Below are 71,896 nucleotides of genomic sequence, written 5' to 3'. Positions count from 1 at the left end.
GACATCTTCCACTAGAGCAGGTTGCTTCAAGCCCTGTCCAACCTGGCCTTGAACACTGCCAGGGATGGAGCATCTTAGTCTTGTTGTACATCTGTGTTTCCTTCACTGGCCTGGTCAGAGAACATGATGACTGAGCAGACAGGAGATGTGGAAAGAGAAGGAGCTTGGCTCTTTCCATGAAGTCTAAACCTGTCTTGGTGGTTTTGGCAGAAAAGCTCCTGTTCAGACATAGGGGGTTCATTTCATAGGATGTTTATGGCTTAATTTGGTCTTCTCTCACAAATACACTTGCCTTTATTGTCTTTACTTGGCCTGTGGGTAACAGGTCTCTTGGAAGACCTCATGTTTCGATTTTGTGTGTTGTTGGGTTTAGTTCTTCTTTTGAAGCACTTTTTTGCAGAGTAGGATTGACTTAGTATTGACTTAAGTTTAGTTACCGTAATGGCTGATTATGATAACTAATGGTTCTTGATTAGACCTGGCTTTCTGCTCTCCAGTATCCTTATGTAGTTGTGTGACCAAAAAACGTGAGCAAAAAGCTATGAAATGAAATAGGTGCAGAGTCAGTTGGAGCCTGGAAATGAGTTACAATCCTATTATTTGTCTCATTTATCTTTCAGAAGGATGACTGTAGCTTTCTGGTGGCCTTTCAGCAAAGGTATGCGGTACATTGAGTGTGAAGGGAGAAAAATTGAGGATGTGATTTCTTTCAGCATTCCACTGGTGCTACTTCTGATAAGGCTGAGATAAGTTTTATGCGGCACTCTGACTTGCACTAAATTGTACATTAATGGCTTCAGCTGAAAGAGCAGGTCTTAATAAGCACATGGATGCCACAGGGCTGGCTTTTGTAGCTAATGCTGTGATGGGAACGGAAGGAATATGTTCCCAGACAGACAGCAGAGCTGCTTGTAAATGCAGATTGGTTCCATTGCTCTCCATCATTGCAGCATGCTCTATCTGGAATATGTATGTGTGTGCGTGTATAATATATACGTGTGTATATATATCCCTTTCAACCACAGGATTGAGCAGTTCTGCCAGGTGTACTATGCTTGAAGCTATAGGAGAAAATTATCTTCATGTTCTTCTGTCAGTGAAAAGAGGTTGCCTTGAATCTAGCAAAATCAGAGCTACCCATTGTTGGTTTTGCAGCTGCCAGAAAGATATCTTGACAGAAGATCAGGTCTTCCATCTAATGATCTTCACCATCCATCTTCATCTCCATCAAGTTCTTCATGGGTCTTCCTGAGACTTCATTAACTCAAGTTTATCTGCTGCCTTTCTGATTGTTCCACAATTAAATTAGCAGTTGCTAATCATAGAATCCCAGCCTGGTTTGTGTTGGAAGGGACCTTAAAGCTCATCCAGCTCCAACCCCTGCCACAGGCAGGGACCTCTTCCACTGGAGCAGGTTGCTAAGGAAAAGACCTTGTTATGTGAAACAGTCCCACAAAGTACATGGGTAAACTCTTTCTTTTCCTCTTCCCATCACCCTGCTCAGAATGAATGTGAGTTATACCATTAGTTAGTGTGGCTTCCCAGGAAGCTATTTCTCTGCTTTTGTGTATCTTACAGGCTTCAAAAGACTTTTGCTTCCTCAGAGGGTGCCTCTTGCTTCTTTCAAATGCCTGTGAAAAACGCAGCCTTCCAGAGCCTGCTGAGCTCTCGATACAGAATATGGTTAAAATTGCCCTGACTGGGAGATAAAAACCTGGTTACTTTTTCCACAGGTTCCCTCTATCTCATGTTAACTTGTCTTTTTCAACAACATTTCTGCTCTTTCTTTCCTTCTTGTGGGATGTTTCCCTGTGTGTATGAAAAGACAAAGCAGTCGGAGATGGGATTTTGAATTCAAGCTCATACAAAGAGGTTGCAGGAACTCACTTCACAAGCTGGGCTGTCCCATGGCCGGGGGAAGCAGCTGGTGTGGGAATATGGTGATGATGCGCTTGTAAGGAAAAGGGAAAATTACATTAAAACCCAATTCCTGTAACTTCCACTTCCTTATTCCCCCAATGTGATGAGACTGAGGACTCTGTACGGAATATCTTGTTCACCTATAGCACAAGTAGATTTTCCCCTTTACTTCCTGGGATAGAAATACATGGCCACGTTCTCAGTAGCTGCTCTGTTAAGAGGGGAAAAAAAGAGGTGACTTCACTTTGTTGCAGTTTATCCAGTCATGGATCAGCCTGAACGTTTACTTTTCCAGTCACAGGAGGAAAATGTTGATGTTATAACGTGGCCAGGGCCCCTGAGGTTATTCCATTGAATCCCTGGGATGAGCACGTATCACATGCTAAAGCCGCCAGCTAAATGTTTAGTGATCAGGGTTTCCATCACCAGGATAGGACTATACAAACACACTGAATTTAGCCTATAAAATAGCTCAGCCTTTGTTTTGGCTGGTATATCCTGAAAGACGAGTTTGAAGGCAGCAGCATTCAACTGATCTGAGAAAATGGATTCCATGGGGCAGCAGCGTTTGTTCTTGGGCATCTCTGCATCAGCTGGAAAGCAGGTAAATGCAAGGGAAAGACAAAACATCACTTTGCATAATGCAATTTAAAGAAGAGTGCCTGTATTTCTAGATGTGTTGTTGTCTTTGGGACCACAGAAGGGGAATACAGGAAATGTGTGTCTCCTATTTTACCATGCAGGGGTATATGTGTCCAAATGGTGCTGGAAGAGGAGAGCATAGCTGGGGGTGTAGGGTGGTAGGAGGGACCAGCCAAGACAGGAGATGGGGATGGAGACAGTGGAAACACCTCTGATACTCAGGTCTTGCTGGGTATTAGAAATACCCAGTGTATTCTAATAATAATAATAGAAATATAACCAGTGTATTTAGATAGAGGGACTGAAAATGAACCCAAATTGGTAGGCTGACCATTTACTGACCTGAAATAATCTCTTCAGGAATATTAAGTAAAAAATAAGGAAATTAGTGGAAATTAGGGGCAGGAGTGTAGAACAGGAGAATATGAATTACTTGGGTGAATAGAGTTGGAAATATAATTTGAAGGATCTCCTTCCTTAGATTCTTGGACCTGTATGTTTTTTCCCCCTTATGCGTGTGACTCATCTCTGGAGCTGATTCTATGGCTTGAGCTTAAAAGTATGGGTGTATATTTGTGCTTCGAGTGGTTGAATATACAGGGGAGCAGGAAACAAGATGATGTTCCCAGGCCCAGGAAACACAGAGAACTAAGCAGGTGTTTTAAATATTTACTGCTTTTGAAAGAGTTGTTGTAGAGAAATTCATTTGTTACAATGGAATAACCCATTTCTCAAAATATAGGATGAAAATGCCAAAGAACAAAGGAAATAAAGGTATTGGTACCTATATGTTTGTAAATTATACTGCTTCTGCACTGTGGATTTTGGTCATGCTGTTTTAATCCTGTATCATCATAAAGGGTTATTGAAAGGATGTAAGGTTGGCTGGTTTTGTGTCGTATCTTTTGAGGCTGAATGTGTCATTTAAGTAATTTTAGGGTCTTTCTGTGTCTGGCAAGCTAAAATGTGGTTATGTTTCTGTAGCCTGAGGCGGTCTGAGCTCAACTGGAAGTTTTATAGTTGTCTTATTAAGAAGTTGCTGTTAAATTAGTTATACCGATAGTGTAGTTTTATTGCATCAGAAGTAGTAATGGGAACATCCTATGGCGTATAAAAATCTGGTGTGATACTTGTAAAATAGCAATTCTGGTGAAAACTTCACATTCTTTTCCATACGGAAAGAAAATTCATGGAATCATGGAACAGTTTGTGTTGGAAAGGACCTTAAAGCTCATCCAGTCCCAACCCCCTGCCATGGGCAGGGACACCTTCCACTAGAGCAGGTTGCTAAGAAAAAGACCTTGTTTGGACCTCAGAACCCCTCTGTGTGCCTGTAAAATCCCTTGGCAGGAGACAGAGCTCATAGAATCCTAGAAGGGTTTGTGTTGGAAAGGACCTTGAAGCTCATCCAGTCCAACCCAAAGTTCCTGGGAACCTTACGGTGCCTTGGCTCATGCTTCTCCTGGGGTGTGAAATGTGCTTTTCACCCGCCCTTGCCTTCAGTCCCCAAACACCCCCTGCTTATTTGATCCTCCGTGTGTGATGTGAAATGAATGGCCTACACATCACGTCATCCTGTCTGAAGCACTGAGGAGTGCGTGTTTGTGCATCCTCCACGTGAGTCTGGGCTACCAGCAGGTTTCCAGTAAGCAGAAACAGATGGCTCAGGCAGATGCAGAGCTCTTGCCAGCTTCCCTTTTTTCGGAGGAAGCCATAAGAAACACTGGGGAAGGAAAAAAAAAGTCATCTTTTACTAAAAAATAAAGAAAAACAAGTCTGCACTTCCAGAAAACAACTGGTTTTACAACGGGAGGAACTTTCCTGCCCCGTTATTCTGATGGATGCTGGTGCTTTGTGCCGAAGGGGAGCAAGGGCTGGATATGTGCCTGCCAGACAGCACCAGGTTGTAGGCTCTGCCCTGTTGTGTGTGAAAATAAAGCTTGCAGATTTGGAGCTGTGCTGTACAAATGCTGGTTGGTATTTCTTTTAACACTTCTTTTCTTCCAAAATAGAAATGTAATTCTCTTTGGTCTTAGATCCAGGATACAGTCCCAGGGCAGAAAGTTATTCCCATGGTCAGAAGCCACATTTGATCAAAGGGTATTTTCTACCACAAAATACTTTTGGATGATCTTAAGGTCCTTTCCAACCCTAACCAGTCTATGGAATAGGCCAGCATCTCTAAACGTGATGGTCAAATCTACAACTTTAAGTGTTTCACTCCAAAGATGTTCCGAACGGGACCGTCCTCTGTATTTTCTACACATGATGTCTTAGAGACAGCTGTCAAGGGCTGGTGGGAAAACTCTGCCTTTTTTTATCCCTGTCCTCAAAGAAAAACATTCCTTTATGCAAAAATACGACTGACAGGGTGAGGAAGAGAAGGAAACGTTCTTAGAAATCCTTGCAAAGTTATGTTTCACTGAGCTATAACAAAATCGGCTGTAAATGCCCCGAGCAGCACTCAAAACTCGTTTGTGCTAAATATTTCCCAAGAGGATGCTGCTGTATCATTGCTATTATTATTGTACTATTAATCATATCCAGTTTTTCTTCTGTTCCTTAGTAAACGTGCTCAACAGTAGCAATTCTCTTTAATACCATGCCTTGAAAAGAATTGATAAGGATTTGAATGCTGGCTGGCTATGGATGTTCAGTGCTTTGCTTGGGATTTAAGATGTGTGTATGTTTTATCAGCACTAATGCCATCAGGAATTCTGGTGATGATTTTAAAGCACATTAAATAGTAAAGTATCAGTTTATTCTGTGGAAAGGCTATCAGTAAATGTGCACTGTTGTTGACAGCAGCCGTCGTTGCAAAACAAATATTCTTTAGGTTGTTTATTTGTAGGCAGCAGAAGTGATGACAGCAGCCTATAGGAAAATCAATAGCTGGATTTTCCATCAGTCGCTGCCTCCTGCCAAACTGCTGCTCCTGAATGAGATTGCTTCAAATTAGACGTGTTTGAACACTTCTGTGTTAATTCATGTTGGTGATGGCTGAGCAAAAGGAAGAGGGGATTGTGTTTTAGTAGTGAATGGGACAAACGGCAAATGGAGGTGTGAGGTCTGGTGGCTGGGTTTGGGAGTGTCGTGGTTTAAGCCCAGCTGGCAACCCAGAACCACGCAGCCGCTCGCTCCCTCCCACCTCCTTCTTCCCCCTGCTCCCGGAGGGATGGGGAGGAGAATGGAAAGAATGTTAGCTCCCATGGGCTGAGATAAGAGCAGTCCAGTAACTAAGGTATAACACAAACCACTGCTGCTACCACCAACAATAATAATGAGAAGGGAAATAACAAGGGAAGAGAACACAACCACTCACCACCCGATACCCAGCCTGACCCAAACAGTGATGTAGCCCTTCCTGGTAACTGCCCCCAGTTTCTATAGTGGGCATAACATGCTGTGGTATGGAATACCTCTTTGGTTAGTTTGGGTCAGGTGTCCTGTCCCTGCTTCCTCCCGGCTTCCCCTCCTCCCTGGCAGAGCATGAGACTCACAAAGTCCTTGGTCAGACCAAACATTCTGACCAGCAACTGAAAACATCGGTGTTATCAGCGCTGTTCCCAGGCTGAAAGTCAAAACCACAGCGCTGCACCAGCTACTAAGGAGGAGAAAAAATGACTGCTACTGCTGAACCCAGGACAGGGAGCATCACTGTTTCCTACCAGTGTGCTCCAGCCATCATATCCAGGGGATTTCACCTTCCTCAGTGTCGTCTCTGCTTGTGCTTTGGGGAAGAAGCGTCACCAACTCTTGATTTATTTCTCATCGTATTTTCCCTGTTACCGTCCATCTGCCAGTTCCTCTTCCTTCCCTCTGAGTGATGCTTTCAACCTTCCTTTATTGCTTGGAATTTACTGCTGGAAATTATCTGCTGATTACACACTGGGGTTTTGATTGAAGTCCAGCCCCTGCCAACCTCTTGAGAAGGACTTAGAAGGACTTTATTCATGAATAAGCAAAGGCAAACTGTAGCCTTTTGGCCACATCTGCTAATGATGCCATAGGGAGTTCTTATACATTTCTCTTCCAACTTTGAAACCTGACTTTAAACCTCTGGTGCTACGTGATGTTCATTCCTGGGGAGGTCCCAGAGGAGCTACCAGCCTTCCTGCTGGTACCACAGTTGCCCTGGTTTTTATCCTGGACTTTCTTCAGTGGGTCTTCCTGGTTTTCCTTAAATACACACAGTTACAGCTGTATCTCAGAAACTGGCTGGTATCCATCCGCTCTTATCCACTGTAGGTTTTTCCTTCTCTTAGTCTTGCTTCCATGTGTTGGAAGTGCATTTTTCTCTTCTCTTTCACCCACTCACTCAAACCATGTTTGAAACAAGTGAGGCAGTGGTTTACTGCACTGAGGGTCAGGCAGAAAGAGGGACTATAGCACAAGGAAGGAAGAAGTGACATTAATTGTGGAAAACAAGCACTTGAAGTTAATTGAGGTGTAAATGAATGTATGTTGTACACATTAGCACTGGTGAAACTGAATGGGCTGTTTGGTAATTGCAGTGAGGGCAAGCAACTCTAAATCCAGGCTACTTCAGATATTTTTAGTTATTCCTTCAGTCATCAGCTTCCACTTTTGTCTGTTTCAGGCACCGGTGGGAAAATACAGCAGCTCCTTCTCCAGAAGGGCCACGCTGTTCTGAGGAGATGTGATTTCTTTCGCTTCTTTTTTTGCATGAAGGGAAAATGCAGGGGGTTGAGTTCTTAGAATTATGCTGGTGAATACTTATTCCCATATAGATGAGCTCTTAGGCAGAAGCTCTTCCCTGTGAGGGTGCTGAGGCGCTGGCACAGGGTGCCCAGAGAAGCTGTGGCTGCCCCATCCCTGGCAGTGTTCAAGGCCAGGTTGGACACAGGGGCTTGGAGCAAGCTGCTCCAGTGGAAGGTGTCCCTGCCCGTGGCAGGGGTTGGGGCTGGAGGAGCTTTAAGGTTCCTTCCAACCCAAACCATCCTATGATTCTATGATAAACACATGGATATTTCCTCTGACGAATTATCTTCTATGTGAACTGTAACACTGGGCAAAACATGAACTAGCAGCACACCTGGAGATGTGCTTTCATCTTCTGGCAGGGTTTGTATTGAATTGGACAGCTACCAACAGTCCGAGCAAACTAAACCATTCTTGGCAATCTTCAGTGAATTGCTTTAAAATAACTTAAAAGCTTGGCTGTGTGAGGCCAAGTCTTATATCCAAGAACTGCCTGGTTTATGGGTCTCTCTGTGTGGTTCCATCTTCTTGTGTGTCTCTTAAATGCACTAAATGAAGGATTATGAGGGAAAAGAATATAGTGAAATTGTATATAAAGGTTTTAAAACTCTTCCTTAGCTCCTTTCTTTCTGGAAAGACATTCTGCTAATTCTCCAGGAGTCATAGAATCATAGAATAGTTAGGGTTGGAAAGCACCTTAAGATCATCCAGTTCCAACCCCCCTGCCATGGGCAGGGACACCCCACACTAAACCATGGCACCCAAGGCTCTGTCCAACCTGGCCTTGAACACCGCCAAGGATGGAGCATTCACAACCTCCCTGGGCAACCCATTCCAGTGCCTCACCACCCTCACACTAAAGAATTTCTTCCTTAGATCCAATCTAAACTTCCCCTGTTTCAGTTTGAACCCGTTACCCCTTGTCCTGAGTCAATATAACTGAAGGCAGGAATATGGTGCATTCCTGGAAATGGTGATGTTGATGTGAGCGTAGAGGGGAGTATCCAGAGGAGCGATGCAGAGAGCATCTGTGGACATAAGAGAAGGGTGGGTTGACCTTCTTCCTTTTCTATTTGTTGTTGACCCAGACTGTATTCCTTTGTATCATGTTAGCAGCAGTAAAACGTGGTGGTCCGAGTGAACTTCTACGGTGAACTGTGCTCATCAGAAGAGATTGATTCAAACACCATTTGCGTGCCACAGCTTTTTGTAGCTCCTTCAGTCTACAGGTCAATATTAAGTTGGTGAAGAAGAAATTCAGTATCATAGCAGAAAGGCGTAAGAGCTTGGACTCTGATGGAGTCAGGGTACCAGGGCTGAAGCTCTCCCTAGCTGAAGACCTATATTGTACTGTGGCTCATCCGCAGTACAGTAATCTTTTCCATTTTGCTGTTTTACTCTACATAAAACTTTAGAAGTAGTTTGAGGCTGTTATACTGGTTAATAAACCCACACTGACTATAACAGAAATGAGTGGGAGCAAACATCAGTCACAGCTGAAACCGCACTGGGATGGAGCGAAATACAGCAACATCAACTCACTGTTTCCCATGTCAGGCTGCAGCAATAATTTAATATAGTCAACTGCATCCAAGATCTAAAGCAAGATTTACAGCTGACAGGCAAAGCTGGGGTGAAAAGGGGAATGTCATGCACAGAGGATAATGTACCAGGCGTGTTGAATGGTATATAGATTGTCTTGAGGACGTAGAATCTTTCCTTTTCATTTGCTCTTAGTCTATGGGGTCAGAAAAGCCCTTGATATTGTAAATTCAGGCATAGACCTTTCAGATGGTTATTGACAATGATAATCTCTTACAGTGCTTGCTACCTGCAGAAAAGCGGCTCTAAATCCACATGGTGTTCAGTGATGTGGACACTTACTATAACTCGGTCTGTGCACAACTGAAATACAAGATAAAATATATTCTTCCAAAATAACTGGGCTTCACTGTCTGCACTGGCAGTATTTGAACATATGTTTGCTGTCAGCTCGGCTTGCAGATGAAAACCTTAATGTTTCATTAAGGGGAGGTGTAGCAGCCCCAAGAGCCTCGTCTCCTGACTCAGCAGTGGTGTTCTTTGAGAGCTGGTGATTCATTTGCCTTTGGCTTCTTTCGTATATTCACAACAACATTTGTTATACCCCAAGATTATCAGTATAGACTTATATAATAACTCCATATATTGTTATTTAATTGCTCTTGATGCTGTTGTGGTACCTGATTTGCTATGCAGGGTCTTCAGTCATCGTGCTGGGGTGCGTAAGTCCCTTTGCTCAGGGAGACAAGGGGGGGTTTATGTCAAAGCCCAGCCGGGTGTCTGCTCATCATGCTGACAGTGCTGGATGTGCAGGATAACCTAAATACAGTTGTAGCCGGCTCCAACTGAATTGATTTGACCTCCTTTTGTAAAACACAAGCAGCAAAAGGAGAGGAGGCAGCTTTTCTTGATCATTTTTACTTTCGGTCTGACTGTTGAGCACCCTCACCTTTGTATTCAAAGGACATTGCCTTAAACAGTCCACTTTGGTGTTAGGTACCAGGCTGGTACAAGTGGCACGTTGCTGCAGGGAACTGCACGTGCAGACCAGCTCATTAAGAATGTATAATCAGGTTTAAACCCATTAGATATTCTTCCAGTGCCTCCGCTGGTGTCATATGATTACTCATGATTATGAAAGGAAGAGAACAAAATAAAACCCACAGCTTGTTGGGGGCTTTTTGGTTTGTGGGTTTGTTTTTTGCCTTGTAAATTTGTGAGTATGTCTTGGCACACAGTCATTTTCAGTTTGGCATCAGGAGCTCCGGGAGAAGTTAGTGCTTTCCCTGAATTCCCTTATTGTAAAGACAGATTTCCATGGAAAAGGTATGTCTCTAGGAGGTAAACTCATTGTATTTTCATTTTGGACTTTATAGTCTGAACTAATCTGTAAATAGTGGGTGGAAATGTTTGTGTTCATATACACAGGCTACGGATCTCAACACAGAGGAGGATGAGATAAAGCCATTGCAGCCTCATTATCTATTATCTCCAGAGACCCACCTTATCCCCACCTTCTCCTTCCTTGAGGAAACAACCAGGCTTGTGTCTGGGGACTTGGGAGTGTTGCAGAGGGATGCAACCCTCTCCTCTGCAGGAGCAAACTGCTGTCGGGATGCTGCTGCAGAGGTTTAGCTCAGCTGTGATTTGTAACCTGCAGTTTGCTGCTCTTGCCAGATATTCCCATTAAGAGTGGCTAAGTCTGTCAGTAAATCAGACCGATCTGCTCATTCCTCTCCTATGTTTCGAGAGTACCAACCCCTGTTTTACTGCTCCAAAACAAATACAAATGTAGCAGCCAGCTTACACAGCAGTTGAATTAGATGATCATTGTAGGTCCCTTCCGATATTGTTCAGCCTGGGGAAGAGAAGGCTCCTCAAGGGGACACCTTAGAGCAGCTCCAGTGCCTAAAGAGGTTACAAGAAACCTGGAGAGGGGCTTTGGACGAGGGCCTGTAGGGACAGGCCAAGGGGAATGGCTTTAACCTGCCAGAGGGGAGACTGAGATGAGCTCTTAGGCAGAAGCTCTTCCCTGTGAGGGTGCTGAGGCGCTGGCCCAGGGTGCCCAGAGAAGCTGTGGCTGCCCCATCCCTGGCAGTGCTCAAGGCCAGGTTGGACACAGGGGCTTGGAGCAAGCTGCTCCAGTGGAAGGGGTCCCTGCCCGTGGCAGGGGTTGGAGCTGGGTGAGCTTTAAGGTCCCTTCCAACACAAACCAGGCTGGGATTCTCTGATGCTGTTGTTCTGTTCTGTTTCTTCAGGGTAAAGCACTGTGTGATAGGGCTTTGTACGTTTGTGTGCCTGAATTTAGGAGTTGAATCCTGCTGTCCTATATGAGATCTCTTAGTAATGGTGCAGTCCGAAGTCTTGCGTTTTCTGAAAGGGGAAAGCATGCTGCTGAGGCTGCGTGGAGCACAGGCCTGACTGGCAGTTAATGTACTGTGAATGATGTGAATAAACGCATCCCTTGTTCCGATTCAGCAGAAACTTTGCTGGAATGAATGGAGAATGGTCTCAAGTAAATATTTTAGTATCTCCAAGGAGTGATGCAGACCTTGTCTTGTCAGTGGGGAACTGAAGGGTAACAAGTGAACTGGGGTTAGTTTTATTTCTTTAGAGGGCCATTTTCCTAAACCTACTTGGAGCCTGCGTGAAGCCATTGGAGACATTCCTCCAGTCAACCTGTGCTTCATGGGCAGAGGTTTTGGCTTGGTGGCATTCCCCCTGGCATTCTGTGGATGGCAGCATGTTTAACACCAGTGGTCCTGCCTGGAACACTCCAGTAGAAGACTGATTGACTTTTATATAGGGTAGGAGTTAGCGAGGGAGCTGTGCACTGCCAACCAAAGGGCTCCTCTCCCCACTCTGTACCATGACCCAAGGGGATGCTACAGAAACCTATAGCAGATATATATATATATATATATTGCACCATCACCATGGCAACCAGCAAATTAAGGGCCCCATGTGGGGAAAGGAGAGATTTCAAGTTTTATTGCAGCCAAGAATTATTATTAGTGCTGATGGCAGCACATCCTTCTCTCAAAGTTTCTCATCTACAAAACAAATGGCAGTGGATATTTCTGTAGTGCTCAGGTGAAGGTGCTTGCAAGCCTCTACTCCTGGTCTCCTTTGCCAGTCCTAAGGGTGTCCGTGGTCTGTAGTTCTTCATCCACGAATCTCTGAAACTGGTGGGGTTTGGGTTTTGTTTCTATCATGTTGTTTAAACTTACTTAACAAAGCTCAGAGCCATGCCAATTAAAATGGAGAACTTGATAATTAACACAAACAGTGTGCTGTTGAGTCAGAGCTTATTTTGCATAGAATTATCATTTCGCATCCTCTTTAGCTAAGAAACTGAACTATGTAAGAAAATACCATATGATATTACATATGGCATTTTAATAACGCCTATTTTACATAGCTTCTGCTCAGCCTAACCCATAAATGTGAAATGAAAAATTTCAAAGGCATCTTTTACCCTTTCTAATGGAAAGTCAAGTTTGCTTGGCAAGTTAGACCGTGCTGGGCTGACCTCCTTTCTTCTGTTCCTTCTTTAATCACAGTAGTGACTGCTCCCTCTTAAACACAGGTTCAGGTGAAGGTTAGGGATCTTTTCATGTTATTTCTGGCTCCTGCATCTTAACTATTGATCCCTGTTGATGAGAGAAGGGAGGAAGATGGAGAGGAGACAAGAGGCTGCAGCCAGCAAATGGAGAAGGCCTAGGGGACTGGAGTGATATATGAAGACACTATTCTGCCTGGATTTCTGTGTGTCTATAATGAATGAAGGTTTAAGTATTTTCATGGATAAAAGTTGATTTTACTCTCATTATTAATGCTGATGTGGAGAATTACTTGAGTCTCCCAATACTAGTACCCTCCAAACTAGATAGTTGGAGTCTTGTTTTTATCTTATGGCTTTACACAAACTACTTGTATGTTTTGGTTTGAAAGCCTACATCCGTATGGTTTTAGGTACTTACAGACATTCAAAGTTGCCCAAAGAAGTTTCCCATATTATCAAGGCATCTTCCACAAGTACCTTTATACTCTATTTGAAAGACCTGATGCTGTACCTCACATGTATGACGTTTAGAAGTAAATATGAACTGGTTTAAAATTATAGATATGGATACTGTGATTTTATCTGTGGGAAAACTACTTTTCTCATAGAAACATTAGATTTTGAGGGAACTTGGGGGAATATTTTTAGCCCTCTACATAATTTGGGAAGTACCGCTTCCACTGTGGTGTATAAAGAGTTCCCGAGATTTACCATGAACTCAAGAAGATAAGAAGCAGTCACTCAGGAAAACATAGTTACTTGTTTGTAAGTATAATCTTAGCATTATGTTATCTTCAGTAAATGTATTTTGGTCCATTGAATCTGCCTTTCCTAAGGTGGAGGACTTGCAATAAAGACCTGACCTCTACCCCTTTCCTGCCATGATTAACATCTGAAGCCTGTGATGGTTTTCCTCTGTTTGTTTATACATGGAAAAAAGTTGACAGTGGGATCTATCTGCTCCATATGCCATTTCCTTCCTGAGAAAGTGGAATGTTTTGGCTTTTTTAATGTGTAGATAGAATCATAGAATAGTTAGGGTTGGAAAGGACCTTAAGATCATCCAGTTCCAACCCCCCTTGCCATGGGCAGGGACACCTCACACTAAACCATGGCACCCAAGGCTCTGTCCAACCTGGCCTTGAACACTGCCAGGAATGGAGCATTCACAACCCCCCTGGGCAACCCATTCCAGTGCCTCACCACCCTCTCAGTAAAGAATTTCTTCCTTAGATCCAATCTAAACTTCCCCTGTTTCAGTTTGAACCCGTTACCCCTTGTCCTGTCACTACAGTCCCTGATGAAGAATCCATCCCCAGCATCTGTATAGTCCCCCTTCAGATACTGGAAGGCTGCTCTGAGGTCTCCATGGAGCCTTCTCTTCTCCAGGCTGAACAGCCCCAACTTTCTCATGATTACTGTAATCGCAGGCTGTACTGCATTTGAACATCAAGCCTCCAAGGACACTTTACAAGTATGTTAGCGGTAGATACGAGACTTTGCTGCGTGTTTGAAGTTATTTTTTTTCAAAGAACTGTTCCCAGGTTAACATCAAACAGAAACATTTTCACTTTTCTAGGACTGCTCTTTGAATTTGCAGTGGACTCCTCAGACTTAATCTAGATTATCACATTACTCATGAGCCCATATAAAATGCACATCTAAAACAGCCCCGGAGAAGACTTAAAGATAATTTTCATGCTTTTGGACTTAAATTTCTAAGGCTTTGCTGGGTTTGCATGAAGAATTTCAATAAATACACATTGGCTGTATCAGCTTAAGTGGTGAGGAAATCACAGTGATGGGAATGGATCATAATCCTTTGGTTAACAAGAATGGAATGGAAAAGTATTATAGTCTTACCGCTTCTGTTGTCAGGAGTATATACGTGTTAGGCTGCTTTCCCGTAAATCATGTACGTGTTGCATAGAGGCAGTCCCTGTTTTTGAGTGTATCTAACTGCTTTCCAGCAGATGCGTTCAAAAATTCAAAGTTATTCATGCTTAAAATAATACCATTAAGTAATTTAAAAGTCACAAAGAAAACAAGGTTTGTATGGTGCACGTAGTCTCCAGTCTGACTTCAGTGTAGACTGCAGAGCTATTCTGCAATGTAAATGAACATTCCAGTGTTTCCTGCTCAAACCACCTGTGGATAGCCACATAATGTTCACCTTCCTTGGAAAGCAGCAGATTGCCTGGATCAAAGTTTTTGTCCCCATTTAAAATGTGATTCTTTACCTTTCCCCTTGCTTTCTTTGGTGCCTGGCTTTTCTCATAGGTATCATGGTGCCTTATGACTGAATTAAGCTTGGCTTACTTTCAGATGAACAATATATTTCATGTTGATTAAAAGGAATTAAAGATCATAGGTGTATAGACAAATAAAAATCCTGAAAACGTCTTAGAAATGAGTGTTTACATGTCATGAAAGTATTCTTTGACAGTTATTTATATATAGCGGGGCTGTTCAGCCTGGAGAGGAGAAGCTGCGTGACACCTCATAGCAGCCTTCCGGTATCTGAAGGGGGCCTCTAAGGATGCTACAGAGCATGGTACATATGTATCCATACATACATATGTATGTATGTACATATGTACGTATGTCCATATGTATGTATGTATGTACAAGGTACATACCCTTGCAGGGCAGGGACTCTTCCTCAGGGCCTGTAGGGACAGGTCAAGGGGAATGGCTTTAACCTGCTCGAGGGGAGACTGAGATGAGCTCTTAGGCAGAAGCTCTTCCCTGGGAGGGTGCTGAGGCGCTGGCACAGGGTGTCCAGAGAAGCTGTGGCTGCCCCATCCCTGGCAGTGTTCAAGGCCAGGTTGGACACAGGGGCTTGGAGCAAGCTGCTCCAGTGGAAGGTGTCGCTGCTCGTGGCAGGGGTTGGAGCTGGGTGAGCTTTAAGGTCCCTTCAACAAAACCATCCTATGATTCTATAAACATTCTATATTCTACAAACATTGTTTTCTAAGTAGCTTTCATTTTGTTGAAGAAATGAGCCGTAAAGCTGTACTTTCAGATCCATATGTGCATTTTAGAAGTGACATGTGAATGTTCCCGTTTTTCAGGGGTTACAGTGAAGTTCAGTTGAGCACGGCGCAGTTCAAAACCCTGGAGCACTGGATTTGCCACTGTTACTTTTTAAGATCTGTAGTTTTTTGGGGATGAATTTTGTTTATTTGAAACACTAATCCTTGCCTTTTGAGGCAATATCTCAGAATTGCTGAAGGGCTAAGTTTTGCTTGGAGTCATCTATTTAGCTTGCTCAGATGTCAAGAGAGCTAAGCTAAGTGTTGTCCTTTATCGCTGCTGTTGCTGCTGAAGAAAACATGTTAGAACTAAGTGCCAAAGATGCTCTTGTAGGAGAGGATCTGGGCTTCACTTCAGCAGGTCATTATGTGTACCGTAGTGTTGTTCTGTTTTCTGAGCCAACAGGATATAAATACCCAGGAAGGAAAATAACAAGGTCAGGTGTAAACCTCTCACATCAAAGGAGGCCATTCAGTATCTTCCAGCCTTCCTTTGGCTGATCTTTGATGAGAAAAACATGCTTTTCATTTTCATAATGGAAAACCAAACCCCACCTTCCCCAAACCAGTCTCTAAATTTACTAGGAATAGTGAAAGGTGGGAATTAGGAACTGCGTGGATTGAGGAGTACCAAGGATGCAGGGATGGTACAGCCCAGGGGCAAGAGCAGGGACTGACACTGAATCCTTATGCCAGATATTGCTGGGAAGTGTTTTTGAGCTATACCTCTTTGATACAGCTGTAAATGTAAGTGAGGATGTGCCATGTTTAAATGTGGGTATTTTCTTGTGCGGATAATACTTCAATGAATCTCAGACTGTTGTGACACTCATAATTGTAGCTACAGTGGAAAGAGCTTGTTTTCTAAGTATAGTGATTATATTTAATCTATCTCTCCTCTTCTGTGGGGCAAGAAAAGCTCGCTGTCCTGCTCAGGCTTCTGGGTTGGTGAATGTGACTGCTGAGTGTGTAGGCAGCAGTGGAAGTCATTTGTAGACATGGAGGCTATACATAAATTTTATGTGTTGTTCTCCTACCCCATAGGAAAACATAAAATGCTGCATGGTTCTGAGGCTGGGCAATGGAGCAGGTTGCAAACAGCACCTAACTGGAAGGGCAGGAGGCAGATCTGATGGCTGTGTTGCCATCCAGAGGGACTTGGACCCACTGGAGACATGGGCCAGCAGGAACCTGGTGAAGTTCAATAGGAACATGCCAATTCCTGGCCCTGGGGAAGATTCCAGCCGGAAGGCAGCTGGAGGAATGCCACTGCATATATAAATCTGATTTAGGATCTAACATCTGAAAGGTGTCCTTGGGTCAACTAACATTACATATACTTGTCTTTAGCCCTGTGTAGCGCATTAGGATTTTAAACCTAGTTTTTTAAAGAGGAGCTCTTGCAAACCTGGCTGGCGTTTAAAGTTTGGCCATGTGTGTGCAAGTACTCATTGTGGCTTAATGGCTTTGCTCATTTTCAATAAATCAGCTTGTGGTTCTACAGGTTGGGCAGAGAAGAGATTCAGAGCAGCCCTGCAGAGAAGGACTTGGGGGTGTTGGTCCATGAGAAAATGAACATGAGCCGGCTGCAGTGTGCGCTCGCAGCCCAGAAAGCAACCGTATCCTGGGCTGCATCAAGAGGAGCGTGACCAGCAGGTCCAAGGAGGTGATCCTGCCCCTCTGCTCTCGTGAGACCTCACTTGGAGCATTGTGTGCAGTTCTGGTGTCCTCAACATAAAAAGGACATGGAACTGTTGGAACAAGTCCAGAGGAGGCCACGAGGATGATCAGGGGCTGGAGCAGCTCCTGTATGGAGACAGGCTGAGAAAGTTGGGGCTGTTCAGCCTGGAGAAGAGAAGGCTGCGTGGAGACCTCAGAGCAGCTTCCAGTGTCTGAAGGGGGCCTACAAGGATGCTGGGAAGGGACTCTTCATCAGGGACTGTAGTGACAGGACAAGGGGTAACGGGTTCAAACTGAAACAGGGGAAGTTTAGATTGGATCTAAGGAAGAAATTCTTTACTGAGAGGGTGGTGAGGCACTGGAATGGGTTGCCCAGGGAGGCTGTGAATGCTCCGTCCTTGGCGGTGTTCAAGGCCAGGTTGGATGAGGCCTTGGGTGCCATGGTTTAGTGTGGGGTGTCCCTGCCCATGGCAGGGGGGTTGGAACTGGATGATCTCAAGGTCCTTTCCAACCCTAACTATTCTATGATTCTATGATTCCATGATACTTCAGCCCTGCAATCAGGACACGTGTGCAATACACTGCTTCTATGTATGAGCTGGAAGTAGAACCTGTGGGAAGGTTGGTGGTAGTAAGCTGTTTTCTTGACATCCTTTGGGCAGTGCTGTAGGATGGCAGCTGCACAAAGATGAACGTATGTGTTGACATGTCCCCAAGTGTTACAGGTTGGCTTTGCTGTCAACACTCATGCTTGCTTTTCCTGGCTTTCTTGTTAATGGATTAACGCATTTCAGACAATTTGCACCCTCTGGCACAATTTTGTCTGTCCTGGATGCATAACATAGTAGGCTGAAACATTGAATGGTCCAAAGCAAGAGATAACATAGCAACCAGCGTTTTGGAAGCAGTTCTAAACTGGATGAAGCATGCTCTTTTCTGAATATTCAGACAAGTGAAGGTTGTGCAGTTATCTATGAGAAGACAGTCTGACCTTCCTAAAGCAGTGTATGGTGGTACTTCCATAGCTGGGAGGTCTCTGTCACCCAATCACATCTCACAAACACAGTATTTGTGGCATAAATCTGTTGCGTTAAGCAGCAGTGAGTAACATGGATTGTTTTCCTTAAGGTTTTCAAGAAGAATCTCGGTGCAGTATTATTAGTTCACAGTAAATAGCAGAGCTGACCAGAAAACCTATTGCTGTACTGAAGGTTGCTGTTTGTATTTAGGTGACATTAAAGAAAGACAAATCCTGATGGAATAATTTAGTGAAGCCATCAGAATCAAATGAATTCCATGCCCTTGGCTGCCTGATCTAATGATTTTCTCCTAAGACGCAGCAGCTCCGCTGCAGAGATTCCTGTGCTCTGGGTAAGTAGCACAGTTTTTGGAGGAGGCGGGGAAGCCACTGACCTAAATCCATGTTTATCTGAGAACTGTTCCATTACGAGGAGGCTTTTAAATAACAGCGATTTTAATCTTAGCCTTCTAAATCAGTAGGGGTTTGAAGATCTTTAAGGTTACAGGACCCGGTAAATTAGGATGGACTTTTCTTGCATTATTCTGTGTTTGTTCCACAGTTTCTTAAATAATCTTGCGATTTATCATTGGTTTGGATGTTCATGTATTAGTAACGTGAATTTAGCATGAATGGCTTTAACCTGCCAGAGGGGAGACTGAGATGAGCTCTTAGGCAGAAGCTCTTCCCTGTGAGGGTGCTGAGGCGCTGGCCCAGGGTGCCCAGAGAAGCTGTGGCTGCCCCATCCCTGGCAGTGTTCAAGGCCAGGTTGGACACAGGGGCTTGGAGCAAGCTGCTCCAGTGGAAGGGGTCCCTGCCCGTGGCAGGGGTTGGAGCTGGAGGAGCTTTAAGGTTCCTTCCAACACAAACCATTCCTTGGTTATTTATGTCTTTGTCAAGTGTTTTATATGAATATTTCAAAGGAGATGATTTTCTGTCTGTAAAGGTTCAGATTTCTTTAAGGCTCAGAAGCACTAGGTACAGAAACATGCTTTTCTTTACTCATGAGATGCTGTCAATAATTCTCCTGTGCTATGAACAGTGATTCTTATTTTTTCCTGATGTTATTACATTTGTAAGTGGCATCTCCACTGCGCTACAGAGCCTGCAGATGTGCTGCCTGGTTGTGTTCTACTTTTCTTCCACTTGAACTCACTTGTCGCTGCCTGCCAGCCGCTGTCTCCAGTATGAGCAATACCCTTCTGTAACCTACCTTTCCCTGCAGGGCCCCACGGCTGCTGGCTTGTGCTTTGGAGAAGAAGGGGAGGCTGGAAAGGAGGGGACAGAGCAATAGGGGGCCTATAAGGATGCTGGAGAGGGACTCTTCATCAGGGACTGTAGTGACAGGACAAGGGGTAACGGGTTCAAACTGAAACAGGGGAAGTTTAGATTGGATCTAAGGAAGAAATTCTTTACTGAGAGGGTGGTGAGGCACTGGAATGGGTTGCCCAGGGAGGTTGTGAATGCTCCATCCCTGGCGGTGTTCAAGGCCAGGTTGGACAGAGCCTTGGGTGCCATGGTTTAGTGTGGGGTGTCTCTGCCCATGGCAGGGGGGTTGGAACTGGATGATCTTAAGGTCCTTTCCAACCCTAACTATTCTATGAGTCTATGATTCTATTGATGGGAGTGTTCACAAAGGCCTTGTTTCTTCTGCTAAATGACAATACAAACCAATGAGACTATCAGCTGTGCATTCTGTTATAGCCCAGCTTCTTCCCTGAGCACGAAGAACCATTTGTCGCGCAGGGCAGGGCTGTAGATGTTGTTATTCGTGAAGATGAAAATCAAATTAAATAATAATTGCACAAACTCTGCTGCCTGAGGACAATTTTCCATGTATCAAGGATGAAGGTGAAGAGATTTTAAGGCCAGGTTGGACACAGGGGCTTGGAGCAAGCTGCTCCAGTGGAAGGTGTCCCTGCCCGTGGCAGGGGTTGGAGCTGGAGGAGCTTTAAGATCCCTTCCAACACAAACCAGTCTGGTACCTTGAAGAGTGAATTGAGTGGGAAGGAGCAGAGCACTGTGTGAGGCAGAAACTGATTCTCACAGTTGCTCATGTATGGAGGTTTGATTTTGCCATGTCACTTCAAGGAGGAAAAGGAAAAATAGTGCAGCCATCAGCCCTTATTTAAGGAACTCTTTCTGGTGACTTGCGTGAGAAATCATGAACTTGGGGGGCATTTTCACCCTGTAATGGTAGGAGTTTACTTGTACTTTTACTTCACAGTGGAAATACTGAGAACTGCTCACAGATACCAGGAGTCACAACCCTCGTTTTTGCCAGTCTAATAACTACAGCACACTATATAGCACGTGTTTTACTACTCAGCTTTATTTCTAGTTAATTACTAGTGGTTAAGTTCTTGCCGATCAGAGCCTAAGGCTGTTCTTATGGACAGTTGGGATGCTCAGATGATGATAATGGTTTTCCAGAGTGGGGGGAAAAGAAAAGTTGAATAGTATTCCAGTAATGAAATATATATTATCATTCAGGGGAAACAAATTAGAAGCCATCCAGTGTTAGGCAGAAGTTACAGAGGAAGAATTATCTCTGTGCTTCTTGATGCATGAAAGCTTCAGCCTTAAGCTTTCTGCCTGAAGTGCACAGCTTTGGGGCAAGTTAATTATAGAAGGCGCATGGATTTCTCTGAGTTTGGCTGTGTATTTCTGAATCACAGTTGAGAATGTAAATGATTTTTCTAATTAAAAGAGTTTTAAGGTTTCAAGTCTTCCCTTAAGATGCTCGGTGTCCAGGGTCATAGCATGAAAGCTGGTACAGACCAATGCTTCTGTGCTCCTGTTCACAAAGAAGCTACACAAGACCTAACTGACCAATAAATACCAATTTACAGCATTTCTACCATCCTTTAAGGATATATTTTTGGGGGAAATAAACACCAAGAATGCTCTTTGTTTCTCATCTATGAGGCCAGGAGTAACTGTATAGTTACTTCTACCTATGAAGTAGGAGTAACCATAAGCAAGGCCTAGCAGCACAAAAGCATTGCGCTGTACCAGCTATTTTGAATGATTAGGAAAACAGGTCTGGATAAGCACTGATTATTTTGATAGCACCTTAAACACGCTTAGATCCTGATGTTAAACGTGATTCTGGATGTGTTTCATCTGTTTGATGCTACCATCCTGCTTTTAGTGCCAATCGGCGGAGTAATGGAAACGCCACCACAGTGTTTATTCTGAAGATAAATTCCCTTTCCCCCCCAGCTAGTCTTTGAACAGGACTGCTGTACCTCTGCTGAGAGCAGATGTGCAACACCAGCAGGGTACTCGGCATGGAAGTGAAAGGCTGTTGTTCAGTGCTGTCAGATAGCTCAACAAGCTACTGCTTCAGTTACTCCTTGGGTACGGAAAAAGAAGGGGATGTCTGACTTATCTCTGTATCAAATATACGTACAGGAATGTAGTGATTTTAATGGGGGAAAAAAGGCGATCTTAAGGTGTTAGAGCAGCTTCTGACCATCATTACAGCAACTGTAAATCAGCCAAACCAAAAGCATGCTTGGTGGTGAATGAAACAGAAAACCTGGAAACCTCCACTTTTGTTTTGAGCTGTTTCCTCTATTAGAATAACAAACGCGCCTGGATCTGGCAGGCTGGTTTCTGAGAACGCTGCTGCTTCACAAGGCTGGAGGTTTGGCAGCGGCGAGCGGCTGGGGAGGTGGATCAGGAGCAGGACCTGAAGGTTTGCAGGGGGTGCTTGGGGAGGAGAAGGGTCCAGACCGGGAAGAGCAGAGGGGAAGGAAGAGATAAGAGAAATTAAGTCAGTGGGGCAATAGGTGTCAAGACCTGCTCCTGAAGAGATGGGGGAGAAGGACACGCTCCTGTCCTCTTTGGAAGCGGGTCTCAACAATAGGGAACACTGTCAGCAGTAATGTTTGTTTCCTTTTGTTTTTTTAACCTCCTTTTGATGTTCTTTTAACATGTTTCTCACTGTTTTGCTTTCACTCCATATATTGGACATGACATCATTCTCGTTTATGGTACTTCTGTGTCGATTAGGTCTGTACGCAGTCCCGAAGTGTGGCCCAAACCCCAAGAACAAGGGAGGTGGTGAACTGGCTTGTTGGGGTGTTACAGGCTTTTTATCTTCTTTTATTAACTTACTTTTGTCAAATTCTCACTGTTGATCTCCAAGTTAAGGCTCAGTATCTCATCAGGACTGAGCAGAACGGCCTTGCATGAGAGCACCTTATACATCCGCATTAACCCCAGAGTCACCCGCGTTGGCCACAGTGGTGGTTGTGGAGAAGAGCCCACGCTCCCAGCTATCATTTGAAGGGGTGACAAATGGTCTTTTATAGCTCATCAAGAGCCTGGCTTTGCAATATGAATGTCACTGCCTCAAGGAACGAACGTGAATCCATCAATCTGCAGGGCTGTAAAAGTGAGGTGATGATGATGAATGGGGGGTGATATCGGCGCAGGGAAAGGACATCTCCAGCATTGTAGCTGTTGAGAGTTCATGCAGCTCTGTGTCTGTTATCAGTGCAACCATCAGAGACCATCTTCCATGGTAGATTTTTACCCCAAGTCTCTGTATCTTTGATTTCAGAATCATTTATCTGCAGTGATGCTCAGCTGTTGTGTAATTTGAAGGTGATATTTAGCATTATTTTCAAGTGCATACAAATTTACAGCTTGATTTTTAAGCTTAACTGGTGATGAAAAGAAAAGCTTGTGCAAAGCTTTCTCCTTTTTTCTAAGCTTAATGTATTTTTTTTCTTTAAAGCCTACTGCCTATGTCATGCAGTTTATACTAAAGAGTGTCTGTATCCCTTAGTAATCAGCATGTACAGGAAAAAAGATAAGAAACAGTGCAGGATGTTTCTAGACCCAAATCTTATGTATTGTTTTCTTAGTGCCTTGCCTACTCCTAGCTATGTATTTCTTGGTCCCATTGCAAGGAGACTTTACTAGTAGGGTGAAAAGCTTAGGGTGAATAGCTATACTTGCATATGTGTGTCAGTTAATTCAAGAGTGTTTTAAAGCCAATTAGATAACACAAGAAAATACTGGACATGTTTAATTCCAGTGCACTGGAGGTACGTTGTAATCTATGGAGAAAGGGTGAGTGATTTAAGTCAGTTTGAATACAGCCCAGGCAGGTCACCGGCTAAGCTGGGCTTGTAAATCCAATTTGTTCCAAATGGGATGGGTTATTCCACTGGTAAAGACTTTCCTGCAGGGTTAGTGCAAGTTGCACAACAGAGCGGGGAGAAGGAAAACAAGGTGTGCTGTGTGTATAGAGTGAAATGTCATCATAGGAGATGATCTGTGATACATGGAAGAAGGCTTTGAGAGCCCAAGGACTACAGAAGCACTGTTTGCTCCTCCCTGGCAAAGCTTCATGAGGAATCTCTGTATATTTATACCTGGGGGGATTAGTTTTCCTTTCCTAGTGGTGTTTATATACATGTAGAAGTCAAGCTGTAATCTGGGGTCAGCTAGAGAAAAGGACAGATGTTTTTCCCTAGTGATAAAGGTGTTGGATCTCTATAGTCGAGGCGTTGTGACAAAAATCCAGGTTCTTGCTCCTTTTTCTTACGTTAATTCTATATAAATAAAAAAATAAAAAGTAAAAGAAATCTGTTTTAGGAAGCTGCCAAAACAAATTATCCTTTATATACAGAACTAAAACATCTCACCAGTTCCTCCTTATTATCAGGAACGCTTTTCACTTGCTGCCTGTACAGAGATCTGTTGGTTTGGTGCTTTCTTATAATAGAATCCCAGCCTGGTTTGTGTTGGAAGGGACCTTAAAGCTCAGCCAGCTCCAACCCCTGCCATGGGCAGGGACCCCTTCCACTAGAGCAGCTTGCTCCAAGCCCCTGTGTCCAACCCGGCCTTGAACACTGCCAGGGATGGGGCAGCCACAGCTTCTCTGGGCACCCTAGGCCAGCGCCTCAGCACCCTCACAGGGAAGAGCTTCTGCCTAATACCATGATCACTGGAGTAGAATCATCCAAGTGACTCATTTAACCCCCTTCAGAGGTGTTTTTTGGTGGTGAATTACCCTCATGATCAGTGTTTTACTGCCAGAGGCAGTTTTGCAGGAGGAGGTAGGAGTTCTTGCTGCGTTTAACCTCCCCCGACTGCTGCAGAGCACAGGGTGTTAGGGAGATTGTTACTAATGTCATGTTTCTATCTGGTGGATTTTCCAGCCTGCATCAGCATTTTCCTATTGGGGTTAAATTTGTTGTTCCTCTTTTATGATACTAATTCTTTTTCAGTCTTGAGCAAAGGAAAATCTTCTCCCCCCTGCCAAGAAACCTTAATCCTCTGTTATGCATGAAAAGTTGCATATAGCTATTTCAGGAGGGATTTGATTTTCTCGGTGCAGAAGAAGGGCATGTGTTAACACTTTCAGCACGGCTCCTGGTGATGCTGGAGCTGTGCCTGGGGTGGCAGTCTCTGCCCTCCTGCAGCGCTTATTGGGGTGTGTGTGGAGTCCCAGGGATGCAGGCACTCAGCATCCCAGAGATGCTGCCCCTGTGGACAGGCTTGAGTGCCTGTATCCCTGGGATTCAGCATGGGCTCTGAGAGCTGCCTGCACAAACCACACTGCAGGCTTGGATTTTTGCATTTCTCATAATTCAGAGGCTTCATAGGTTAATAGTAAATGCAGTTGCTATTTATTTCTTGAGCCTCGAGGCTGTAAAGAGCTTTACTATCCCTCGAAATTTGCATTGGTAATGATCTGCTTTTGAGATAAATGGCTTATTAGCAGGCCTAGAACTTAATAATGGATGAGAAAATTGGGTACTTTTCATGTCCCAAAGCCTTATTTTGCCTTGAAGCTGCTGCTGTTAATTCATAAATTTATATCTATATAAATTTAGTTATATCAAGTAAATATACCTGCTAACTTAGTGAATGTCACAGTCAAAGAGAAAGCCCCAACGCTGGTGGCAGATGCTACAACATGTATGCAATATGGGGCCTGCTGTTGCTTTAGTTCTTAGTGCAGGGGAGCTGGGAGAGCAGAAAGCTGACATCTGTTCCTGAGACAGCGATGTCTTTCAGATAAATAATTGGAGTATCAGGCTTTCAATGAATGCTCAGCAAGCAACTAATACAAAACCAGATGTTACCCTCGAATCTCTGCGCGCGTTTCCTCACCCTGTTATTGCGATACAGCAGCCACAAGGCAGGTGTTGCATGAAATCATCTGGGGCGTAAGTTCAACATCTGGCAGGGCTTGCTTCATTAGGTTTCTAATTGTTTCTTACGCATTTAATTAGCTGAGTAGCCTGGCTGGTCAATGGGAAGTGCTTTTGGGTTAGAAGGTGTGGGGTGTCAGCAGTAGCACACGGCCATCTGGTGCATTAACCTTTGTTTTTTGCTGTTGTGCTGTGACTGATGTCTCGGGAGACTGCATACATAGATTGTATGAAGGATGAATAGTACGGGGTAACTTCTAGTAGTTAAAGTTTTAATGCATCTATTTAAATATATATATATATGCACACATGCACATCGAATCATAATGGTTTGAGTTGGAAGGGACCTTAAGGTTCATCCAGTTCTGACATATATATATATATAGACACACACACACTTCTGAAGTGGAAGCTGCAGAGGAAAAAAAGCCTACAAAGAGTGTGGGTTTATGCCTGCTGTAAACTGCATGCTGTGTTGAAGCTGCTGCTTTCTGTGAGCCCTTGGGATGTATGGAGCGAGCATGGCCCCCTGCTTGCCTCCTGTGATGAGTGGCTTAGTTTGAACGTCAAGGCCTCCTGTTGCTTTAGCTTTAAGAATAATCCTCACAGTGGCACTTGCCGTGTTGCTCTCTTGTATTTTGAAGGACTCTGGTTCATGCTGTTGTCAGGGTTTGGATGCAGCTGCTTGAGCGTAAGGAAGCTGGATCCAAAGACCACCACAGAGGAGTGTTTCCTGGGACAGACCATGGCTCGGTGGCAGTCACTCTTTGCTGTCGCCAGCTCAGGGTGTGGATGGTGTGTCCTTGCTGCCGACACCGGGATCCGTGCTGGACAAGTCAGAGGATGGACGTAGGTCATAATAGGAGTTGAGAAGAGGATTGAGCGTGGTTATAGAAGATACTCTGTGCTTAAACAAAGGGGAAGGCCTGGGGTGGGGGCCATAGGGAATGAGGTCTCTTAAGGCATTACTTAATTGAATGCCAGCCTGGTTTATGTTGGAAGGGACCTTAAAGCTCCTTCAGCTCCAACCCCTGCCACGGGCAGGGACACCTTCCACTGGAGCAGCTTGCTCCAAGCCCCTGTGTCCAACCTGGCCTTGAGCACTGCCAGGGATGGGGCAGCCACAGCTTCTCTGGGCACCCTGGGCCAGCGCCTCAGCACCCTCACAGTGGACATACCTTCCTTTCTATATTAAACCTTCTTAATGTATCAGAAACGAGTTCTCAAGCATCCAGATGTCATGTTCTTTTCTGCTATGTCTGAATACGTAGACAGGGCACGCACTTGTGCTTTTGTGTTTTCCCTTCCTTCCCTTCTCTTCTCCAAAGCAAAATACTTTGCTGCTGAAACACAAGCATTTAATCTACCCATTATGCAGTATATAACTCTTCTGTATATATTTTCCATCATATATAATTAGTTTTCGATTTCAATAAGCTATTTTAAATATTCATGGGGCTCTATTATAGGGGAGCATCTGTATGCCGGTATGTTTTCTGCAACTGAAGAATAAAAGGGCCACTGGGATGGAACAAAAGGCAACTTCTCAAGTTAATTGTAAGATTTTATTGGTGTTTCACTCCGCTGCTCAAGGGTTTCTCCTGCAAATCAATGGCAGGCTGCCTAATATATGTATGAGCCCAGGTTGAAAGGCGTCACAGATTGATTTGCTGACAGCGCAGGGGGAAAGGTGACCCTAATTTGTGACTTCGGGCTCCAGCATGGGCCTGTTGGGAGAGGGGGATGCTGGCAACTTGCACAAATGGAAATGCAAATGTCTGTGTTTGCTTGAGAGGTTCTCTGGATGAGTTTAGTAAAACATAATTCAGTCGGGCTGTGGGTAGCAGTTGTTTGGTATTAAAGAAGCTGTTAATGAGATTTAAAACAGTCAAGGTGTTTTCTGCCCGATGTTTGTTCCTGTAATATTCCATAGTGAAGTCCGGGGACTTTTTTGATGGCCAGCATTGAACAGTTTGCTCGGTGCCCTGAAAATCTGAGTTCGATGAGTCTCTTTTCCCTCTCCCTGTTGCTGTGTTAACGAACTCACTCCTTTGGTGAGCTCACAGGTAAGCTATTAAGTAATTCAAGATAAAGCCTTGCTGCAAAGATCTTTATTTATCTAAAATGAGGACAAGAAGGATGGACAGTGAATATTTATGCAGCGAGAAACATGTGGACGTGAAATGGGAATGTGAAATGGCTGTGGCATAGAACTTAAGGTAGACAACGTGTACTTTTAGAATAATCCTATGGCTTTTTTTCTTTCATTTTCACTATAATAACGTTTTGTGCTTTAATCTCATGACATTAATTCCATGGCTTGATCTCTACCTGGGCTTTGGGCAGCACTTCATGCTGGGGCTGGTGTAAGCATCCCTGGGGACCGTGGCCATGGTGCAATGTGTTGGGGCATGTGGGGTTATGTGGTTGTGGCACCAATGGGCAGAAGTCACAGCCTCTTCCATTCTGTGGGCTGCTCCATGCTGGAGTGTTGGCTTCCTGCTGACTCAGCACCAGGGTACTACACCAGGGTACTGCACCAGGGTACTGCCTCTCTCATTGCAGCTCATCCTCCTGATAGAGTGGCCCAGGGCTTTTCACTTTCAAGCTGTAACTCATTATCTGGATGCAATTTGGTGCTCATTATCTGCCTCTAAACTTTAAAGTGTCTTTTAGGATTTAGCCTCTGATCTAGAATTTCTAGTGACTCGGAGAAGGGATCAACAGGGCAAGTGGAGGTTAACAGTGAGAGCCCAGGCAATTTATCGACCTCCTCTGCCAAAAATGGGGCCTTTTCTCCAGCACTGTCTTTGAATTAGATTGACTCTTCTTTGAACTATCCCAAAGCTGGGGTTATTCAAATGTTCTTCAAAACATTGATATCATTGTCTCCTGTGCTGGGGAGAGCTGGCTTTTCACCCATTAGCAGCTTTTCGATATATAACATTGCATGACTGGGTCATGATACTGCTAAGTGCAATACAGAATGTTTTATTATCTGTGTGCAGCTCTGGTGTCCCCAACATAGGGACATGGAGCTGTTGGAGCAAGTCCGGAGGAGGTTACGAGGATGATCAGGGGCTGCAGCACCTCCTGTATGGAGACAGGCTGAGAAAGTTGGGGCTGTTCAGCCTGGAGAAGAGAAGCTGCGTGGAGACCTCAGAGCAGCTTCCAGTGTCTGAAGGGGGGCTATAAGGATGCTGGGAAGGGACTCTTCATCAGGGACTGCAGTGATAGGATAAGGGGTGATGGGTTCGAACTGAAGCAAGGGAGATTCAGGTTAGATCTAAGGCAGAAGCTCTTCCCTGTGAGGGTGCTGAGGCGCTGGCCCAGGGTGCCCAGAGAAGCTGTGGCTGCCCCATCCCTGGCAGTGTTCAAGGCCAGGTTGGACACAGGGGCTTGGAGCAAGCTGCTCCAGTGGAAGGGGTCCCTGCCCATGGCAGGGGTTGGAGCTGGAGGAGCTTTAAGGTCCCTTCCAACCTAAACCAGTCTGGGATTCTGTGATTTTCAAACCTGTGTGAAATTCTCCCATGAGAACAGGCTGGAGTGATCTCTGGGTTTGTGTCTGAGGGCTTGCAGGGGTCAGGAGATGTTGTGCGAGCAAGCAGGGGCATTACATGAGTCTGCTTTGGGAAGCAGCTGAGGAGGAGCTGGAGGTTTCTCTGTTTAACTCCTTTTCCAGGAAAAAATACTGAAACAATTAAATTCCAGTACTGGAAACTATTGGACAGAAGTGCAGAGGGTGACTTGTCCTGTCAGACCAGGCTTTTTCCCATGACAGTGTAACATGCCTGATGGATCTCAGCAGAACCTGTACATGGAGTTTTGCCCCTGTCTCAAAGAAGTGATGTTTTCTCTGTTAGGAAAAGAGGGATGCCATGAAATCGATGCTTTGAGAGCAGCTATTAATTAGAAGAGCTCTACTCTTAAGAGTGCAGGTGTGTGGCCTTCACAGCAGCCTGTTGAGTATGATGTATTGTGTCTGTTAACAGCTTGGCTTGCATGGGAAGTGCTGCATTAATGGCATTCAGAGCAATCTTGGCTAATTAGGGAAACATTGTAGAGAGGACAGCATGCAGACACAGAGCAGTTGCAAAGTCTGAAGCAGGAACAATGGGCTGCACTGGGTGAGCTGAAGATGTTGCTTCCATGGGATAACTTAGGACCTGCGTCATCCTTCCCATGTCATGATGCATCAAATATAGCAACCTATGAGGCAGTGAACTGAGGTTTCCTCTGTGTTTTGGGGTGGTGAGGCTCTTACCCAGGGCATCAGGACTCGGGGCTGATTGAATCAGGAAGAGAGCAGTAAGAATGGCTGAGGTTTAGGAGTGATGCGTTTGGAGCAGCTGAAAGAATCACTGCTATTAATGAGCCTATGGAAGAGAAGACTAAAGGGAGAATCCTGTCTTCAGGCTTAGGAAGCTCAAATGTCTTTCCAGGAGGGAGAGAAGGAGCTGACTTTAAACAGGAGAAATAAATTACATATATAATAATATAAGATAAAATGTGAAGGACTTGGAATATTGGAATATAGAGCTGGAGGAAGCTGAAGAACTGGATATTTGGGTGCACACTTCAGACTAACATGTCATAGAGTAGGTAGAGTTGATTAAGCCCATGGGGAGGGAACGGTTTTGGTGGGTGGACAAGGACTTTTTGCAAAGAAGGTCCTTTTTGCCCCACTGAATTATTAAGCACTTTACAGCTGTATTGGTTATAGTTAGAATTAATCCTCTCACAGTTGTGTAAGAACCTGAATAAAACTTGACTTATTTCAATAATGACACTGAAATCATGGGGCTTTACCCTTAGCTTTAGACAGGAGTTATTTCTACACCCTCCCCAATGATTAAAGCCTCAGTTCATGCCATAACAGGTATGAATCTTTTAAAAACATGTTATTAGGGGATTTTTTTGATTAAAGTCAGTATTTGTGTCTGGGGGGTGATAATGGAAGGAACTACAGGAATTTTATCTAATTTTTTCCAATATATTTAAACACTTTACATTGGGTAGGAAAGTTGTGAAATAGAGTCCTTCATGCCAGGTTGGACAGAGCCTTGGGTGCCATGGTTTAGTGTGAGGTGTCCCTGCCCATGGCAGGGGGGTTGGAACTGGATGCTTTTAAGGTCCTTTCCAACTCTAACTGTTCTATGATTCTACGCATTGACTTTGGAACTCTAGCTCCTGGTTATAGCAGTCTGGGCTTGATAGACACCCATAATGGTACTCATCACATCTGAAGACAGTGCTGCCTCTGCAAATAGTGTTGGTCATTGCACCAGAGGTGTGTGTGTGTGGGGGGGTATTTGATTAATTATAATTCACTTGCTGGCTTCTTCCTGATTAATTCTATTTCATTGATCCTGGTTGGTGTGGACTGGCTTGCCCTAACTCAGTTTAAATCAATACTGGTCTCGGTGCTAGTCAGGGGTGGTGGGTTACGACTACATCAGAAATGCATCTGTGAGACTGTTTTTACCTCAAAAGCTGCTCGGAACTGCAAAACCCAGCAGAAGAGTGCTTTTAAAGGTGTTTGAGAGTGAATGTACATCAGTGAGAGCCAGAATCCGTTCATCATCCTGACTGTTTTATTGCAGCGTGCAAAGACAGTTTTGAATTTGAAAGCAGTTTCCATGGCCATCTCTTCCTGAAGTTGTTGTTCCTTCTCTGGTTTTGGGTGCTTTTTCCCAATTTTGATTTTTCTGTGATCTGAAAACTGCCGATTCCCAGTCTGACCTGTGTGGTTTCAGATATGATGTCCCAAAATCTTCACAGCCTTTGTATTGCTTCATTGACAGTAGCTCAGGACAACATGGAAAAGGAATCCCTCCCTTTGTTCCCCTTTATTTGCATGGGGCTGCAGATAAGCCATATATGTAATACATAAGCAGGAAAAGTATAGCTCTCCAAAATTAAGGGTGCAGTCACAGTTTATGATATTCCTGGTTTAAAACCAACTAAAGCAATCCTCTTTTTAACACCGTTTATCGCAGAGCGTACCTTCATAACTGCTTTGAATCTCAGCCTGGTGAGCAATAGTCTTGGGTGCATTTGTGGGACGAGACTGAAATATTCCTCACCAGTTTTAATGCGGCAAATGTCACTTTGTAACGGTGACACGTCAGCCCCACTGTCAACACTGTCATTTAATCCTTTTCAGAGCCGACCTGCTGATGCTGTGCTTAATCTGCTGGTGACAACCAGTGATTTATATTCACTGGAGATCCCAGCGTTGCTAATTGAAATGGATTTGAACAAATCTTAGCCATGCTAGACTGGGTTCTGAGGCTTGCTCATGATACTGAGGAGGACAGATAGGGACGGGTAAACAGGGTCAGTAGTGCCGAGAAATCCATGTTATAAAAATGGTGACTTTTATCTGTGTGCAGGTGCGTGTCTCTGAACATCACCTTTTTGAACAGGTAATATTTCCTTTATAGAATCCCAGACTGGTTTGGATTGAAGGGACCTTAAAGCTCCTCCAGCTCCAACCCCTGCCACGGGCAGGGACACCTTCCACTGGAGCAGCTTGCTCCAAGCCCCTGTGTCCAACCTGGCCTTGAACACTGCCAGGGATGGGGCAGCCACAGCTTCTCTGGGCACCCTGTGCCAGCGCCTCAGCACCCTCACAGGGAAGAGCTTCTGCCTCAGAGCTCATCTCAGTCTCCCCTCTGGCAGGTTCAAGCCATTCCCCTTGGCCTGTCCCTACAGGCCCTTGTCCCAAGCCCCTCTCCAGGTTTGCTGTAGCCTCTTTAGGCACTGGAGCTGCTCTGAGTTCTCCTCAGGCTGCTCCATTCAGTCTCCCCCAACCTGTGTTTGTGCTGGGATTGCCCCAACCTAGAGGCAGGACCTTGCCATTGGCCTTGTTGAACTCTATGAGGTTTACATGATCTCACCTCTCCAGTGTGTCCCTCTGGATCCCATCCCTTCCCTCCAGCGTGTTGACCAGGGTTCTCGATCCCACCATCCATGTTGCCAACAAAGATGTTGAATAGTCCAAGAATGTGGGTTCCATGCAGATTACTGGTGTCCTCACATGGAAAACTGGCCTCTGGCACATCAGAAATGGTCATTTCTCAGCCATCTGCTGTGTTTGCCACGCACATGCTCTGTGCTGCGTGTGTGCACTTCCTCCTGCATGGAAATGAAAGCAAATGTCATCATTTGTCCACCTCGATTAGAGACAGAACGACTCCACATGTAGGCAGTCTATCAAGCTTGATTACTCTAAATGGAAGTTCATTTTATTCGGTTAATTGATGCTTTGCCTCACTTTGTCTCTTCTGTGTAAGTGATTATTCTGATTTGTATTGTTTAATCTAATTTCCATCTCCTTTAAATGCTCTTTATTGCAGGTGTTTGTGTAGAATATACAAGGAATTGTTGTCAGACACAATGTTGTGAGCGGCTGAATATTAGACCTGACTTTAGAATTAGATGTTTATCCGTTAGGTTCTCTTGCTCTTCCTGAAGAGGTCAGAAACAAGCTTGGCTTTATATGTACAAGAAAACCCCAACAAGGAGTGTGCTGCAGCCCCCTTAAAACTACATTTTGATGCTGAAATGTAACTTTTCATCACTGAGTGTTTTCTGATGTGCCTCTGAGGAACGTGCGGGTGAATTCCAAGGAATATTTCCCAAGCAGAGAAGTCCCTGCTGGAGCTCCTTGCTGCTTGCTGGGCTGTATGGATACTTACTCAAACCTCCCAACAAATATCTCCATTCCTTTTCTTTTTTACCTCTGGCTTTTAGGACACGCTAAGTCAGAATTACAGGGATTCAGGAAAAGACTAGGGGAAGATACTGGATATATTCATTTTTTCTAAAGATGCTAAATTTTAAAGCAGGTCAAAACATGGGACTTTTAGCAAACTTCCGGGCATTTGATCTGGGGCTTGGTGTGTAATTCCAGGGAGCGAATCATTATTGCCCCATCCCTGGCAGTGTTCAAGGCCAGGTTGGACACAGGGGCTTGGAGCAAGCTGCTCCAGTGGAAGGGGTCCCTGCCCGTGGCAGGGGTTGGAGCTGGAGGAGCTTTAAGGTCCCTTCCAACCCAGACCATTGCAGGATTCCATGACTGAGTGGTTAATGAAAACAAGGGGAACACGGAAAAGCTCTTTGCAGGTGATTTCCCATGCAGTGGTGGGATGCGCTCGCCCGCTGAGCTGCGCACAGGAGCCTGGGGTCCTGCTGCCACATGGGCTTTGATGCCCACCACCTGAGGTGTGGATGGGGTGGTGAGCCCTTATCATCAGAGGGCTTTGCTGGGGATCACTGCTACCCTCTGCTGTTTATTCAAGTTATCTCGAAGTGATGTACCTTGAATTCATCTTCATGCAAGTTCCCACTTTTCCCCTCTTCCTTCAGAATGGGAAAGAGTGTTTCTTTTTCCAGTTATTTTGTAAAAACATAGCTCAGATGAATAATTTCATTTAAAAAGCTGCAGTAACACTATCTTACCCACCTCATGCCATGACATAATCATAGAATCATAGAATAGTTAGGGTTGGAAAGGACCTTAAGATCATCCAGTTCCAACCCCCCTGCCATGGGCAGGGACACCTCACACTAAACCATGGCACCCAAGGCCTCATCCAACCTGGCCTTGAACACTGCCCAGGATGGAGCATTCACAACCTCCCTGGGCAACCCATTCCAGTGCCTCACCACCCTCTCAGTAAAGAATTTCTTCCTTAGATCCAATCTAAACTTCCCCTGTTTAAGTTTGAACCCGTTACCCCTTGTCCTATCACTACAGTCCCTAATGAAGAGTCCCTCCCCAGCATCCCTATAGCCCCCTTCAGACACTGGAAGCTGCTCTGAGGTCTCCACGCAGCTTCTCTTCTCCAGGCTGAACAGCCCCAACTTTCTCAGCCTGTCTCCATACAGGAGGTGCTCCAGCCCCTGATCATCCCTGTGGCCTCCTCTGGACTTGTTCCAACAGTTCCATGTCCTTTTGATGTTGAGGACACCAGAACTGCACACAATGCTCCAAGGGAGGTCTCACGAGAGCAGAGCAGAGGGGCAGGATCACCTCCTTTGACCTTGCTGGTCACGCTCCTCTTGATGCAGCCCAGGATACGGTTGCTTTCTGGGCTGCGAGCGCACACTGCAGCCGGCTCATGTTCAGTTTCTCATGGACCAACAGCCCCAAGTCCTTCTCTGCAGGGCTGCTCTGAATCTCTTCTCTGCCCAACCTGTAGCTGTGCCTGGGATTGCTCCGACCCAGGTGTAGGACCTTGCACTTGGCATGGTTAAACTTCATAATGGTGCAATCAAGTCCTAACCAATACCAAAGTCACGCAAGACCTACTGCAGTTTAACTCGGTGTTGGCTGGTGTGCTGTGATGGGTTGACAGGGATGGGGTGGGAATGCCAGAGCTTCAGCAAAGAGCAAGTTAAACACTGGCCTGACCAGACCAGAGAGATGTTCCCAGTGCCCAGGGTCCCCATTCAGTGGGAATGCTGCTGTGTGGGGTTCTCTGCTCCAGGTAGGGAGCATCCAGGGGGAACACAGGCGCTTGGGCTTGAGACTCCAGCGGGACCAACTGTGTTTAGGGGGTTATGGATGAAAAGGAGGAAAAGCAAAAGGAGAAAAATCAGAGCAAAGAGAGGGGGTGGCTTTTGCCCTTTCCTCTTTTTTTAGTTTATTTTAATATATTTTATATTAGTTTGGGGTTTTGGTAGACACTGAAACTCTGGGGCATGCCTGAGCTGCATCATACTAACACGTAGGGGAGAAAAACCCCAATCCCAACAGTGTCTCCACCATCCTCTGTATTAGATGGGATGTTTTGCTGGTTTGTACTTATTATTTAGGAGGATGCAGGGAATGGGTATTTATTGAACCAGCTCTGAAGCAGCTTGTGCCTTAGGCTCCACAGGAAAACATCACACAGCTGTAGCAGTGCCAACACAGCATGGCAAAGGGTTTAGTAGTGTATTTCCTTAAATCCCAGGTTTTCTCTTGAGCTGTCAGATCAGGTGAGGATCCAGTTCTGCAGCCAAAATAGGCATTAAGCATGTGTAATAATCCAGTAATCCCTGAAAATAAAGCTGTTTTGGGAAGCTGGACCATTCCCTGTGGCATCTCCATGGGCTGTGCGGGAAGCAGTGGCAGCGATCCCGATGATGGGAAGAGCTGTGCAGCATCTTCACGGCCTGCCCTGATTCCTGAGCATTGGTTTGCAATCAGATTTCAAGTAAATCCTTGGCAGGATTTGAGTGAACCGTGCAGTTTTACAGTGATTACTTTGGGTTTGGCCGTGGTTTCAAGTCCTCTGTTGGACGCAGAAGCATTTGTCTATAGCAATGCAGGCTTCTAAAGCTGTGATAGTCACAGGAATCTCCGACACCTTTCTAAGGCTTCAGAGAATCAGAAATAGCCAAGAATCCTTCCCTACATAGAATCATAGAACAGTCAGGGTTGGAAAGGACCTTAAGATCATCCAGTTCCAACCCCCCTGCCATGGGCAGGGACACCTCACACTAAACCATGGCACCCAAGGCCTCATCCAACCTGGCCTTGAACACCGCCAGGGATGGAGCATTCACAACCTCCCTGGGCAACCCATTCCAGTGCCTCACCACCCTCTCAGTAAAGAATTTCTTCCTTAGATCCAATCTAAACTTCCCCTGTTTCAGTTTGAACCCGTTACCCCTTGTCCTGTCACTACAGTCCCTGATGAAGAGTCCCTCCACTTGTCCATAAGGTTAAAGCTTAAGTGCCTGAGCCATTTACTCACACATATCCAGGAACTAAAGGTTGGAGGTAGTAGGATATGAGTAGATAAAAGTGCATTGGATCCCCATACGGTTATGAAAGCAGTTCCTTATTTCTTTTCCCAGGCAGGGCAGCAGTTGCCTTCCAGCAAAGCCGTGTCATTATTGATATACTCTCATTATTGACAGTGCCTGTCTCTACCTGGATCTTTTCCTTTCTGGTTTTATCTACAAGAGGCATCTTTTGTAGTACACAGTTGTCCTTCCTTGTTCTGCAGTGCTTTTCTACCTGCCTGTTCCCTCTGGAGAGTTGTTGTTATTATGTGTTTTACCTTTTTTATTGCTCTTTTCTAGCAGACTATAATGGAATTGTCATTTCTTGAGGATGGAAAATGCTGCTGGGTCTATAGTAGGGTAGTGTTTCAGTTCAAAGAATTATATCATTGTGGTCCTGTGTTCGACGTACCTAAATATACACGTATATATAAATATATACATACAGTAAAACTTACAGTGGTTTTATATGGTTCACTTCTGAGTAACGCACATGAGAGTGGTGAAAAGGTGATGTGAAAAGTGTTGTTTGAAATGGTTTTTATACATTTGTTATCCAGGGATTATTTCTGCGGGATTATCACAGAATCCCAGACTGGTTTGGGTTGGAAGGGCCCTTAAAGCTCCTCCAGTTCCAATCCCTGCCACGGGCAGGGACCCCTTCCACTGGAGCAGCTTGCTCCAAGCCCCTGTGTCCAACCTGGCCTTGAACACTGCCAGGGATGGGGCAGCCACAGCTTCTCCGGGCACCCTGTGCCAGCGCCTCAGCACCCTCACAGGGAAGAGCTTCCTAATTAATTATCCCATGTTACATTGAACGAAAGGATTTCCTTATGGTTCTAATTGTTATTCTAATGACTGCCAAGTGCCTGGTTTTTCTGGTGTGTCTGTAGTTAGGCAGCACTATTTAATACCCTGTGGAAATTGTTACATTAAACATATTAAACTGACGCATGGGGGAGCTTTGTGGTGCAGTATTATGATGGTTATAATTTTAGCAATGGATGTAGAGCCACCATCTGGATGAGTTCTGCCATTTGCGAGATACAGAACGTGGTGTTTGCGTGTTATGCCAAAGAAAGTATATTTAAATCAAGCAAGAAGAGCTATTGGCAGCCTCTTGTCATTAATATGTTCATTAGGGACTGGAGAAATGTACAGTGCATTAATAACAACATAGATTTTTTCCACAAAAGCCTCTATTTAGAGGGACAATAGTATTTCTAGACCAGCTTATTGATCTACAGCTATTAATTGCCCTGATTTTCTTTATAGTCTTCAAAGCAGCAGCACATTCTCATCACACTTTGTCTCTAATCTTCTCTACGTTGTTTCTATATAAACAATATAATTATCTTCCAGTCTCACAAAACCTGCAATTCTTTGTGTTTGGAAGGCTTTGGTGCAATGTTTTATAGCTCTCAGACTTCTAGTTGTGGTAAATATGTTCTCCCAAGGAGTGTATCTGTGAAGCATCCATCATCTGCCTGTCTGTAGAAGGTCAAGGGTAAGGAAACTCTGAAACGTGCTTGTTACAGGTGCTTTAAACTTCGTGGTCGTTGCTGGTGTGCTCAGTGGTAAAGGCTTTTCCCCTTTGTTTCAGTCTCCAGGCAGCTGGGATGCCAGCATTGTTGGTCCAAGTTACACGCTGTAGTAGTATTGGTCACGTAGAGCCAAATCCCTTAGACCCTTAAGGCAGAGTCTGGGAATTTGGGCTTCTTTCCCCTCCCTGCAGCCACACTGCTCATGCTCTTTGCACAAGGTATAATCCATTAATTACAGCAGGAACTACCAAAAATACATTATTTTTGCATTTATTCCCAAGGTTTCCATTTATTCTCTGTATTCTGGCTGCTGATACTCGAGGATTTTTCTCCTTATCTACGGAAACGTCTTCCAGGCTCCTTGCCTCGGTGTCCTCATGTGTTTAATAGATGCGGAGTAGCTTTTTTGGCCCGATTTCTGTTGTTGTTTTTGAGCTGAGCTTTGCCTTCCTGTTCCTGGATTTAAAACGTTCTTAATGAATTCGTAGCACACGCAACTGGTATCTTCCTTTTCCTTCCACATCAAAACTGAAAGTTAAGGGATAAGGCAATGGGAGAGCGTAAACCAGGCTTTAACCCTTTCCTCATCTAAAGTAAACGCTGCTTTTTCTTTTAGCTTTGTTGTGATGTGAGCAAAAATCGTAATAGCAATTTGACCTGAACTTCCCTCTTTTCCTGTCGCCTTCTCCTAGGTCCAGGATGGAACATTCCTGCTCGCTCCTGCTGCTCTGTGTTAGCTTTCTGTTTGCGCAAGCTTTACCACCCAATGGAACCGAGGTGCCAAAACCAACAACAACAACAAGTAAGGACGTCACTTGATTTGCCGGGATGGGAGTGGATGTGGGAAGGAACTTGCGGTGAGGTCCCTCTGGTGACAGAGCCCTGCATGTGTTTCCAGGACTTTGACCCTGCTGATGTGCTTCTATTCTTGCCAGGTGACCTCTGTGTTTGAACTCCATATGACTGGTGCTCTGTGCTTTACTTTCTCTTTCCCATCTATGGGAAATGCTTTGGGAGACGTAGAGCAGCACAGGATGTCCCCTCTGCCTGGGCAGCAAGGTCTGCATGGCCTAGGAGCTGTCACTGTGGATTCAGTGTGATGTATGGGACCTGGACACAAACAATATGAAATAAAGAAAGTCTCAGTTACAGAACAGGAGGAACATATCATGGGGAACTAAACTCTTTAAGCATGTTCTATGTTTTCTAATGATACGAGCTGTCTAAGGCAAGACTCTAGGAGATGGGTAACAGTGCCTAAGATGAGGTCAGGTGAAAAATGGCAAAGCCTTTTTCAAAGACCTGAGAGCAGTCTTCTTCTCGCTGCTCCGCCACAGCATCTTTTATTCATCCTCATTTCTGCTGTTTGGAATTTCTTCCTCTCGCTTCAAGCCCTCCTACAACTACATCCTAACTTATTACAGTCCTGGAGAGGGGTTTGTTCAAGTCAAATAAGGCTTCATTGTTTATTTGTTTAAGATATTGATCCTGCTGTTATGTTCTGTGATGTATTTTACTTGCACATAGTCCTTATCCTTCACAATCCTAGCTAGCTACTTTCAGTGTCCCTGTACTGTTTAGGTGGTAGCAGTGTGTGATGCCATGCTTGCGTCAGAGGGGAAATTCCAAAGGGATGGCTGATTCCTGGATTTGGTTGAAGGGAAATAAAGCTGATGATGCTCCATATAAGCAGTGGGATGAAGTCATGATAAGTTCTCAGGTGATGGCTGTCGACACCCAGGCTTTATAGCAGGGTGGTTTTATGGCGGGGTTGATTGGCTTGGTTGGAATCTTACTGTGAACTTCAGACCCATATGGAAGGAGAGCCCTGCGAGTGTTCAAGGCGAGGTTGAACGGGGCTTGGAGCAAGCTGCTCTGGTGGAAGATGTCCCTGCCCGTGACAGGGGGTTAGAGCTGGATTTAATGTGCCTTCCAACACAATCCATTACAGGATTCACTTGTAGTATTGTGTGCAGTTCTGGTGTCCTCAACATCAAAAGGACATGGAACTGTTGGAACAAGTCCAGAGGAGGCCACGAGGATGATCAGGGGCTGGAGCACCTCCTGTATGGAGACAGGCTGAGAAAGTTGGGGCTGTTCAGCCTGGAGAAGAGAAGCTGCGTGGAGACCTCATAGCAGCTTCCAGTGTCTGAAGGGGCCTACAAGGATGCTGGGCATGGACTCTTCATCAGGGACTGTAGTGACAGGACAAGGGGTAACGGGTTCAAACTGAAACAGGGGAAGTTTAGATTGGATCTAAGGAAGAAATTCTTTACTGAGAGGGTGCTGAGGCACTGGAATGGGTTGCCCAGGGAAGTTGTGAATGCTCCATCCCTGGCAGTGTTCAAGGCCAGGTTGGACAGAGCCTTGGGTGACATGGTTTAGTGTGAGGTGTCCCTGCCTGTAGCAGTGTGGCTGGAACTTGATGTTCTTAAGGTCCCTTCCAGCACAAACCATTACAGGATTCTATGATTTCACCAGAATCTGAGGCTGGAGAGCAGTGGAGGTGCCGCTGGGTGCTGCTCTGCCTGGTAACAGACCTCTGCAGGGGAAGTGGAGTCTTAGCAGGGAGCAAGGGCTCTGCCATCAGTAGCAGCTACAATCTTTGTGTTGTTTTGCTTAGGGCTACCAAAAGAAAGAAATTGCTAACACACGTGAAAATTCAGCTGAGGATAAAGTTGCTATTAAATGGCTCTGATGAAATATTACTAAGTAGTTGTTGGTGCCCTGCTTCTTGGCAGGCTCCTGGAGGAGCAACAGAACAAGTTAATGAGATTGGCCTGAACACGTAAGAATATGGGAATTGGGAAAGGGAAGTAACTTGTTAGTGGTATCACTTCCCAAAATCAGTAAAAAGGGAGTTTCTCCATAGATGCATGCTCATAGATGCAGTTCATCTTCAAAGCTGAATTCAAAATTGTGCTGGATTGAAGTATGATAATATGGATAAAAGTCATCTTATCTGTGTTTTAATTAAAATTCCATTTCTGTGGTATGATTTAGAAATGATGAGTATGACTAAACTGGTTTTTTCCTAAATATCAAAGCCTTCATTACTTTGCAGTGAGAAGCAAAGATGAGTTTTGGCTGATAGATAAGTACGTGCACACTGAAAATATACTGATGTATAGGCAGTCCCAAGGTAATAGGATCACCTAATTCATTTGATAACCATTTGATCTAATATACTGATAGCTAATACAATGGGGTTTTAATACAAAAATAAAGATTTTTGATGTATCAGGAACACTTCATTTAAATGAATATGGGAAGAACTGTGGGATACTAAAGAATATAATCTAGCTTTCCCTTTGCATGCTAATTTGATGAATGATGCAAAAAGCTAAGATGCTTTTGATTCTGAAAGGAATAATTATATTGTATTGCATGTCATTAGTTTAGCTGACTTGACTTTTAAAGCCTTTGTTGAATGAACATGTTGGGTTTATTCCTATTTTAAACATGGGTAGCCAGTCTGTATGGCTCAGTTTTGCAGCTCCATTTTGCTCCCCACAAGAGTACCATGAAATTGCTACCACAAAATTTCCCTTTCACAAAATCAGAATATTCTGGGGTTTATTGCACTGCCATTTACTCAGAGTATTCAACTGTATGAAATAAATATAAGCCAGGATTTACTTATTTGGATTTGAACAAATAACTGTGTATTTCAAGTAGGTAAAACTTATAGAATACGTGTGATGGACTATTTATGCGTGATGCTGCCCATAGCATTCAAATAATTCCTGGTTGCTAATATTTATCAGTCATCCAGTATGAATCACAGTCAGGATTCTTTTGCTTCCTCTTGTGTTTTCACTTCTTGTGTGGTTTAAATGTGGAAGCAGCCTGGGAGCTGCAGCACTGAAGCTTTTCAGTCATTTCCAAATGTTTCAATTCCTTTTACTATTTACTCCATGAATATTTCATGGGTTTCATGCCCAACTTTACAGTTTCTTTCCACTACCAATGTGTTAACACACAGAGGTGATGAATCCGTCGGATGGGTGGGAGGTTGAAAGGCAGCAAACGGTGCAGCTTTTGAGGCCCTTATTTCTGATAAAGTTTCAAGAGGTTACTGGGTGTCTTTGAAGCCAACTCAAGCAGTGCATAGAAATAATATGAGTTTCGCTATACAATGGCCAGAATGGGACCCAGAGGTGGAGATTTTCATGCTGGATTCATGGTACTTCTTTCATGTAGAAATTGAGGCACCACTGGTTCTTCTTCCCTGCCTTTTTCTTTTGCCTTTCCTTTATTTACTTATTTTTATAACTTGGATTTGGTTTTCATCCATACCAAACCCATCTGATTGTCAGCTGTATCTGCTGATATCTCCTTCCTCTCCGCAGTCAAGTCACAATGATTCTCTGCAGGGTTGGGGTTTTCTCTTCCAAAGACAGAATGAGATGGCATAGTCTGGACTTGGTGATTTCCCCATTGGCATGGGAGGACTTCTGCCCAGTGACTGCAGCACAATTGCAGCCGGTCCTCAAAGAGGCAGGGTGGCTTGATGAAAACTGAGAGAGGAGGAGAGTTCTGCTTTGATTGAGTTAACCTGTGGGTTTTCAGTGTACAGAAATCACACACTGATGTGCAAGAGGCTTAGTTATAACCACAGAATCATAGGTTAGGGTTGGAAAGGACCTTAAGCTCATCAAGTTCCAACCCCCTGCCACGGGCTGGGACACCTTCCATTAGACCAGGTTGCTCCAAGCCTGTTGTTGTGGGACTTCTCCTGTGCTCAGATAAACTATATCTTGTCTGTTCTTTGTCGATCACTGCAATAATTCCAGGTACCTGGCTTGCTGTCTAGGGCAAACCACTCACCTTGCCTTCTTCATTTACTTTTATGGAGGGGGGAAAGAAGTGTTTAAACACACTTTTATTCATGGGCAATTTACCATTCAGTTCCTGCTTGCAAAAGAAGTGGTTCAGGGATGAAGAAAATCCCAGTTTGGGAGAGCGTGAGGAGGCAGGGTGACGGGGCAGTTACTTGATGTGCATACACTGCTCTTAGTTCCCTATTTTCGTGTGGGTGCTTTTGTTTTTGACACATTCGGAAAGTGGGAGCATCACAGCCCTGAGGGAAATGGTGATGTTTCCAGAAAGAGCCATTCAGCGGCTGGGCCAGCAGCACAGGGAATGAAGCCAGGAAGAACTCGTGAGTCAGCCTCAGTGGGTGGCAGGGGAAGCACAAGGGGTTTACACCATCCTCTTGGTGATAATCCTCCTGTCTTGTCAAGGCAAAAGTCACTGTTTCATTGTAATACTGAAAAATACCCTCAAGATGATCTTTTTGGTGTGGTTTTGGACCACAGCACGCTCTGTGTTGAAGCAGTGGAAATATTTCCCTGGTAGTAGCTGCAGTGGAGATGTGCTTTAGAGGATGTCTACCTCTTCTGCATGCATTTACTCCTATGTTTCAGTTGTCAGTTTTTGAAGCAGCACTGATTAAAACAGTGTTTCAGGTCTGTCTTTCAGTTTCCCCTTAAAAATCCCGTGTTATATGTAGCTATATGTGTTATATGTTGTATGTTTTGTATTGGCCAACACATGTTATATGTGTTGGCCAAAGATCTTTCAGCCCCTCAGTGTGCAATGGCCTAAGCCCAGTTGAAACCTTCCCTTACATTTTTTGGGGCTACGTTTATAAAATTACCAACGCAGCTATAGAAGGAAATAGAGTTAATAAATGAAACTGTTGAAAACCACCCCGTGCCTTCCACCCGGGCTCTGCAGAGGTGAAGCAGCCATTGGTGTGCCACTGCAAGGCTTTGAAAGCAGATGTGCCCGTGTATGAGGAAGACGGGGCCGTTTGTGGGTTTTGACCTAATTTCCTTGTGAAATGGTAGGAGGAGAGGTGAGATCTTGACGCATTAGTCATTGCAGGGGTGCTCTGTGCTTCACTAAGCAAAGGGAGGCAGTAGCTTGAACAACTTCTGGGTTGGATTGAGGTTCTCTGTGTTTGGGAATCAGTTTTCCAAAGACATCTCCAAAGTGCGATGTGGAGTACACCCGTTCTGAAAGGAAGGGATGGGTGGTTTTTGTGTTGTGTAATGAGCAGAGGGAAATTTTAGTTCCCTCATGACTCAAAGTTGTTGTTTTTTCCCCCTTGTGTCATGGGTCTTGACACAGAGCCAATGATGGTTCTAACACAAAACCCCAAGGAGGATCCCAAGATACCGAGTTGGAAATATCTAAACTTAAAGTGGGCTAAAGTGGCTCCTTTTTGCTTATGAGAGGCAAAAATATCCAGTTTGTTTGTTTGTTTGCCAGCCCTTGGTTTCTATAGAGGGTGCGTTATTGCTAAACACCACGCAGACACTGATAAGCTGTTCCTGGTGATGCATGTTCATCCACACACTGACAATGATTTTCTGAAACCGTCTCAAGTGATGGTTTCTGATTACAGTTTTGTCATGCCTGTCACTTTTATCTTTATATCCCACTTAAATGTCAGGTTTCATGCATTTTATTGCCTTCTTCGCTTTGTACTATTATGTTGACTTGAGATACCTTCTTTCCTTGTATGCCCCTAGTGCATCTATGCTTCTATAAAGGAAGTTTTTCTGTGCCCATATATCTTGTTTGAGCATCCAGAGGGTTTCCAGCTGCTCACAAGATACAACCCAACGCTCATATTCATATGAGCTCTTTTCTATAATACTGCAGGTATTAGGTACTCCTATATATTTACTGCAATCTTGTGCTTGTCGAGGCTTGTGGCAAGATCTCTTCAAGATCTTCATTCCTGGGGTAATGGTTGGAGTTGATCTGAAAGGTCTTTTCCAACCTATTTGATTTTGTGATTCAAAAAGCCTTTGCTGCCTGTGGCAGGGGGTTAGAACTGGATGAGCGTGAAGGTCCCTTCCAACACAAACCATTCCATGAGTCTATGAAAAACAGGGAGCAGGGCTGTGTTTTGCTTGGTGGAAGCTAAGGTTTTGTTTTCTTAAATCAAACATGTTGGGTTTTTAATGATTTTAATGTTATATATTGAATTGTTCAGTAGAATGAAAAAGCTATAGAAGCAAAATGAAACGGAGACGTAAAGAGTCACATACATAAACCAGTAACGGAAGGATGAGACTTGCAATATATACTAGATATAAAAAAGATATACTTTTTTTAATCTTCATTCTAAGTATTTGTTAAAAGTTTCATAATTCCTATTGGTTCTTAATTTTTAAAGTAATAAAGTAATGTAATATAACATATTATATAAAATTATATAATGTATATCATATAATGTTACATTAGATTAGATTAGATTTTAATCCACAGAAGACAGTTTGCACTGTCTCCTCCTGCCTTCCCCTTCCACCATGCTCAGCATGTGCTTTAGAGCCTAGTACACCAGCAGCAGTGTTCTGGCCTGGTAAATGGGATGTGTTTAAAACATGTTGTATCTCTGGATTCAATATAATCTGTACAAAGGGTGGCATTCTTGGTTACGTCTGGCTGGCTGAGAAACATCTGATGTGCATAGAAATGTTCTGAATGGGCTTCAAATATAGCTTAATATCTGGTACCCATTAGACTTACTCTAATTACAAGTAAAGTCTTTGCTTAACCAGTCATTCCAAACCATCCTTGATCTTGTCAGCAGCAGGCGGTTTGGTTGTGCTTTAGAAGGGGGAAAAAGAGAGCAATGAGAGAATTGAGCCTTCAGTTTCAGCTTTGCATATATTAAAGAAATAATGATGCTTTTAGGAAGTACAAGCAGCTCATTGCACAGGACCACAGTATTTTGGCACAGTTCCTGTGCCAGCTCAGGCAATCCGTGTCTATACTGTTCCCTATGTTCGATCCACAGACTCTACAGAGGAGAACCATTTACACAAGGACCTGCTAACTTCAATGCTGATCCTGCTCCTGGTCTTCATCATTTTCATCCTGTTGGCTGGGTACTTTTTCAGGTAGGTGTGTGTGGAGCTCCGCTTGCAGAAGTAGCTCAGCCTTGTTTCGATATGATCTAACAAGGAAATGAAAGGCGTGCTTATGGTGAGGCAGGAGGCTCCATCACAGCACAGGGGAGGCTGTCGCTGTGAAGATGAACAGAAAGAGCTTCTCCAGAATTACATGGTTGGTGAACAGTGGTTTAGGAAAACGCTTGTTGCCTTTCAACAGAGTTACTCAGATTAATGGCTGTGTGTATTTCAGGTTCAGAAGACACAGGAAAGCTGTTGTGAACTCCGGGGACAAAAAGATGCCAAATGGGATCTTAGAAGAACAAGGTACAGAGAGATTTGCTCTCCTTCCCACTGGGAATTTTGGTTGTGTACGGGCTTGTTTGCCAGTTTGAGTGAACCTGCTCCAGTGGAAGGTGTCCCTGCCCATGTCAAGGGGTTGGAACTGAATGAGCTTTAAGATCCCTTCCAACGCAAACCAGTCTGGGATTCTGTGATTAATTAAGAATTCAGTTATTCAGTTACGTTTGCTTTTATTAATGAGTGTTGTTATGAAAGAGAAGACACTAAAAAAGTAGAGTATTTTAAGTATATTTAAGTCTATCCGTATATAATCTTAACTTTCAGTTGTTGGCTTTAAAGAATTTTCACTTTGTTTCTTTGTAAATGTTTCTTGTGCCCTTTCTATATGTGTTGTTAGGATGCCAGCTGAGATCCGGGTTTCTGCCATTGTGATCTTTTTATGTAGAGAGGAAAATGGCAGTATTTCTTCTTAAAATGGGGGAAAAATAGTCCTTAGCTCCTTGTGAAATTACTTGCTGGTTCCTGAATGTAAAGAGAAAGAAGGAAAAAGGGTAGACAGGGCAGCATTTGCAGCCAGCAGCACTACAAGAAAGCACTCTCAGGAGCTGAAAATGTTTTCCAATGGCTTTTTTAATGTGCTGGATTTGGTTCTGTGAGCAGGGAGCCCTTTGGGTGGGTTCAAACCCAGCCTCAGTTCAAACCCAGGTAACGTGGAGGGGCTGTTTGGTTCTTGCTTCCAAATTGTGTTAGCCGTGACAAAGAGAAAAGCTTAGTTCATGATAACAGGAGTTCCCTCTGTGCTTTGTGCCAGTTCCACGTTGCTGCATGTGAACTGAAGAGCGGGTTAACAAACACGGTGGCAGTCTTAGGTCAAACCTCTAAATATACCCATTGGCTTCCTGTTGGGTCGGTGGCTGTGCTCAGGAGCCCTGGTGAGCGTGGTTTGGACATCCCCGCGGTGTCCTGACACCAGATAATGCCCTTTAGTGAGGGATGGTTACTGGAGGAACCACCAAGTTGTAGTTTGCAAGCATGGCTGCTGGAAGTCACCTTGTCATTGTCAGTGTGTAGGAAGTGATCTGCCTTTCTCTTTGCTTTCAGTTGTAGATAAAACTTATCTTCACCATACAGGGGACTTAATCCCTCCACTTCTTCCAGCCACCTGTGGGGATGCTCATTGCAATTTCTAGGTGGTCGATTGTGCTCGTGAGGGCTGTGAAAGCAGGAGAAGGTATCCTGGGGCTTTATTTCCCCGTGTGGGGCAAGGTCTTGGGGGCAAGAAGCATCCACAGCTGTCTCCATACCAAACTGTGCTGGGGCAACTGAGAGCAGCAGCTCATCTTGGGGCAGAGTTACTGTTGTCTGCCAAGTTGAAGATGATGATATTATTATTATTAGTAGTAGTAGTATTAGTATTATCAGTATTATTACTACTACTACTATTATTATTTCCCCTTCACAAGTGAAATAATCTAGCAGCATCCCTTTTGTAGTAGATGCTAAAAGTTGTCCCTGCAGACAGCAGAGCAGCTTGGGGTTGGCACACTGTTCATCAGCAGAAGGAACCTTCTCCTTTCCTAAATACAACTTGGTCACATTTTTAATCTGTTGTAAATAGAGACATCCTGAATTTTAACAATATGGTTCTGCTTGAATTTATTATGTTCTCAAAGCAGCTCCTTGGCCTGTGGTTTTGGGTTCTTATTTCATTTAAATAAGCTTTATCACTGATGGAAGTCTCATGTGGGAAGTTCATTTTGGCAGCTTCTAATTAATTAGGTTGGAAATAACTTATTATCTGTTGCTCTGGACATGCGTTTAACACAAACTTTCCTTGTACTGACAGAACAGCAACGGGTCATGCTGCTCAGTCGGTCTCCCTCGGGCCCCAAGAAGTATTTCCCCATCCCAGTAGAAAGCCTTGAAGAGGAGATACGGATGCGGTCAGCGGATGAGGGGAAGCTCTTCCGGGAGGAATTCAATGTAAGTTCTCATTGTGGAGTGAAAAGTGGGGAGAAATCCAGACATCAGCAAACATTAGTAATTCTTTCAAGAGTGTTTGGTACGTGATGCTGGTATCGCAAAGTCTTGGCTTTCGTATATGCTCTGTGGTGTGTGGTAGCCCTTTATCTGGACAAAATCGGTAACGTTAACTGCTTTATGATATGGCGGTGCCAAACTCGTAATATATAAACTGCTTGACACTTGCTAACCTTGAAAGATGATCTTTAGTGTTTGCCTGAAGCTGGAGAAAAGGAGAATTGGATATGACTGTGCTTAGCATTGATTTTCTTTATGGTGGTGTAGGGTTTTTTGGGACTCAGAGTATTCCACCTCTATGGGAAGTACTCAGAGGAGAAGACGCAAGTGTGGCCTTTAATATCGCCATAGTGAGGTTTGACTTTACTGGGCGGGGGGGTGTAATGACCTTTTGCTCTTTGTTACCATCCCATCACTTCCCTCTCTGCAGCACCCTGTGCCCTAGCACATTCATTTCTCTGAAGCATCTCAACTTTAAGGTTTTTCCCTTTAACGTGTTGCCTTGGTCAGAAAAGAGGTTTTAGTTTCTAGCCATACCCTGAGCTTTAGCTGCGTGTGGTCATACAGGAGTCGTAACTGAAGCCTGTGGTGAGCTGCTGCAGGGCCAGTTTTGGTGGACAGATAGCGTGATGTATTTCTCACACGTCTGCATTTGGGGCCTTTTCCATGCTTTTTATTATTTCTGTTTACTTCCCATCACAGCAGAAGCAGAAGCTTAAATGTCAAAGCTGGAGTTGTCAAAGAGCCGATGCACACATTGATTAGACAGTCTGTTAAGCCACCTTCTTAATTGGTACCATATTTATATCTGCAATTTGGTTGATGATATATTTAAACCACACAATTTCAGTGCTGTAGCAGAGAGGGGGGATTGTGGAGATACTTATCAGAGTTGACAAAATGAATGTGAAAACTCATTTGAGGAGATGTGTGTGTGAATTTTGACTCTCCTGATTAATTCCTTCTGTAGGAGCCAAACAAATCATCTGGTTTTATATTTAAAACCTGCTTTGCTTGGATCATTTTCTGCACCATGCTGTGGGGGTGTGAATTTGTCTGAAAACTGGGGGTCCAGTCCCCATAAATAAGTACTCCAAGCAGTGATGGCACAGAAAGTCTGATCAATGCTTTATGTGGGTTCATCTGTCCCTGCTCTGTCTCCTGTGGCAGCTTGTGTGGATGTATGAGCTGTTTGCTCGATCCTGAGAGTAGAAGAAAGGGTGAAAGGCAATTGAAAATCAGAGTGACTGATATTGTAGGGTAAACCCAGAGAGATGACAAACAGAAGTCAGTTATTGCAGTACTGATAGGAAAGGGGCTGAGAGATCAAGAGCCATCAGCACAGACGTCTGCGTGATAACATCTCCTTCAGAGCATCCCTCAGAGCTCAGCTCCATCCTCCCACCAGCTGAGGTAACACCTCTGTCTGCCCCTTGAAGCCAAATCCTGCAGGGTTTTGGTGGGTCCAAAGCTGTCCCCTTTGCTCAAGGTGCTTGGGTAGGAGTGGACCCTGACTGCAGCACTAGGCTGGGGATGCTCAGGGGATGGGGATGCTCAGAGGATAGGGATGCGCTGGGGGATCTCAGCCCATTGTGGTCTTTGCTTCACTCAGCCTGATCTGACATGTCAGGGGGTCAGGCGTATCTGGGAATGCAGATACAGGGTCTCCATTGGGAATTTCAAGCAGGTTTAGATGGAAAATGATGAGTCCATGAGCCAGTATTGGACAGGCGCATGGACCATTCAAAGAAGTTTGGACCCAAGTGGGTTTTTTGGTGAAAAAGAGAAGAAAGCAAGTGCTGATAGATGAAGTCATGCAGCAGGTAGAAAGGATTTTTGAGGACAGTTCTCCTGTGTGCCTAATGATGTTCTTCAATACGTCTGATTTTATCCATAAAGCCTAAATTACCCTTAAGAAGTGAATCGCACTTCTTGCACTTGTGCACTAACCAAGATAGCAAATGCTCCTTCTACTCGCAATTGCTTCATTTTTAATTACTTGATTCCTTTGTGAACACAGAGCATTGGGAAAATGATGTTCTTTCTTCACAGGGAAAAAAGAAAATCATGATGAAACCCCCACATTCCTTTCTGTGTGGGCCTTTAGACTCATAGAATAGTCAGGGTTGGAAAGGACCTTAAGATCATCCAGTTCCAACCCCCCTGCCATGGGCAGGGACACCTCACACTAAACCATGGCACCCAAGGCTCTGTCCAACCCGGCCTTGAACACCGCCAGGGATGGAGCATTCACAACCTCCCTGGGCAACCCATTCCAGTGCCTCACCACCCTCTCAGTAAAGAATTTCTTCCTTAGATCCAATCTAAACTTCCCCTGTTTACTTCTATTTATCATCCACACTGCAAGATGAGCTGGGTGTTGGATGTTTGCGCTTGGTTACCTATTGCCTTGATTTGCAGATGAATGTCTGAAAAACCTTCCTGTAAGAAATTGCTTTTAATATCACCCTTTTGACTTGATTGAGATGTCCCTGTGGCTTGTTCTCAGAGAAAGAGGAGGAAATGTGCTCCTGCTGGGGGGAGATCAAGCCCCTTGGGAGCTTCAGAGAGATCTTAGGATTCCTGTGAGGCGGGAGCAGATAAGGCTGTGGTGGCAGCAGATGATCCACCACCATCAAGACTCATCAGTGCCTTGTGATTCATGGAGTGATGGAGAGGATGCAGTGAAGTGCATCCTTGATGAATCGCATCCTGTGCTCTGGAAAGGGGTGGGAGCAGCCAAAGGGGCTGTGCCTTGCACTGGGGTTCAACACCTAATCCGGGTCGTACAACACTGAGTTTCTAGGAAAGACATCAGCGCTTTTCAAGAATAAGTAGCAGGGAATGTTCCTTGCAGAACCCTGGAGTGGTTTGATTGGAAGGGACCTTAAAGCTCATCCAGCTCCAACCCCTGCCACGGGCAGGGACCCCTTCCACTGGAGCAGCTTGCTCCAAGCCCCTGTGTCCAACCTGGCCTTGAACACTGGCAGGGATGGGGCAGCCACAGCTTCTCTGGGCACCCTGTGCCAGCGCCTCAGCACCCTCACAAGGAAGAACTGCCTTATATCCAACCTGAATCTCCCCTGTTTATTCCAGAGGTTTTCCATTACTTTGCCAGAGATAATTACTTTTCATGCGTTTTCCACACGAAGATGCAGAACTTATCTGGCTCTTTATTGGGAATTTGATGCCTGGATGTTGACAGTGGAAGGATTCATGTTTGAAGCGCTGATGCTGTTGGTTTATGCAAAATGTAAATTAAGTTTCTGTGTTTTATAAATCGTAAATGTATTTTTAATTAGCAAAACCCTGGGCTTCATTCAAATAAGGAATCAAGCAGTTTGCTAAGAGCAGCTTTCATTTTCAACTCTTTATTTAACGTTCCCTCCCCTTTCTTTTACTTGCATTCACAAGTTAAAGTGATATTTAACAACCCAAACCCACAGGCGCACGTTGCTGTTTCCTCTCTGGTGGTAGTGAAGTCCTCCCCATACCCCCCCTTTCATGTTATGTCACCCTCACAGCACGGGTTGCTGCTTTTAAGGGGAAATTCCAAGGCCAGCTCTGTGCCAGGCAAGCAGAGCACTTGCTTTAAGCTCTGCAGTCACTGACTATTGTTTTCCCTTCTCCAATGTGACTCACACTGGGCGGTAGGAGAAGGGTGGGAGAAGGTGGCTGTGCATTCCCAGACCGCTGGGGTTTTCCCTTGGTGGGATCCAAGCTGCTGACACTGGGTTATTTAGGAGTTCAATACAAGAAGCTTAATGAAATCCAGTTCTTGTTCATGCAGTTTGCAGGGAGGGTGCAGCTAAAAGCACAGGGCAGAAGCCTCGTGCCGTGTCTCTTGATGAATGATGTGTATCTGACTCTCCCCTTGCCCCAAGCTCTCTGCTGCAGCTCGAGCTCAGTGGTGGTGTCTCTACAGCTCAGGCACTTCCTTGGTTTCATCTTCATGGTACCACAGAATAGTTTGGGTTGGAAGAGACCTTAAAGATCCAGTTCAAACCTCCTGTAATGAGCAGGGACATCTTCATTTAGATCAGGTTCTGGGAAACACATCCAGCCTGGCCTTGAATGTCTCCAGGGATGGTGCACCCACCACCTCTTGGGCAACCTGTGCCAGTGTTTTACCACCCTCACTGTACAGAATTTCTTCCTTGCATCCAGCCTGAATCTCCCCTCTTTTAGCTTAAACCCATCACCGTTCACCCTCTTCCTCTCTGTTTCTTCCTTCCATTTGATTGCTGTGCAGGAGTGTTGTGTTTTGTTGTTGTTGTTTGGGGGTTTTTTTCAGCTTGACTAAATTTATCTGCAGCCTCAGATCTTGCTGATCCCTTGCAGAATTTGACGTGTGCTCGTACAGCAGCTTCCCGCATGAAAGAACTGTGATTTATGTTCTATTTCCTCCCTTTACACCAGCGTTGGACCCTCACCTGTGGACCTAAGCAAGGTGTTCGATAGTGAACGTTCTTCGCAGCGAGCTATTAACAATCAAACTCTGTGTTGTTGAGCCAACTGTTGTGGCTAAAAGTAGGAGCGGAGCGCGGCAGAGCATCACATCCATGCGCTGGGTCATGGCGCTGTGAATCACCGCGGCAGATGGCAGCTTCGTTTCCTAAATAACTCTGATCTCGGGGGGGGGGGGGGGGGGAAAATTGCTTCTGTCTCCAGAACTGCTGAACTCGTTCTCTGGAGCAAAATCTGCCGGGATGTAGTTTCCTGTTATAATGAAAGTTACTGCAAAGAAAGTTTAAAGGCAGTGGTTTAATTCTGTTGGATGCAGAGCAATGTGTATGGATGCAGATTGTCACTAAGCCATGGTGCAGTCAAGAGTTAACTGTTTTCTAACCCATTGACTTCTCTATTTGTGGTTTTTTTTTAGTCCTTAACATCTGGATATGTGCAGGGAACATTTGAAATGGCAAATAAGGAAGAAAACAGGGAGAAAAACAGATATCCCAACATCCTGCCATGTAAGACATTACCTTTTCAATCAGAGCATTACCTTATCAATCAGAGCATTAACTCTGGCACTGTGCAGGTTGTAGTAGTGTTCATTTGCTGTTGAAGTAATGCAATTTCACTTCACAAATGTTCTTTCTACAGTGTTTTGTGGCACGTCTCTAGTATTGATCTCCTGTTAGGTTTTACATAGTGGTTATACAGTGCTGTGCTATAAGGCGCTCATGGGGTTCTACCAGAATACACTGTGTCAGATGGATATTTTAGGGTCTCAGCTTAGTTTGGGGCAAGAAAACCTGGAGAAGTTTGGGCTTCCAGTACTGTAGAGCTGCAGTGACAGTGACCTCCAGGTTGAGAGCGATGCAAAAGGCTTAAGGAGAAAGTTAATCGATGAGAACTAGGGGCAAGACAGGAGAAAGCTGTTTTGGGTGAAGTGTGTGCTTAGCCTGGCTTCCTGCTTGCAGGCACATAACGTATTTCAGATTGATAAACATGCAAACATGCTTGTAATGTGTTTTCTTCCAGATGACCATTCCAGAGTGATTTTGAGCCAAATCGATGGAGTCCCACCTTCAGACTACATTAATGCATCATATATAGATGTAAGTTCAGTCTCCCTCAGCCTGTGTTTGTGCTGGGGATTGCCCCGACACAGGGGCAGGACCTTGCCCTTGGCCTTGTTGAACTCCATGAGGTTCACTTGGTCCCACCTCTCCAGCTTGTCCAGGTCCCTCTGGATCCCATCCCTTCCCTCCAGTGTGATACAGCACCACACAGCTCGGTGTCATTGGGAACTTGCTGAGAGTGCTCGATCCCACTGCCCATGTCACCAACCAAGATGTTAAACAGCACCAGACCCAATGCTAAAGAATAAGTATTTTTCTGCTGGCATATGTTGGCATTTCATCTTTTAACTTCTCTGATGTTTTTTTTCTATAGGGTTATAAAGAAAAGAATAAATTTATTGCAGCACAAGGTAATGTATTCTCGTTTCTCTATTCTCTACACCTTATGGCTGAACATTCAATTTTAGATGTGTTTTCAAGGTTATTTTCAGCTGCACATTGTGGCCAAGCATGAGGTGGGATTTAGAGGTTAGTCTTGGAACCAAATAGCTGTGAGTGTGAGGTAACACACTGCATTTAGACCTGCAGATACTCTGAGTGAAGAGGCTCACCTTGCCCCCTCAACTCCTGCTTTACTTCTCTTAAAAATTGGTGTCTCCTGATTCCACAGCAATCCCGCTATGGAAATGAGCATTTTCACATGAATTCTTATGCTGGTTTAGTCACAAATCTGGGGACTCCCAGACAATACAAAACAACAGCTGCCCCTGCCCTTCAGAAATCATAGAATCCTAGACTGGTTTGATCTTAAAGCTTATCCAGTCCCAACCCCTGCCATGGGCAGGGGCACCTTCCACTAGAGCAGGTTGCTCCAAGTCCCATCCAACCTGGCCTTGAACACTGCCAGGGATGGTTCCTGTCCTGTACAGCAGGATGAGCAGCTCTCAGGCAATGTTGGACCTTGGTATGGGGGAGAACTGCAAAGTAGAAATACTAAATGATGCTCCTGCCATAGTCTGCTTAATAGAGAGTGTTTCAAGAGGGAAGATACCTGCTACAAACATACATTTGAGTGTAAATGCTTCTGTCTGCAGGACCAAAGCAGGAAACAGTTAATGATTTCTGGAGGATGATATGGGAGCAGAAGTCGGCCGTTATCGTCATGTTAACCAACCTGAAAGAGAGGAAAGAGGTAAAAAGCTTTGATTTGCTCTGAGATGTCTCTAGGAGAGCGTGCTCCAAAAGCAGTCGTGGCTGCTCAGCATCTGGCCAGCCGTGTTTCTGACTACTTTCTTCTCCAGCCCCTGTTAGCACGTGGGGGTTTCTGCTCATACACGTAGTTTTCATTTCTAAACTACAAATTCATACAAACTGACCTGCAGGAAACTATTTCAGTAGCTAATTTTGTCCTGCATAGCCCATAGCCAAAAGCAATTCTCGTGCCTGAGCTTTTATCGCACTGGAAGGCTGTGCTTGTGGGTAGGTTTGGTTGGAAATGAAGATAAAAACTCTGTTCATTTTCCTCAATATTATAGTTCAAATATTTTCTGGCACATGCGCAAAATGAACCAAAGCTGCTGCTTTATGACAGTAATGCTGTTCCTTTCTGGCCCCCCATTCCTCCTCATACGCATCTTGCTGCTCGCATTGTGTGACTTTCTACTGGCTGAATGCTGAGACACACACAAGTGTGAGACATTGAACTCAGTTCCTGCTTGACAGACTTGCGAAGCTAAGTTAAAATATGATGGAAATAAACAACAAGAAGCATGAAAGATACTCTTTCATTCTTTCCTTATATTTTCTTTTCCCCTGTGGGACAGTTTGGCACACTGAGCGTGCTGCATCCTTACTTGAAATACATCTAAAGTCATCAAAAACTTATGCCTTAGGGAAAAACTTTGTGTCCCAAGTGGTTGTGGGAATGGGAGGAGGCAGAAGCCACCCAGTGGTGGAGAACCAGGCTTCTCTTGCCCCTCAAGGGCTCCTGCCAGTGGAGAAATATGGGGATAAGCAGCAATAGCTGGCCTTGGGAAGGAGATGGATGACGAGACGGAAGAGGATGCAGTTGTGAGACATTACAGAATCATATGGTGGTGTGAAAGTTGGTCTTCGTACCTATTTTGGGCATTTTTTACAATAACAAAAATATACTGCAGATACCATCAGCTAACTGCAGTCATGAGGACAGGCGTTCCTTGTCTGCCTCTTTACAGTAGTACTTCTGCCTTGTTCTACTATTAACTTGATGAAGCTATTTACTATTAACTTGATGAAGCTCAAATGGCAAAGGCAGTCTGTAAGTGGAGCCCATTCCCAGTATGAGAAGCCAGCACTGTTAAATCTGGATGTTCCAGATAGGAACTGCCTCGCATTTCACACCTAGAAAGTAGACTCAAGACATCGTAGTCCCCATTGTTAGGCACCCCTTAACAAAAAACCCACGCAACCCAAAAGCTGTTTAGGTCTGGCTAGGTTAAAAACGACTCCAAAGCTGTTCTCACCTTCTCTGCATAAATTTGAGCTTCAACAGCACTAGCAAAGTGTTAAAGTTGTGTTGTGCCAGATGAGAAACTCTGCATAACTGTATTCATACTTACGTATCCTATCTTCATTGTTTTATGAGTAACCAACAATGAAAGCAGACTTATTGTTAACCTCACTGTGTGTTTGAACAGGAAAAGTGTTACCAGTATTGGCCTGACCAGGGGTGCTGGACTTATGGAAATATCCGTGTGTCTGTGGAAGATTGCATAGTCCTGGTAGACTACACCATCCGCAAGTTCTGTGTTCAGTCAGTAAGTACAGGCAGTGCTCCCTATGGGAATTCGTTTTCATTTTGAAAGCAAATTGTTATGGTGTCAAATATTTCCTTAAAAGAAAGTCAGGGAATTTGCGTGCCCAGAGCAGTTGTGGCTGCCCCATTCCTGGCAGTGCTGTTTGCATTGGAAGAGTTTCCATGGTTTGGGTTGAAGGGACCTTAAAGCTCATCCAGTTCCAATCCATGCCATGGGCAGGGACACCTTCCACTGGAGCAGCTTGTTCCAAGCCCCTGTGTCCAACCTGGCCTTGAATAATCTATGGTAATTTTACTCTGTGTTTGTATTTTACATAAGCTGTAAAATTCCTTGAGTTAGGCTCTAAATGTTACAGGAATTGGTCGCAAATAACCACAGCAGTTTATGTATAAACCTTTGCATGAAAAATGAAGTGTCAAACTTGAGCTCTGTGTGTTTCCTGCAGCTTCATGATGGTTGTAAAGCTCCGAGGCTTGTTACACAGCTCCACTTCACCAGCTGGCCTGATTTCGGGGTGCCTTTCACACCTATTGGGATGCTGAAATTCCTGAAGAAGGTCAAAACATTGAATCCTGCCCATGCTGGACCCATTGTGGTTCACTGCAGGTATGTATGTGCTCCTCAAGCCATTCCCTTAGCCTGGCCTGGAGTTACATGTGTAATATCAAGGCTAAATTGTAATCTACTCTTAGGCTATGGAGTGTGTGTATGTGTATATAGAATCATAGAATAGTTAGGGTTGGAAAGGACCTTAAGATCATCCAGTTCCAAACCCCCTGCCATGGGCAGAGACACCCCACACTAAACCATGGCACCCAAGGCTCTGTCCAACCTGGCCTTGAACACTGCCAGGGATGGAGCATTCACAACCTCCCTGGGCAACCCATTCCAGTGCCTCACCACCCTCTCAGTAAAGAATTTCTTCCTTAGATCCAATCTAAACTTCCCCTGTTTCAGTTTGAACCCGTTACCCCTTGTCCTGTCACTACAGTCCCTGATGAAGAGTCCATCCCCAGCATCCCTATAGCCCCCTTCAGACACTGGAAGTTGCTCTGAGGTCTCCACGCAGCTTCTCTTCTCCAGGCTGAACAGCCCCAACTTTCTCAGCCTGTCTCCATACAGGAGGTGCTCCAGCCCCTGATCATCCTCGTGGCCTCCTCTGGACTTGTTCCAACAGTTCCATGTCCTTTTGATGTTGAGGACACCAGAACTGCACACAATGCTCCAAGTGAGGTCTCACGAGAGCAGAGCAGAGGGGCAGGATCACCTCCTTCGACCTGCTGGTCACGCTCCTCTTGATGCAGCCCAGGATACGGTTGCTTTCTGGGCTGTGAGCGCACACTGCAGCCGGCTCATGTTCATTTTCTCATAGACCAACACCCCCAAGTCCTTCTCTGCAGGGCTGCTCTGAATCTCTTCTCTGCCCAACCTGTAGCTGTGCCTGGGATTGCTGCGACCCAGGTGTAGGACCTTGCACTTGGCATGGTTAAACTTCATCAGGTTGGCATCAGCCCACCTTACAAGTGTGTGGAGGTCCCTCTGGATCGCATTCCTATATACATATGTTCCTATATATGTATTTGCTTACATATGTATATATGCAAAGGGCAATATATTATATAATATGCTGAGCTTTTTGAGAGCCCAGGGTAAAAACCATTTCGAAAGATCTTTGCTGTCACTTTAATACTCAATCAGAAGTTGTTGTTCCCTTGTTTGTTTCTTTTTTATCCATGAGTGATATCCAGTATTTGGTATAAATATGCTCCTTTGTCAGAAAAACAAGACTCATAATGCAACTCTGTGACCTTTGCCACTAAATGCTCCTCTGGGAATTCATCCCCCACGTCTCCCACAATACAATTGCAGTTTGCTATGTAAATCATCCATTAAATTCCTAGAAAGTTTGGAATAAAGACTTGCATTTAAGAGACTTCAATGCTGCAATTTTAAGAATGTCCTACATAGCAATGCAGAACATATTCCCACTCGTTTGGTCACACACACATGAACATCCTGCTATTAAAGCCTTGTGCTAAACTGTTTGAATTCTTGTGGTAATGAGAGAAACTAAAACTCCAGATCAGTTTTAAGAGACTAATTGCAATCTCTATAGCAACTGGAAGCTCACAGCTGAGCAAGAAGTGTCTTTTCAGGAACAGTTATCATAGAATAAAAAGAAGGCTTCATCTTTCTGGGTCCTGTTTTAAGGGAATGGCTGTAGATTCCTGTATTTTGTCTCTTTTGATCTTGCTTGTATCAGACACTTAGAAATTCACTCCAAGAGTCATTGAAGTGTGTGCTACTGAAAAAGAGCATGTTTGACCTGGCCAAGCCAGCCTTTTTGGTTCTCCATTGCCATCCAGATCTCATCTTCTCTCCCAGGTGTCACATAGAAGATGCTTAATAAAAGCATTAAATGGGAAGCGGAGCTTTTAGTAGTCTGACATAGTCTTTCCTTTGAGAAAGCCACAATGTTCTTATATCCTCTTACCATGTTGTTCTGTGGAGACTCTTATTGGGCTTGAGCTTTATTTTGCACCCACAGGAAAGTCTGTACTTAGTTTAATTAGCAGAATTAGAGGCAAAATGAAGGGAAATATAAACTCAATAAAAATCTGCAGAGATTTAGATATAATGAAATATAATTGTCCAACGGGACACAGCAGCACCGGTGTGTGTCAGCGCTGGGGGCTGGTGCAGCGCTTCAGCCTGTGAGGAATAAAGGACCAGAGAGGTGACACTTCATTTCCGTCACGGCTCAGGATGTGACACTGTTGAATTGTTGAGAAGAGGAAAGGGAAACTCATCGAGAGTGAGTAACCATGCATTTTTAGTGAGCCTTTATACAAACATCACCCAGAAACTGCTCAAGCGGAGTCTTCTGGAAGTTAATAAAACACTAAGTTAGCATTTGGAAGGAGCAAAGAACAGATAAAATGAGGGAAAACCAGGATTTTCTGCCTGTTTTTCCCCAAAGTTTTCAGGAATACAATTTTTGAGTGAGCAGAGAGCTCCACTGAGGAATAGCTGAGTAACGGAATACCCCAGCATAGGCTAAGGATGGATGGAAGGGAACCTGCAAGGCAAATGTCAAGGTTGGCAAAATTACCAGCTTCAGCAGGCACATACAAGGATTGAATTAAGTCAGGTAACCTTGGGGCAGAGGCCACGGGGATGGAACAAGGATATGTGAAAAGGGATTGTGTACGTATAAGGAATAGACGTGAGGAAGCTGAGTGTAGGGTTCAGTGTGTATAAGCTCACAACAAAGGGCACGAGTGAGCTGGCAATGGGTGACCCATGCTGACAGGTGGCTTCCAGGACACATCAGGAAGAGGAAAGTCTCTGTAAACTGTGAGTCATGACACTAGGACTTGAGGTGAACTCATCCATGGTGACAGAGGTCAAACATGAATGAAAGGAAGAGAGAGGGCAGGGAGCTTTGGCCACCATGGGGTGGGAGCTGCGCTGGCCCATGGTCCATGGCCACAGAGGGGCTGGGGAGAAGGTGTTTGGATTGGGATGTGGCTGAGCAAGGAAAGCGGGGAGCCTGCCAAACCTATCATTAAACACAAAGGCATTTGGAGGCAGAATGTTACAGCAGGGTTGTTGACTATGAAGAAGTTGTGTGAAGTCTTGGTGGAGGTCCATGGTACTCCATGGGTCTGCTCGTCTCCATTGGATGTCTGGAACAGGAGGACCTGGGGGCACAGGTTTCACATGGCTTTTGCTATTAAATGATATTCGTGTACATACGAACTAAGTCATATTATGCATGCAATAATTTTTTACTGGTGTTAGTTGAAACTTAACATTGCTGAGCGTTGATGTTTGAGCACGTTGGGATGGGGGAGAGATTTTTGTCACGTTTCAGAAGGTGTTTGTGGACATCACATCTATTTCTGTACTAAGTGAGCTAACAGGAGGTTCAAGGGGAGCTGTTAATGCCTAGCACAGGATGCCATGCCCTTTTCCTCTGAAAGGAAGAGCTGAAAGTGGCTGGAGTGATGTGATTTATAATGATCGTGCTCCCTCTCGTGGCTCTTCAAGGATACAAAAGAAAGGATTTGGGGATGGTGAAGTGTAGAACTTGTAACAAGTCGCATGAAAGAGCAACCAAGAAAACAGCTAAAAGTTAAGAAAAAAACGTTTAAAATGTCATCTTAGACTGAATTGTTTTCACTGGTCAAGCAGATTTTTTTTTCCAAAGGTCTTTTCTAATATAATTCTGATTTCATCCTTTCTGAGCTGTTAAGAGGTGACCTTTTACATGAAGAACTTGCCTGGTTTTTTGCTATCATTATTAAAATAATGAAGTTTTGTGTCTCACAGTGAGCATTTCAGTCCAGTATAAACAATGTAAGTTCTACCTGTGTCATTGCTATAGCAATTCCTGCAGACTTGGTAATTCCATAGAGGTTTATGGTTGTTTCTGTTCCCTTCCCAAGCGCTGGTGTCGGCCGCACGGGCACATTCATCGTTATTGATGCCATCATAGACATGATGCACGCAGAGCAGAAGGTCGACGTCTTTGAGTTTGTCTCAAGGATCCGTAACCAGCGGCCGCAGATGGTTCAGACTGATGTAAGTGGCCTTTAATAAGTTGGAATCACAACTTTTCCTGCTCAGAGAAGAATATCCTCCTGTATTTCCACTCTGATATGCGTCCCAGTATGTCCTGTTCTGTTGCACGCCTGGATAAGTGGGAAACGAGCAGAGCCTAGTAGAAGGATGGGGCTGGGAAGAAGATAAAAGGCATGTTAGGACTGTGAAGATCACCATAAGGCACGTCATCTTCAGGTATCCAGGTTTCCCCATGCACATGAGAGTGGTAATTTAGGGACTGTGAGCAATGTAACAAGAAAACTCTATTTTAGCTTAAGGTATATTTGGCAATTAGTAGATTGTAGACCAAAGAAGATAGATGAGAAAGGGCCAAAATTCATAGTTTCACTTCCTTGTTCTGCATACGCTTACCTGCCTCTTTGTTCATTGCAGATGCAATACTCCTTCATCTATCAAGCCTTACTTGAATACTACCTCTACGGTGACACAGAGCTAGATGTGTCCTCCTTGGAAAAACATCTACAAACATCACACAACGCAGCGCCAAACCTCATCAAAATAGGGCTAGAAGAAGAATTTAAAGTAAGTACGACACAGGATTAGTAAGTGTGCAAACATGTAAGCCCAAAGATAGTTCAGAAGCAGAAGTGTAACCTTAAGAGCAAAGGTCCATCAAAGCAGTGACTTGGTTTGTTTTGTGCTTGTAGTGAATGGGTCTGCGGAGCCAGTGAATGGGGCCTTGAATAACATCCTGTTCTGCAAATGCTCATTCAAAACTGCGTGTTTTAGGGCACTTCTCCGATAGTTTTCTGTTTGTTTATGAAAGAAAAATGGCATTATTCTTTGGGTCCGGTGCTAGGTGCCAGATCAGATAATGCTGGCAGAGGGAGCTGGATTACAGGCTCCTATTTTGCATCTCAAGGGGAATGTTAACTCAGTGATGACTGGCAGCAGAGGGCATTGCAAAGAATTTACACATCTTGGGCTGAATATCCACGTCTGTCAGGAAAGGGAAGGAAAATAAGCATTTCTGCGTAGTGGAGAAACCCCAAATGCAGAGAGCAACCACACTGGCTGTTTGTGATAGTGTTTTAAAATGGACTTTGTTGTCTGAGGAAGTAGGTAGAACTGTTCAAGGGCTCATGCTATGCTAAAATATTTATTCTATAGATAGGTCTGAAGCATTAAATGACACCTAGGGGGTCACTGGAGTTCTCACTTCCCTTTAAAAGATTAACCTAATTAGAAACTGAGATTGGGAAAAGACAGTGATGTAGAAATAGAGGTGAAAATAAGTCTGATATAGCAACAAGTTTCATTTCAAACAAATGAAAACATCAAATATTCTACTTTCTCCAGCATTCCTAAGTTTGGTTTTGCTGTCCCTGTGCCAGCAAGGGTGCATCGAAGTGCAGAGAACAGCCTTTAGTTCTGGTGTGTATTCTGAAAAGGACTTAAGATGGTCCAGGATCAGTGAGCCCACCTACACCCAGAAAGAGTGGAGCTGTGTTATCACCACTGTGACAGTCTCTGACATAAAGTCTGTTGGACACAGTATTGCAGAGTAGCTGAAAAGGGATCTCTCAGAGGGTAGGGGATTCTTTTAATAGCATGTTGCTAGTACTAGAGATTTACTGGAATAGAGATAAGGTTCTGAAAGCCACACTTGGGTGGGCCAAAAGTGTCTTAACCCCCCTGAAAAATCCACCCAAAATGGTAAAACCCACTGTTATTTTACAGCCTTTAAACATTATTGATAAGCCTTGGGAGGATGTTCAGATTCTTCAATATCGGTATGAAAAACATACATGACTATTACATGACTGTTTTTCTTAATTCATTTTTAAACATGGGCCAATGAAGTGGGTTTTGTGCCAAGTCAGCTGGCTTTGACTCCGTTACACTTCCGTGCCTAATAAAGGCACTTAGGAACTCTCTTTAGTACCAGGTCCGGTGAGTGAGAACCATGCTGAGTTCTCATCCTCATTTGTGTGTTTTCTTGCAGAAGTTAACAAACGTTCGGATAATGAAAGAAAACATGCGAACTGGCAACCTTCCAGCAAACATGAAGAAAGCCAGAGTCATCCAGATTATCCCATGTAAGAGATGGACTTCTTATGTATAGAAATATGTGCTGTAAATACTCAATGACCCTTAGGCTGTTGTGTTATAAGTGTTGTATTGGGATAACTCCAGAGTAGAGCTCCTGCCTGGATTTGGAAACGGCAATCCTGCAAATCACTGCATATAGTGTCATGGAATCATAGAATTGATTTGGGTTGCAAGGGACCTTAAAGCTCATCCAGTAAAGTGCTGTTTATCATAGAATAGTCAAAATCTCATCTCAAGTCTCCCCTCTGGCAGGTTAAAGCCATTCCCCTTGGCCTGTCCCTGCAGGCCCTTGTCCCAAGCCCCTCTCCAGGTTTCCTGCAGCCCCTTTAGGCACTGGAGCTGCTCTCAGGTCTCCCCTCCAGGAGCCTTCTCTTCTCCAGGCTGCCCCAGCCCAGCTCTCTCAGCCTGGCTCCAGAGCAGAGCTGCTCCAGCCCTCGCAGCATCTCCATGGCCTCCTCTGCCCTCGCTCCAGCAGCTCCATGTCTTCATGTGAAAAAGTCTGAACTGCTCTGCCTGTAAAATTGAAACGCTTTCAAACCCTCTTGTACCTTGCAGAGTGGTGGTTTTGGGGTTTGCTTCATTTTTAGCTAGAATACACTTTTTAGGGGTGTTTCCATTTGCCATCCCCCTGAGTTTGTTGTTCTCTCTGCAGGTATGTCTGCTCCGAATTTCTAAGGAATGTACTGATACAAACAGTATCTTCTCCTTACAAAGTGTAATGAGCTCATAAAGTGTCTGCAGACAATTGAATGAATTGGTTTTTACTCTGTCAGTATAAAATGTGTTACCATCAGGTATTTTTCAGCAGCTTCGCCTTCTAAACCAGTGTATTTCTGTGTGGTTCCATGCCTGATCTGGAGCAGCACCGTAGTGTCTGCACCTGAAAATGAAGGTTTCAGACCTCGCCGTATCCTGCGTGAATGGGAAAGCAACAGCAGTAAAACCAGTGCCCTCCTCCTGCTCCACGCTCTTACTAAATCCTGGATAAGAGCTTTGGGACAGATCAGAGATGTTACTGGTTTCGTTCTTTCACAGATGTAAGCATGGAGCGGTCACTACCCACTTACTAATAGTAAGACTGTTTTCTTTCAGATGATTTCAATCGAGTGATTCTGTCCATGAAGAGAGGGCAGGAGTACACAGACTACATCAATGCTTCCTTCATAGACGTATGTATCAAAAAATTCAGGTATTTAAACTGCAAGTCACATATTTTGCTGTTGCTGATAAGTCTTTTTAAAGAGACACAATCAGCTTATGAAGAGCATGGCCTGTTTTGTTTAGGTTTGGCTTATGAGAGTTTCCATACGTTTCTTATCTGGTGTTCTCATTTTCAGCTTAAATGGTTGTGCAATTTAGATGTTCTGTTAATATATATATTTCTAAGTCTGGTAGATATTGTATCTGCTATATAACTAGGGTTAGCATCTCATTGTGAAATCTGTTCGGTTACCTGTCACTGCCGAATTTCATCCTTTCAGCCATGGCTGTAAAAAGTCATAAAACACAACTCAGGACTGTGAATTTAGGTCTTTTTTCCTTTATTTCTGGCCATAAGCAAGAGTTGGGTGGGCTCCGTGTCACCAGATCTGTAGTAACCATCACGCTGTTGAGCAGCGTGGCTGGTGGGAAGCACCAGTTTAAGTGGACTCAGGGAAATGGAGCACGTTCTGTATGAAGACAGGCTGAGAAAGTTGGGGCTGTTCAGCCTGGAGAAGAGAAGCTGCGTGGAGACCTCAGAGCAGCTTCCAGTGTCTGAAGGGGGCCTACAAGGATGCTGGGCATGGACTCTTCATCAGGGACTGCAGTGACAGGACAAGGGGTAACGGGTTCAAACTGAAACAGGGGAAGTTTAGATTGGATACAAGGAAGAAATTCTTTACTGAGAGGGTGGTGAGGCACTGGAATGGGTTGCCCAGGGAGGTTGTGAATGCTCCATCCCTGTTGGTATTCAAGGCCAGGCTGGACAGAGCCTTGGGTGCCATGGTTTAGTGTGAGGTGTCCCTGCCCATGGCAGGGGGGTTGGAACTGGATGATCTTAAGGTCCTTTCCAACCCTGACTATTCTATGATTCTATTCTAAGTAACTATTCTATGATTGTGTCTCTGACCATCGTCCCCATCCCTCTCGCTCTCACACATCACAACATGAGCAGACCCTGGTCTTTCTCCGCAGGGCTATCGCCAGAAGGATTACTTCATTGCCACCCAGGGACCGCTTCCACACACGGTGGAGGATTTCTGGAGGATGGTGTGGGAATGGAAGTGCCACACCATCGTTATGCTCACAGAGGTGCAAGAGAGGGAGCAGGTACATGTCCCACAGCCCCCAGCTGCACAGCAAAGCACTTGGTGTTAACACCTCTGAAACATGAGCATTCATATTAGAGCAACTTTTGTTGCCTACCAAGTCTGCCTTGCCCAAGATGAGCCCCTGCTTCGCTGTTTGGTGTGGGCCAATGGTGCTGCTTCCACTTGAATTGTCAGAAACCCCACCAAAACGACTGAAAATGATGGTTTGCAAAAGGACCCAGTTGACATGAAAAGCATAAAATTTAGGGGGGTGCCTGACATGGAATAGCCATGTGGGATTGGGGAACAGCAGGACAAGGCTTTTGTGAGGACTTCCATCCCTGTTCTACCAGTAGAACCTCCAGTGGCTTATTCAGAACCCCTCCTAGTACGTCATTCATCAATAGAGGGAGTCCTGTAGCAGCTCTGTGTGCTGCAGTTTGAAGATTCAAGGTGTTTTAGTGCTGTGAAATGTGCTTTGTTGGTGGTTTTGGGAGGGTTTTTTAATGACACTGCACTGCTTTCAGGAGTTAATATTTTACTCTGTTTCAAAGCAGTATTTGGCAGAGCCTGCCATGGTTTAGTGTGAGGTGTCCCTGCCCATGGCAGGGGGGGTTGGAACTGGATGATCTTAAGGTCCTTTCCAATCCTGACTATTCTATGATTCTATGATTCTGACTCCCAAGTTTTTATCGTTGTAATGGTTTATAATATAGGAATATCTCATTGCTATATCCTTAGTTATTAGCCTTTTCATTACACTGTTTAGGACACATTTATTATGTATGTCAGCCCCTACATCAGAGATTCATGACAATGTGGATGAGTGGAAAAAAGTTTAAGGACCATTTACAATTCTCTCTCAATTTTGCAGGAAAAATGCTGCCAGTACTGGCCATCGGAGGGCTCTGTAACTCATGGAGAGATAACGGTAGAAATAAAGAACGACAGCCTGTTAGATGCCATAAGCGTAAGGGACTTCGTAGTTACATACAACCAGGTAACATGGTTATGACATGAAGGGTTTTTTGCATTTGAGGCATTTAAAATTATGATTATACAAGTGAAATGAGGGGATTTCTATCTAAAGATAAATGTGGTTCATCAACATCTGACACAGGGGTGTGGGGTTTGGTTGTTTAGGGGGGGTTATGTCTTCTTGTTGCTGTTACTCTTGTATTTTCTACCCTCTCCCACAATATAAAGGGAAATTTGATTCCAGATTTTTAAATCCTATGAAGCCTTTCACAACACATGGACCTGTCTTTGCCTGTCAGCTCTTCCTTTATGTTTCCCTGTTACAGGCATGATCTATTCAGACTGATTATTGACCTTTTCGGCACACATCTCCTCACTGCATTATTTCTGTAGGATCTGATCTGCATTGCTGGTGGATGTGCTGAAAGCACCAAGCATCAGCAGAGACCCAGTGTTTGCAGCTCTGTGCTAGCAAGAGTTAGACTCATAGATTGGTTTGGGTGAGAAGGGACCTTAAAGCTCCTCCAGCTCCAACCCCTGCCACGGGCAGGGACCCCTTCCACTGGAGCAGCTTGCTCCAAGCCCCTGTGTCCAACCTGGCCTTGAACACTGCCAGGGATGGGGCAGCCACAGCTTCTCTGGGCACCCTGGGCCAGCGCCTCAGCACCCTCACAGGGAAGAGCTTCTGCCTAAGAGCTCATCTCAGTCTCCCCTCTGGCAGGTTCAAGCCATTCCCCTTGGCCTGTCCCTGCAGGCCCTTGTCCAAAGCCCCTCTCCAGGTTTCATGCAGATATTTAAGGTAAAAGTGTGTTTCCATTTTGAAGTAACAACAGGATAAACCTGGTGTTTTACAGGGTAACCAGGAGAAGCAAAGCAGGCTCGTCCGGCAGTTCCATTTCCATGGGTGGCCAGAAATCGGGATTCCTGCAGAAGGAAAAGGGATGATCGACCTGATTGCGGCTGTCCAAAAGCAGCAGCAGCAAACAGGCAACCACCCCATCACTGTGCACTGCAGGTGAGAGGCACCTCTTTTTCCCATTATTAGCTAAGGAACCAGCTTGCTCTCCCTCTTTTTCCTTTTTTTACTGTTTTTACGACAGCTTTCCTCCATAAGGGAGTAGACCACATCCATTAAAAGACGATCAATAAAAACTAAGTAAAAAGATAGGGAAAAAAGAAAACCTAGTATTTCATAAAGGATTTTTGCCTTGTCTTTGGCTAAATCAGCAGATGATGATGGTGGACTTGTTGGGCAAGAGTAAACAGACCTATTGGTACCTGGGGGTGTTGTAGCCCTGCACCTGAGCTTTGCTAAATGCTGTGATGAGGGAAGTGGAGCTGTGGGTGTGTTGTGGTGGTGGGTAATACACCCACCAGTACAGTGCTGCAGTGTTCTGGCAGCATCAAAATGCTGCTGGATTTTACAGACTATCAGGAGAATTAAGTGTTGCCTTGCCCGGAGCTGAAGGTGAGATGTGCTCCTGTCCTCGGAGGCAGAGAGAAAATGATACTTACATTAATGCTAAGAGGCAGCTTGTGTGTCACTTGATACACATCAGCTAGAATACAGCTTTGTCCTGGGTTTTCATGGTGGGGAAGTTTTTGGTGCCTCTTTTATCTTTTTTCCCTCCCCTCCCCTCCTCTTTTCCTTTTTTCCTTTTTTTTTTTTCCTCTTTTATTTTTTTTTCCTTTTTCCTTTTTTTTTTTTTTTCTTTTTTTCCCTTTTTTTCCTTTTTTCTTTTTTTTCCTTTTTTCTTTTTTTCCTTTTTTCCTTTTTTTTTCCTTTTTTCCTTTTTTCTTTTTTCTTTTTTCCTTTTTTTCCTTTTTTTTTCCTTTTTTTCCTTTTTTCCTTTTTTTCTTTTTTTCCCTTTTTTCCTTATTTTTCCTTTTTTCCTTTTTTTTCTTCTTTCCATTTTTTCTTCCTTTTTTCTTTATTTCTTTTTTCTTCCCTTTCTCCTTTTTTTTCGTTTTTTCTTTTTTCCCTTTTTCTTCTTCTTTCCTTTTTTCCTTTTTTTAATTTTTTTTTCCTTCTTTCTTCTTTTTTCTTTTTTCTTTTTTTTCCCTCACCCCCTGGCTTTTTCTTTTTTTTTTTCTTCCCCCTCCTCTCCCCCCCACCTCCACCCCCCCCCTGCTTTTCCCCCACTTTTCCTCCTTGGGCTGCCCCCCTCCTCCCCTCCCCCCCCTTATTTTTCCCATTTTTTTTCCTTTATTTTTCGGGTCCACCTTGTGCTTTTCTTCTGTTTTCTCAAGTGACGGATTTCAGAGTGCGGAGTTTTTACTAAGTTTTACATTTGTGTTTTTCTGCACTACATCTGCTGATTGAGAACAGACAAAATACGCAGCAGTAACGCAGTGTTGTGCCTTGTCCTGACTCCCAGCTCATCCCTTGCTTTTAAAGTATTTAAAGTTTTACAAATCAATAAAGCTGCTTCTGTTTTCTGTTCCATACAAAGTCAAGCTCCGAGTGCACATGGACAGGGTCAGACAGGTTTCAAACCCCCAGAATATAGAATAGAATATAGAATAGAATAGAATGGAATAGAATAGAATAGAATAGTTAGGATTGGAAAGGACCTTAAGATCATCCAGTTCCAAGCCCCCTGCCATGGGCAGGGACACCTCACACTAAACCATGGCACCCAGGGCCTCATCCAACCTGGCCTTGAACACTGCCAAGGATGGAGCATTCACAACCTCCCTGGGTTTCAAACAAACTCCCATTCCAGTGCCTCACCACCCTCACAGTAAAGAATTTCTTCCTTAGATCCAATCTAAACTTCCCCTGTTTCAGTTTGAACCCGTTACCCCTTGTCCTATCACTACAGTCCCTAATGAAGAGTCCCATCCCTACCATCCTTTCCCAGTCCCATCCTGGTTTTAGTAACTATTCCCTATCAAAGCCATCCCCTTTCAGTGTGGAGCCACTGTTTGGTTGATGTCAAATAGTCCCTAATTAGTGTCATCGGTAGAGAGAAAGAAATCTCTGTTTGGTTTTGCTTGTTTGGGATTTGTTTTATTGGGTGTTGTGGGTTGGTTTTTTTTTGCTATAGAGTTAGGTACAATAAATTCAATAATAATTACTGAAATATATTTTTGTTTCCACAGATGTAAAACAGATATAAGGCAAAATATACTCATTGAACACACAGAAACAAAAGACACTAGTTACTTTGAGTACACCAAGTTTCTTATTGTAGTCCAGATTGAGGCAGAACCAGTTGATTTTAGTTTCTTATATGTACTACAGCTTTGTGTGTAGTCTTGCCTTAGTTTGTCCTTATATTAATATATCTATTCAAGAAATGGTTTTGGTCCTAAGAGTCACTAAAATCATTACAGATGGATAGGACATTTTCCATCAAATTGCTTTGGAATAATGATGATGATAGTAATAATGACAATAATGATGCTTTCATATCTGTCCACCTTGTACAAGTATAAATCACAACCTAACAGGAAGCCGTGGGTTTGATTGCACGGTGCTTCTGTGCATTATAACGAAGTCTTGGAACTGAAACGCTGAAGGTTGTGTTCTCCTCCATCAGTAACAAAACCAAAAGCAGAGTGTGGGAACACTGAAATTCTCTGTTGAATGCAGATTTGAGTATGCAGCTGTGCCAGCTCATGATCTGAGTCTCAGACCTTGGCTGAGGGTGGCTCAGCCAGCTCAGGATCATCCACCTTCATACAGAAGCTCTCTGTAATGAGCCTTCATTGGTTCCAACTTGGCTCTGAGTTAATGGCCGTTAATCCTATGTCCCTTTTGGCATAGGCAAAGTGACAAAATAAGCACAAAAAATGAGTATAAGGTGGGTAATAGGAGTATTTGGCTATTTCATATCACTATTACTTCTCATTTAACATTTTTATCCTGCTGTATTTGTGTTGCAGTGCTGGTGCTGGAAGAACAGGTACATTCATAGCACTCAGCAATATTCTGGAACGGGTGAAGGCTGAAGGGCTCTTAGATGTGTTTCAAGCTGTGAAGAGCTTAAGACTGCAAAGGCCACATATGGTGCAGACACTGGTATGATGTTTAACAATGTGGATCTTTGTCAAAGGATGTCTGTTTGTAAATATTCTTGTGGGAGGAGAACAAAGGGTTGGGGTTTTTTTGCAGGTTGAAATAAATGATGTATGAAGGCTGTGTATGTACAAGGTGTTATCAGAAATCTGTATGTTGATAGATTTCTCTTTTATAGCATTTCTAAAATACAACTTGGCTAGAGATTCTGTGTCTTTTAGGAGACAGATTAAACCCAACTCTCTGAGCATTGCAGGTGACATAACATAGGAAATAAATGCCTTTTAAGCTGTGTATCGGTTGTTCTTTCTTATCTTAAAACATCTGGGCTTAAACTGGCTTGCAGTTGCTCCCTGAAAGGGAAAAATGTCTTTGACTTCTTTAAAGTCATCTACAAGTAATATGTGAAGCTTGGTCCACACACTTTTAATTGAATAAACATCAAAAAGGGCGACAATCAGCCTGTATTTGACAAGAGTGAGGTACCATCACTACCATTTAAGTTAGAACGGTCCAGTCCTCAGCTACTGGTCCAAGTAATGGTCCAAGTTAGAACATGTTGCATTTAGCAGTAGGATTTGCATAAGTCCAATTTTCTCCATTGTGATCATCCGATGCAACCAAAGCCCATTTTAATCTCTCTTTATTGTTTTTCAGGAACAGTATGAATTCTGCTACAGAGTGGTACAAGATTTCATCGACATCTTTTCTGATTATGCTAATTTCAAGTGAAACTCCCTGCCTTATTTTTTAAGTTGTCTGTATAAAGAGTTGTATATTCTGTTAATTTATTCCGTGGCATTTTGTTTGTCGACTTTATTGTAAATAAGACCTCGTGTTGGCTCTAAAAGTTGCATTTGCTGTATAAAGTTATTTCTTAAATATAAATATCTTCTAAAGCAAAGTATAATGTTCATACACAGTATATCACTATAAGAGGGTAGAGAAATCTTTATTCTAAATAACAGTAAATTAATTTCTTTGCATTTTTCCCCTTATAAATATTTATCAATAATGTTATCTCCCAACTCTGGAAACTTTACACAGGTGATTTATGTTTCATACGGAAAAAGAGGTGAATTGTGGTACATAGGTTTAAACTAAACATGTTTTGGCTGTAAATCTTTCTTCACTCTGAAAATTGATGTTTATTTGGGGACACGTGCTGATAACCTGCTTGAGCTTGCTTGTAATTTATTTCTCAGATAGTCTCATTGAAGGCAAGGAGACCGAGTGAAGGGCTGTTCATGATAAAGGTATCAGAATATGGCCCTTCATGTGTCATAATACACAGTCCACCTGAAAAATATAACTGTCTTTTAAGAACCTCCAGGTTGGTGGCAGTTCTAAGTCTTACCATCAGTAAGATATAATCAGCATAAATTCAGATTTGACTTTTTGATTTAATAGAGCTTTCAAAGTCCATTTCTTTTGTTCTTTCCTAAATAGTACACCAGCTTAAATCAATTTAGAAAGACAATAATGTCAGTTTACCACTATTTGGAGAATATTTTGCATATCAGAAGAGTATATTTTGCAGCACCTAAGGCTGTCTACTTCAAGAAGCTTTATAGCCATTGTCAGAAATGGATTTAAAGCTTCTTTTTATACATTTGCATATTTTCCCTCATCTTTGAGCATAGGCAAAAGAGATGAACTCTTATTCTTTGATTCAGTTCAACAGAATAATTAATAGTATTTGCTAAAAC

General features: G+C 44.1%; 1 protein-coding gene across 1 annotated transcript; it reads left to right on the top strand.

The window, feature by feature from the left end:
- Positions 1–45,494: 45,494 nt before the first annotated feature.
- PTPRE (protein tyrosine phosphatase receptor type E) lies at positions 45,495–70,983 on the top strand (the record flags this gene model as incomplete). Its single annotated transcript, XM_080620498.1, has 18 exons — positions 45,495–45,553; positions 45,798–45,871; positions 47,694–47,830; positions 52,770–52,860; positions 53,375–53,451; positions 53,789–53,825; positions 54,510–54,607; positions 56,094–56,213; positions 56,659–56,819; positions 60,665–60,800; positions 61,215–61,364; positions 62,788–62,881; positions 63,987–64,063; positions 65,070–65,204; positions 66,060–66,185; positions 66,997–67,178; positions 70,055–70,190; positions 70,845–70,983. 18 exons carry the CDS (start codon positions 45,495–45,497, stop codon positions 70,917–70,919), a joined length of 1,965 nt encoding a protein of 654 aa, XP_080476624.1. The 3' UTR covers positions 70,920–70,983.
- Between the last annotated feature and the right edge of the window lie 913 nt (positions 70,984–71,896).

This window comes from Psittacula echo (genome assembly GCF_963264785.1).
Source record: "Psittacula echo genome assembly, chromosome: 6".
Classification (NCBI taxonomy): domain Eukaryota; kingdom Metazoa; phylum Chordata; class Aves; order Psittaciformes; family Psittacidae; genus Psittacula; species Psittacula echo.
The sequence above is the reverse complement of the archived record's forward strand: the minus strand, read 5'-3'. Positions and strand labels throughout refer to the sequence as shown.